This window comes from Ziziphus jujuba, chromosome 7 (genome assembly GCF_031755915.1).
Source record: "Ziziphus jujuba cultivar Dongzao chromosome 7, ASM3175591v1".
NCBI classification, from domain to species: Eukaryota; Viridiplantae; Streptophyta; class Magnoliopsida; order Rosales; family Rhamnaceae; genus Ziziphus; species Ziziphus jujuba.
Genome location: NC_083385.1, coordinates 6,194,399 through 6,255,346, shown reverse-complemented (window position 1 = coordinate 6,255,346; position 60,948 = coordinate 6,194,399). Strand labels below are relative to the sequence as shown.

At 33.8% G+C, this 60,948-nt stretch overlaps 2 protein-coding genes and 1 long non-coding RNA gene across 3 annotated transcripts; all 3 read left to right on the top strand.

Annotated features, from left to right (window-relative positions):
- Window positions 1–4,341: 4,341 nt before the first annotated feature.
- LOC125423956 (UPF0481 protein At3g47200-like) lies at window positions 4,342–5,040 on the top strand. The gene has a single exon (XM_048479969.2). The coding sequence runs from the start codon at window positions 4,342–4,344 to the stop codon at window positions 5,038–5,040; it is 699 nt and encodes a 232-aa protein (XP_048335926.2).
- Window positions 5,041–10,932: 5,892 nt separating this feature from the next.
- On the top strand, window positions 10,933–16,802 carry LOC132804420 (uncharacterized). Its single transcript, XR_009639555.1, has 2 exons — window positions 10,933–11,900; window positions 12,127–16,802. It is a non-coding gene; the product is annotated as an uncharacterized LOC132804420 (long non-coding RNA).
- A 17,880-nt stretch (window positions 16,803–34,682) lies between these two features.
- On the top strand, window positions 34,683–40,597 carry LOC107434276 (uncharacterized; the record flags this gene model as incomplete). The annotated part of the gene is made up of 3 exons (XM_016045730.4): window positions 34,683–34,776; window positions 38,197–38,308; window positions 39,043–40,597. Coding segments are annotated over 3 exons (1,287 nt in total), but the record flags the coding sequence as incomplete, so codon positions are not given.
- Window positions 40,598–60,948: the final 20,351 nt, after the last annotated feature.

Below are 60,948 nucleotides of genomic sequence, written 5' to 3'. Positions count from 1 at the left end.
CTTGATAATGTTTGAAAATCAGCTCCCATATTTTGTTTTCAAGGAACTATTTGACTTTATCTACCCAGAGGATGAAAACAAGACAGAGAGTAAAAATAATCATCATCTATCAGGGCTAACTGGGGAAAGTAAATGCAGCGATTTCTTTAAGAACATTTCCTATGAATTCTTCCTCGATTATTACAGGTTTGGAAAACCTCTCGCCAAGAGAACATACATGCAAATGACACAATCCATGAACGAATTCCGCTTTGCTGATCTCATCAAGGATTTAAAAGACAGTGAAATTAAGATCCCATTCAAGAGAATCAAACATTTCACTGATTTGGTTAGAAAGTTTATGCTTCTGAGTGATCACTTTCCAGAGAAGGATGATGCCATTTTCTGTCTCTGTACTGCAACACAACTGAGTAGGGCAAGGGTGAAGTTTGTGAGATGCAAAGAGAATAGAGTTATAGCTGACATTAATAAAAAAAACAGAGCCTTATCCCATGTTTGAGGGTGTATATCGGAATTATTTGAAATTGGAAATCCCTGAACTGAAGGTACAAGGCAACACCGAATGCATTATGAGAAATGTCATGGCTTTGGAGCAGTTTGTTTATCCGAATGGGCCTTTTATTTGCAATTAAGTTTTTCTACTGGATCAACTCATCAGCACAGCTGGTTAGGCAAGAAAATTGTTCGACAACTGGTTAGGCAGCAATGAGGCAATGGTTCGCATGGTTTGTTGAAGTGTGGCAATTTTGCCACTTGATGGTGCATGTCACCGGCTAGCATGCACACCTTGGTATCAAATCCTTTCCTTTTATGAGTTTATATTTTTTTGTATGTTTTTAATTTATGTAAGGTATATTTTGATAATGTTTTGTGCCTAAGTTATGTATGCAAAATTATAGGCAAAATTATGCACAAAAGAGTATGAATGTTATGCTTGAAATGCCTATGGTGCTGGATTCATAATTTCCAGCAACATAGTTCCACTATTTATCTTATATCTCAGGTTGCAAATGGAGTTTTGGGCTGAAATTTTGAGGTATGTCTACAGACATATATAGAAGACTCTGGTTCAAAGTTCAGGTCAAAATGACATGAAAAAGTCCATTTTCTATTCCAAACAGATTGCTGTATCTGATGGGCCCAGTATGCAGAGTATGGGCCAGTTTTGGAGCTGTTTGGCCCATGATCCGGTTCCAGAACTTTCCTAGCTCTTGGAACAATATTTATTGATGACCAAGGATGCTTCAAACCAAGTTTCATAAGCAGATACAAAGGGGAACTAAGTAGGTGAAGCTAGTTTGGTTGTTTACCCAAACTAGTTAAACAATAGGAACTTAGTTCAAACCATGTGCCACCTTTTACTATATTTGGAATAGACATGTTGCAGCTGGTTTTTGAATCTTTTGTGTATGAAAAGTTAGGTGTTGACCATTTTACTTTTTAAATTTCAAATATTTTACTCATTTTGTAAGCTCACATGCTTGGCATGTGTGAACTAGTTGTAATTTCAAGCTTATATTGCAAAATGAATGAAATGGCTATAGATCCAAGCCTCATTTTTCAAAAGCAACGTGGTCCCCTTCTTCTTATCTCTTCTTCAACACCTTAGAACACTCTAGGAACCCTAAAAACCAGAAAACACCATAACCAAAACCTAAAAACACAACTCACACACAACCATTCCCAAGAGCATTACCAAAAGCTTGCTTGTTGCTAACACTTCAAGCTAGCTTGCTCTTGGTCATAACCTTCTCACCCCAACATGGTTAACAAACTCTGTGACCAAATTGTGGTATCACGTTACTTCTACGCTGGTCTCTGCCAAAGACTTAACCAGTATTATGACAATCCTAGGACCTTTTTCAAGGCAACCCTCATGAGGGTTTGCTTCAAGGATCTTTTCACCATTAGTTCCACGATTATTGGGATTGTTTTCCTTGTATTCTCCCTTTTCTCTACCTATTCAACCATCAAAAGTCTCTTCTTCTAAGTTTCATATCAAGGACTGACGTATGTACGGACGTCAAATAATCCCCCCTGGATGAAAATGTAAATATAAATTAAATTAATTAGCTAGGTAAGAGATCGACTGTGGTTCCTTAATTTGTTTACTGTTCTAGTTATGACCGTTTCTGCTTCAACCCAAAATAAATAGATAACTAAAGCTGCAAAAATAATAATAATGATAATAATTAAAACACTACAGTGTTCTAAATTCTCAAGTTGATATTATAAGGTGTTCATAAAAAAAAAAAAAAGTTTAATATAAGGAGTGCAGTAGCGCTTTTTATTTATTTTTTTTTATTTTCAGATAAAGAGAAAACACTAGCATATGAAATTGAAAATAATTAAAAAGAAAAAAAATATATAATGACAATGATTTTTTTTTTTTTTTTTGGAGACACGGAAATAAAGATCTGAAACCATATGTTAAAATAAGTTCTTCCTAAAAAGAAAAAGGAAATAATTAAAAAGAAAAGAAAAACTTATAGAAAGAGGCCAAAAATAAAAATTAAGTTTCTTTCCAACGTGAAGTTCCCACTCTTGAGGTCATGAAGATTATTATCCGATGGTAATGAGATTGGAAAAATCCCATATTTGGATAAATGAAACGTCTTCTTTCATATCAAATTGGCATTATAAAGAACCTAATTTTTCGATGAAAGAAAAGAAATCTAATTTCAAGCAACATAGTTTGAGTAATAGCAGATACTGTCAATATTCCTCATGCGTGGTGTAGTTAACCTTGTTTACATGCCAATGAAGCAGATTAGATTCGTCTTCAAAAAAGCCAATACCGTACCCAAAGAGGCCCAATCTCAAAGTGCCCTAATCAAAACTGAGCTTGGACTTCTACAAAAACAAAAATGGACTTGTACCTTTAAAAACCTTGGCTTGGACTGTAATTCATATATATATATATATATATATAATAGTTTGACCAAATAGTCTAGCCTGATTGATAAGCGACAATGGGATACGCATTGCCTTAAATTTTTTATTTTTTATTTCTTTCCGGTGTTGATTTTATAAAGTGTTGACTTTTTTTTTTTTTTTGATAATACTAAAGTGTTAACACTTATTATAAGCCTTTTTTCTAAAACCATGAAATTGAAAACAATAGACTCAACTGTTCTCAGAAAGTGTTCATTTTTTATTTTATTTTATTTTTTTAGGGGCGGTGGGGTGGGGCTCGTTTCATCACCACCATTGGACCCAGAATTAATCCCCAAGTAATCATTACCAAATAAAAATAAGTGTTATTTTAAAATATCAGGCATTTTAAAATTCCATTTCTAGTCGGGTCATCTATTTATAAAATACTTGTTAATTCATCAGCCTTACTAGATAAAGCCCATATTGGAAAAGAACATATTTTAACATAAAATTAATTTTATGTATATGTGGCCAATATTAAGTTCTTAGATCATAATTTTACCTAAACCACTAGTTAATTGTGTCCTTACAATCAACCATATATTAAGAAAATGCAACCTTCTTAAATGACCTCTAATTCTCTGTAGCTCGGTTTGTTTCTCTGTTGAGTACCCCATCAAGTCGATTTGTAGCATCAAGGAGTAACCAATTTTTATCCATCGGTTTGCCTGTTAACTTTCTGCCATAATTAAATTTTCTTTTCTTTTCCAATTCAAGAATTTTGTTGCTTCCATCCATAGGTTGATATGCTAATTTGATTTTCTTCCCTTTGTTATTAGTTTTAATGTTTCAATATGGTTGAATGAAAAATGGTTTCAAAAGACCATTTATATTCGAAGCATTTAAGGTTCTTGGAGACTTTTTTTTGTTTCTTTCCTTTTTTCTTTTTTAACTTTTGTTTTTTTTTTTCTCACAAGAAACTTATATCTATATATATGGTTCATTATTTAAGCTTTTCAATAATTAAGCTGGTCATGTTTGGAATAGTAGTTTATAGGGAGTGGCTGGTTAATATATGACTGGATCCTTAGAATTGGTGATTAAGCTTCATAGGAAAAACCTTAAGCTATGAAGGAAGGCATAGTATATCAAAAAGTTTCTTACTAATTGATTACACTATATATGTTTCAATTTTTCTTACTAATTGATTTGTTGTTTGTTCTTCTGTAGTTCTAAAGAGGAAAAGGACATTGACAATTTGAAATATATGGGAATAAAGGAGGCCTGTGCTAATGAAAATCATCATATCATAATTGACATTCCAGAGGATTTGGAACCCAACCTCAATTCTTCATGTTGGATCCACAGAGTTCCAAGGAAGATCCGGCAGCTACAGGAAGAAGCCTATACTCCTCAGCTAATATCTGTAGGGCCTTTTCACTATGCAACCTGAAACTGAAATCCATGGAACACCACAAAACCAGGTGTCACGACCAATTCTGGAAACGGGATTTCTGTAAACACATTGAGGTGGATGATATCAAAGATTTCATGGAAGATGGGGATCGCCGGGAAGGCATTCGGCGTAGCTATGCAGGGACACTTGGGTTTGGGAATGATCCGGACCAGTTGTTACATGTGATTCTAAGAGATGCTTGCTTCATCTTTGAGCTCTTCTTGAGAAACTATGCAATCTCAAAGTATGATAAAGATTATATATTGAAAGCTCCATGGCTAAGGAAAGCTATAGAGCTGGACTTGATAATGCTGGAAAATCAGCTCCCTTTTTTTGTTTTCACTAAACTTTTCGACTTCATCCTCCTAAAAAAGCCACAAAATAGTAAAGAAGTGGACATGAATAATAGCCCTCCTTATCCATCCCAACTCCGCGAGGAAAGTGAAAGGCACAATTTCTTTCTAAAGATAACCTGTGCTTTCTTCATTGATTATTATAGTCATCGAAAGCTTCTGGATAAGGAAATGCAACACTTCAAGAGAATCAAACATTTCACCGATTTGGTCAGACAATTCCTGTGTCCAAATCAAACGTATCCCATTCATGCTGGCAATATGTGCTGTCTCTACACTGCAAAGCAACTAGATGGTTCAGGGGTGAACTTCGTGCCGCGTAAGGATCAACGCTTAGCCAACATAAAGATATAACAGGGTACACATAAGTGTATGCCTTGGAAATCTTTGAAACTGGAAGTCCCCGAATTCAAGGTAGAAGATGATACTGAATGCGTCATGAGAAACATTATGGCTTTAGAGCAGTGTGTTTATCCATTTGAGACTTATATCTGCAATTATGTTTCTTTTTTGGATCAACTAATCAACACAGCTGAAGATGTGGAATTGCTACTTAAGAAGAAAGTGGTTCATAACTTGCTTGGTAGCAACGATGCAGTAGCAGATTTGATTAACAAGCTTTGCGATCAGATTGTGGAAACAAGTTTCTGCTATGGTGGTATATGCCAAGGGCTTAATGAGCATTATGACAATTTTTGGAACGTTACCAAGGCAACTCTTAAGAGTGTTTACTTAAAGGATCTTTGGACAAGTAGTTCTAGTATTGTTGCACTCTTTGTACTTTTGTTCTCAGTTGTTTTAGTCATTGCAAGCATCAAGGATATATCTTCTAATTGACTAACAATCGCCAATTTAAAATCTTGAAATTTATTCACTGCATTTTCTTTTTATCGTGAACCAAACTGAGTAGGATAAATGAAGTAACATTTTTTTTTTTTGGTCCTATCAATAAAAAATAACATTGACACGCCTGACAAAAATTTCTACTACTCCTCAAGTATTAATAAGTGCCATATAGTGTCAAAATGGTATTAATAATTCTAGGTCACTATTCATATGCTATTAATTCATGGATGGTGGAATAGCTAGCAATAGTATGAATTATTGGTCTAACCCTTATCCTTTTGGAGTTCCGATATAAGGCTCTATCCACCACTTCCCTCATCTCATAGTGGTTGCAAGGACTTACCAGATTTATCCAACAATATCGATCAGTCGAATCACTTGTCTTTCCTGATTTGATTTCCTTTCTATTTTTGATCCTATTTCATTGGAATTGTGTGCATGACTTTCAAGTACTTTGATTTTGATTTCATGTTATATGCGGATGATACCCACTTAATAACAGATCAAGCGGAAGAAACAGGATACATGGCATCTTAATTAGATACTAACTAAAGAAAAGAAAATGAATACCTGAATCTTTAAACCAAATAGAATACAGAGTGCCTTATGAGAAATGTCATGGCTTTGGAGCAGTGTGTTTATCCATTTCAGTCTTATATCTCCGATTACATTTCGCTGTTGGATCATCTCATTAACACTGCTGAAGATGTGGAATTGCTGGTGGAGAAGAGAATTGCTGACAATTTGCTTGGCAGCAACGATGCAGTGGCAGATTTGGTTAACAAACTTTGCGACCAAATTGTGGAATCGGGTTTGTGCTATGGAACTATCTCCAAACAATTTAACGAGCACCATGACAATTTTGGAACGTCACCAAGGCAATCCTTAAGCGGGTTTACTTCAAGGATCTTTGGACTAGCAGTTCCAGTATTGTTGCATTTTTCGTGCTTTTATTCTCAGTTGTTTCTGTCATTGTAAGCACCAAGGATATGACCACATGGTAAAAATAAAAATTAAAAAATAAAAAATAAAAAAAGATTGGAAAAAAAAAATCTTGTTGCTGCATGAAAGAGATGTTCCTTTTAGTTATTTAAAAGGTTTACTTGGTGTTTTTGAAGATACCAATTCCAAAACAGCAACTTTGTTTTAGATTTCCATCTCCATTAAAATAAATAAATGAAGCTGTTTTTATCTAGAACCCATCACAAAGTGGAGCCTCGACGCCCACCCAATATTGTAGAACTGTCTGTTGAATTTAAATGGGAGTCCTCTATATACACACACAATAAAATCAACCACGTACACTCCGCCAAACATTAAAATTCCAAAAATGTCCAAATCTTTGAAACTTTGAAGTCTCTGAATTCAAGGTAGAAAACGGCACGGAATGCGTTATGAGAAACATTTTGGCGTTGGAACAATGTGTTTATCCATTTGAGACTTATACCTGCAATTACATTTCATTTTTTGATCAACTAATCTACACAGCTTAAGTTGCCGGTTGAGAAAATAGTTGTTCATAATGCTTCGAAGAGGCCGATTTAATCAACAAGCTTTGTGACCAGATTGTGGAAACAAGTTTCTGCTATGGTGGTATTTAAGAGCTTAATGACAGGGCCGTCTCAACAATTTTTGAGGCCCTGGGCCAAACAAAATATTTAGGATCATAATTAAATATTATTTTTTATAAAATTAATTTTTTTATGTAAAATCTATATATATATATATGTTTTTTTTTGCTTTTTAGTTGTAAAATTACTAATTAAATTTTTATATTTAAAATTTGATAATAAATATTTTTCAATTGATAAAATTATTAATTATTTAATTTTTTTTGAGATATAATCGAACATAAATAAGCTTTTGTTAATTTCAATCTTGAAAATTTTTTTTTATTGAAGCTGCACTAACAAAAAATAATAAATCTATACATAGGAAAAATAATTTAATTTTTTTTAAGTTTTAATTCTCAAAATAAATCTAATTAATTTATTTAAATTAAGATATAAAAAAAATATAAAAGCAAAAACTAAAGGGATATAAAGTCTACTTTTTTCCAAACAATTAGAACAATTAGTAAATAATTAAAGTTATGAATTCATAAAAAAAAAATTAAAATTAAAACTATTATGAGAATGAATAATACAAATCCATTAAAATAAATTGTTGCTTACAAGCTTATCTTTTATTTTAAAGTCATTTGCATTAAAATTGCAAATGATATAGGTTGAATACCAAAATTAAATAAATATAAAAAATGAGTGAATGATAAGGGATGAAAATAAATAAGTAAGATGAAAAAAAATGCATAAACAAATGAGAAAAAATGTATAAATGAAAAAACTATTTAACATATTTTTTTCTCTTTTTTTAATTATTAAAATATAATCAATTATAGAATATAAAATATTTAATTAAACTTAATTAATGTTATTTTTTAAAAATAAAAATAATTAAAAATGATTATTGTAATAAATAATCAATTAAAACTCACCTAAAAGCAAATAATCAATTAAAGATAATTTAATTTGTATTAAAATCAAAATTTTTATACTTTTAAAATAAAGTAATAATTATATTCTATTTAATATATGTATATATTATATATATGATTTTTTTTTTTTTTTTTCTGATGAGGGGCCCCAAGGAAATGGGGGCCTAGGCATGGCCTTAGTGGCCTATGCCCTAAGCCAGCCCTGCTTAATGAGCATTATGACAATTTTTTTGACATTACAAGGGCAACCTTAATAGTGTCTACTTTATGGATATTTGGACAGGTATTTATAGTATTGTTTTATATTTTTCTTCACAGTTAGTTTCAAGTAGATGTCTTCTAAATAACTAATAATTGCCAATTTAAAATCTTGAAATTTGTCCAACCGCATTTTCAATCATTAGTAACTATTCAAGCACAATAGTTTTATTCAGTTTCTTAATTAAAAAATCTTACAATAAAAATTTGTTTATCTGAAAAAAACAAAAAGTGTCTACTGATTAATTTAAAAAAGGAAGATATTTAGGAAACAACTAACTAGGATTATACAGTAAAATATTTTATACTTCATTTTTCGGTTCTTGCCTCTGATTTACACTGGGGGCTTCAGAAAATCCCATCCTCCGTATGCGTCAGAGTTTTGTCCGTTAATAATGATTTAATACGAATATTGCGAAATGTCACATCATAAATTATGTGCTCCTTTGCCCTTACATTCTGTACAAGAAGAGATGGTACCCATCTACTAGATCAGACATTATCAGTTTAACTTAGAAATTGAATATGCACTTTTTTTTTTTTTGGGATAAATATATTATATATAAAGAAAACTTAGAAATTGAATGAATGTGTCAACCCCGTATTAAGTAAACGTCTATTTTCTTAATCGGGGATTGAGAAACTGACCTTAGCAAGAGTCGGATGAACAACTATCATTCTTCTTCCTCCTAATCTCATGTGTTCAATGGCTCTGTCTAATCCTGCCCAAGTTTTTTACATTTTAAATTGCTTCTTTTTAACTGTTTATTTGTTTGTTTATTTATTTGGTGTCCAACATTTTTATTTTTTATTTTTTTGGGACAACAAATGTTGTTAATTTTAGAGGATAAGGGCCAAAAGATACTAAAAAGCTAACTTATAGTGAAAAAACATTAAATTAATTTGTAATGATGGTGGCGAAGCCCTCATCCACCGGTGGAGGCCCACCATCGAGGACTGGAGGGTCGACGGCGCAGGAGAACAAGATCCCAATGCAACAAGGGCGACCTGAATTAGCCCAGTCCTCACGGGTGGGAAGTGAGACCAGAGCTGCTGAGAAGAAGAAGAAGAATAAGAAGTTCTCGATTTAGCTTTCCAAACAAGAGATTGAAGACGATATCATCGAGATGACTGGGTCAAGGCCCACCACGAGGCCCAGGGAGAGAGCCAGGGCCGCGCAGAAACAGCTTGATGTACTTTTCTTTTCAATTCAATGGTTTTGATATATGTGAATTTTTTTTCTTTTTTTTAATAAAATATTGGGTTGATTTTTATTTATTTATTTATTTTTTATAGTTGGTTATAATTTGTTTTGTTTTGGGGTTCTGATAGTTTGGTTATTGATGTTGTCTTGATGGTTTGGAGAATGTTTTTCCAGCGCTTGTGGTTGTCTTCGATAACAACAGATGTGTAGAGTCCTTGATACTTCTATTAAGGTAGTTTAGTGATGATTTAGACGAGAGAAAATTTTTCTAATCAATTAGTTTTCATGGTTTGTTTTTATCTACAAACAATGAAAAATATGGGTTCTGCACATTTTTAATTGCGTTTTTTTTTTTTTTTTTTTTTTTGGATAACCGCTCGCAGGTTTTTTTTTGGCTTGTTTTCTAGTCTTTTCAAATGGCAAGTTGATGATTTTGATTATTCTTCATGCAAGGATAGATACGTTGTCTAAAATGTTGTTGGAACTTTGAAGGCCAATGACTGCTTTAAGCATTTTGGCATCAACAGGAGGTATAAAAAACCATAGAACTTCAAGATGAAAGGACAGTTAATTTATCACATATTACTGCCTTTGTCTATTGTGCAGAGCCTGGGGGAAATGTCGAACCTTTTATCTTTTTTAGCTGTTCCAAATAGTTATTAATGTTCTTACTAATAAGAAAAGAAGATAAAGAAGAAGTAGTGTAGCTGCAAATGCAAATAGTTTTATCAGTTATCTTTTGGACGAATAAAGATCTATAATAGCTTTAGTTTGTAATACTAGTGAATACATTGTCTTTCACATTGAATTGAATATGCTTTTGCTGCGCCTATTTTCCGATTTACAATAATTGCGGTTTCTTACCAAAAATTGATTCAGTTGTTAATTAAGCATAATTGAATTCATTTATAGTTTGCAAAAGGTTTAGAATAATTTAGTGCTCGGTATATGCAAAATATCTATGTTTTCATTTCTTTATATGCACATGGTCAAGCAGAAGTGGTAGGTCCGCTGATTGTTGATCTATTATATAAGCATGTAATACTTTAATCAGTTACGTACTTATTGTATTTTTCTTTCCCACCAGAAGAGTCCATGCGTAGCCTATCAATAGCATCATCCCCTTCACCAACACATCCTGTTCCCCTTCTTCTCTGTCTCCATCAAACTGTTAAAAAGGTAAAATAATAATTTGTAATTTCATGATGAAGTATTTGTAACAGGATGAGAGGATGACTTAAACAAGGAAGCATCATTGGCCTTATCCATTAAGCCATTTTGTTGACTAAGTGGAAAAGAGGACAAACTCAATTTGAACTCTACCATTTAGGAAAAGTCAAGTTCAATTTGAACTCTATCTTAGAAGAATTAAATTTCAATTTGAATTCCACCGCCTCTTCTCCTCTATATATATGCATATAGGCTTGTTGTAAAAATTGATCCCATTTTTATCCCATTTGGTAAAAAGAGAGAGCTTTAATTCTCATCCTCTCAATTGTATTGTCTCGGGTTCGCTATTTCTATTTTATTCAAGTCTCCAATTTTAAATATGTTTTTGCATATTATCCAACAAATTTAGTATCAGAGCCAGGTTTAACCCCTTTATAAAGAACCCATGGCAGCCAATAACCAATCAACCTTTAGTTATGCCCAAAATCTAACTCCCCTCTTTACCGGTGAGAGTTATGATTTTTGGTGCATCCAAATGAAAACTCTTTTTATCTCACAAGATTTGTGGAATATAATTGAAGAAGGTTATGATGAGCTTGCAGTCCCAAGCAATTGCAGTCGTGGACGGAAGCAACAAAGAAGGAGTACAAGCAAAACATCCAAAGAGATGCTCAAGCACTTCTTTCATTCAGCAAGGGGTAAGCAAAAGTATCTTCCCTTGAATATCAAATGTAACAAAATCTCAAGCTGCATGGGAAATTCTGAAACAACAATTTGGAGGAATCTCCATTAAAGTTCAAACTCTTTGGAGAGAATTTGATAATTTAGCAATGAAAGAAAATGAAAATATCCAAGAATTTTCTTCTAGAGTGTCTACGATTATTAACCAAATTAAAAGTTATGGCGATACTATTGCTGATAAAAAACTTGTAGAAAATATATTAAAATGTTTGCCAGCAAAATTTGAGCATATTGTTGTAGCTATAGAAGAGTCCAAAGATTTGAAAATATACTCTTTAGATTAATTATTTGGCTCTCTCAAAGCACATGAAAAAAGAATGAGCAGGTTTTCTAACCAACCTGTGGAGCAAGCATTCAAATCAAATTGCAACATCACAGAAAGGAATTCTGCAACCTCAACAAGCAACTCAACAAGAAGAGGAGGTTCCGTCAGTAGAGGACATGGTAATCAAGGCCGAGGTAGAGGAGGAAGAAAAAATTATGAGCAAAGAAATTTCCCGGGTAATTTTAAACCTTATTACATTATTTGCAAAAAACCTGGGCATGAGTCAAAAGATTGTTGTTTTAAATGCACAAAGTGCAAAATTTCTAATCATTCACAAAGAGATTGTTAGTATAAAGACATGCAAGAAAGAATTAACTATTTTGAAAAGGTTGAAGATAGTCAAGTATTTTATTCATGCATGTCTGTTAAACAAGAATCAAAACATACATGGTATTTGGATAGTGGATGCAGTAGTCATATGACAGGTGATCCACAACTCTTTGAGAAGATAGATAAAAAAAATTTATCTGAAGTAAAGCTTGGAGATGGAAAGTCACATGAAGTCAAAGGAAAATGAGTAATTGCAGTAAACTCAAAAGGAGGTAACGCTAAACTCATCCATGATGTGCTTTATGTTCCTGGCTTGACATCAAATCTCTTAAGTGTTGGCCAGTTACTTCGAAAGAATTATTCTGTAATTTTTGATGGAGATGAAAGCACAATAATCTATAAAAATAAAAATATCACAATGGCAAAAATAAAAATGAATCAAAATAATGTTTTTCCTCTTATTATGCCACATGATGAAAAACTAGCATTTCAAAGTCAAAAATTGGATGAGTCATATTTATGGCATCTATGAGATGGGCATTTAAATTATAATGGCCTAAAATTATTAAAAGACAAAAATATGGTTTTAAGCCTACCTCCTATTGCCCACATAGATAAAGTCTGTGAGGGATGCATATATGGAAAAATGCATAAATTGCCATTTCTCAAAAATACCTGGAGAGCAAAAGCATCATTAGAGTTGGTACATTCTGATATTTTGGACCAACTCAAACTCCATCTCTGAATGGAAGAAGGTATTTCCTTCTGTTTGTTGATGATTATACCTGAATGATGTGGATATTTTCTGAAAGAAAAGTCAGAAGCTTTTTCAGTATTCCAAGAATTCAAGGTGCTTATAGAAAAGCAATTCAGAAAGGCGCTGAAGACACTCCGAACAGATCGTAGTGGAGAATTCATGTCTAAACCATTTATGGAGTACTGCAAGAAAAATCGAGTTCAAAGACAGCTCATTTTTTGGCACACCCAGCAGCAAAATGGTGTAGTGGAGCGCAAAAATAGAACAATTGCATAAATGGCTAGAAGCATGCTAAAGGAGAAAGCCTTCCAAATGACTACTAGGCAGAAGCTGTCAACACTGCCGTCTACATCTTGAAAAGATCTCTAACAAAAGCTATCATGAACAAGACTCCATATGAAGCGTGGCACAAACAAAAGCCCCATGTACAACTTTTAAAAGTATTTGGGTGCATAGCTTATGCACATGTGTCCTTACAATACAGAGAAAAATTTGATGAAAAAGGAGAGAAATATATATTCCTTGGATACAGCAGTGAGTCAAAAGGTTACCGGCTATACAATCCAAAAACAACTAGGCTGATAATTTCTAGAGATGTTATCTTTGACAAATGAATAGCGTCGAATTGGGAAAGCACTCCCAAAAAAGGACCAAAAATATTTGAAAAAATTCCTACTCAAGATAAGTCAGATTCTCAACCAAGTCAAGACCCTGGTCCAAGCATAAGTCGGCAAGAATCTCCAAACCCAATCCAAAGAATGGATATATCTTCAAATGATGAATCACCGCCAAGAAAGGTATGCTCACCTATAGATATCTTTGAATCTACTAATATGGCATTTTTTGCATGTGAGCCTCAAAATTTTGAAGAAGCAATAAAAGAAGATATTTGGATTAAAGCACGGGATGAAGAAATTGCAACAATTGAAAAGAATGATACGTGGGAACTGGTCGATATACCTGATGGAAAAGATGTTATTGGACTCAAATGGATCTACAAAACCAAGTACAAAGAAGATGGAACAATTCAGAAGTACAGAGCACGGCTAGTTGCCAAAGGCTATTCGCAACAGCCAGGAATTGACTTCAATGAGACATTCACACCATTTGCTCGAATGGAAACTATTAGAATAGTTCTCTCATTAGCTGCTCAAATGGAGGTACCTATTTATCAACTGGATGTCAAATCCGCTTTCCTTAATGGAGAACTCAAAGAGGAAGTATACGTGGAACAACCTTTGTGTTACACCATTAAAAAAAAAGAAAACAAAGTTTTACGATTAAAAAAGGCACTATATGGACTAAAGTAGGCGCTATATGGACTAAAGCAAGCACCACGAGCTTGGAATAGCAAAATTGATTCATACTTCAGACAAAATAGATTTCAACGAAGTCCAAGTGAACCTTCTTTATATGTCAAAAAAGAAGGTACGCAAGATATTCTCATTGTCTGCTTGCATATCGATGATTTAATTTATACTGATACTAATCCAAAAATGGAGAAGAATTTAAAAGTGCAACGATGAAAGAATATGAGATGACAGATCTTGGCTCGATGAAATATTTTCTTGGCATCCAAGTTCAACAAGCAAAAGGAGAAATATTTATTTCTTAAGAAAAATATTTAAATGATCTTCTCAAACGGTTTCATATGGACAATTGTAAACCGGTATCTACACCAATGGCATTAAATGAAAAGTTGCATAAGGATGATGATGTAGAGAAAGTTGATGCAAAAAACTACAGAAGTTTAGTTGGATGCCTCATTTATCTAACAAATACCAGACCAGATATTGTCTTTGTTGTTAGTTATGTTTCTAGGTTCATGCATGAGCCAAGTAAAAATCACCATGCTGCAGCAAAGAGAATCCTTCGCTATCTACAGGGTACCAAAAAGCTTGGAATTAAGTATGCCAAAAAAGTAGATAACAATCTCATTGGATATACGGATAGTGCATGGGTACAAAACCAATTTCTTGGTCATCAAAGAAGCAAAAGACCATGGCATTATCTTCAGCAGAAGTAGAATATGTATATGCCACAGACGTAGTAAGTGAAGCAGTATGGCTCAAAAGAATTTTATCAGATATGCAACATGAAGAAACTGCTCCAACAATTATCAGATGCGATAATATGTCAGCAATAGCTATGACAAAAAGTCTAGTGTTCCACAGCAGGACAAAGCACATAGAAATTCGACATCACTTCATCAGATATTTGGTCAAAGAAGAAGAAGTTAAACTTGAGTTTGTCAACACATTTGAGCAATTGGCAGACATTTTTACAAAGCCAACAACAACAGAGAAGCTAAAAGACTTCAAGAGCTTTGCCAAAATTACAAATTAAGAGTGGGTGTTTGTAACAGCCCAGCCCAGACCACCCGCATGCAGATATTGTCCTCTTTGGGCCTGGGGAATCCTCTTACAACCCAGCCCTCAAAGGTTTAAAATGCGTCTACAAGGGAAAGGTATCCACACGCTTATAAGCCATACTTCGTTCCCCTTTCCAACTGATGTGGGACTTCATAATCCTCCCCCCTTGGGGCCCAGTGTCCTCGCTGGCACACCGACCCAGGTACTGGCTCTGATACCATTTGTAACAGCCCAGCCCAGACCACCCGCATGCAGATATTGTCCTCTTTAGGCCTGGAGAATCCTTTTACAACCCAGCCCTCAAGGGTTTAAAACACGTCTACAAGGGAAAGGTATCCACACGCTTATAAGCCATGCTTCGTTCTCCTTTCCAATCGATGTGGGACTTTACAGTGTGAAAAAAGTAAAATAATAATTTGTAATTTCATGGCAAAGTATTTGTAAAAGGATGAGAGGATAATTTAAGTAAGGAAGCATCATTGGCCTTATCCATTAAGCCACTTTTGTTAACTAAGTGGAAGAGAGGACAAATTTAATTTGAACTCTACCATTTAGAAGAAGTCAAGTTCAGTTTGAACTCTATCTTAGAAGAATTCAATTTCAATTTGAATTCCACCGCCTCTTCTCCTCTATATATATGCATATAGGCTTGTTGTAAAACTTGATCCTATTTTGTAGAAAGAGAGAGCTTTAATTCTCTTCCTCTCAATTGTATTGTCTCGAGTCCACTATTTATATTTCACCCAAGTCTCCAATTTTAAGTACGTTTTTGTATATTATCCAACATAAACTTCTTTCCTTTTCGCTCTCTCTCTCTCTCTATATATATATATATATACATCCCCATACAAATACACTAACAACCCCACCTTTTTTCCTTCTTTTTTTTTCTTGTTTAAACATGGCTAACTTTTCTTGATCTTTGTTCGCTCTCTATTTTCAGCTATTTAGCTATGTGGGTTTGTCTTTTGCCGAAGATATGTCCATTATAGACTACGATTGGAAACATGGAATGTCGGTTCCTTCTTCTTCCTCTAAAAGGACCTAGAAGGAGATGAGAGTTATGTATAAGTCATGGCTTGTTAAGCACGCCAAGGCTTACAATGCCTTGGGAGAGAAAGAGAAGCGTTTCGAGATCTTTAAGGATAATCTTAGGTTTATTGATGAGCATAATAAGGAGAATTAGAGTTATAAGGTCGGTTTGAATAGGTTCGTTGATCAGCTAGGATTAGGTGTAAAATGGTAATTCAAATGGTGAAAAACAAACAAATGCATGATAAATGCAGGATAAGTTTGTTTTCTGAAGAGATCCTGTCGTATAGCATACTTTTAAATAATGTTATAAATGATTTGGGAATAGTGTAGGAATAGATGAGGAATCCATTTCTTCTGGCGTTGGATATTTGGATATTTCATATTAGTCTTGAAGATTGCCAACATATTTCCAAATATTCAGTGATTGAAAATCTTTAGGATCTGTTAAAAAGTAAAATAATAATAATAATACTAATATAATTTGTAATTTGGCAAAGTCGGTTGAGGTGGTGTCTCCTTAATATTGAAGAAATGATGCCGACACCTATATTGCAATTAATGAAATGAAGTTAAGTTGTTTACTTAAAAGCATAGAAAATTGACATGTGTAAAAGATTGTGTAAAACATGGGCTTAGGCTTATTATATCTTTTGGGTAAATATGACGGTTGTAATCTCATTTCACTGCCTCTTGAAGCTTTATATATACACTAGTATCCAATCTGTTTCAATAGAATGAGAGAACTTTAATTAACATGCATGTACCTTTACTTTTAGCCTTTTCTCTTCCTCTCAATTAAATTTAAGCCTCGGCCCACTCTGTTAATGTAACACCCCGTTCCAAACTACATCGGAATTCTTGCACGTTGACCGACTTTGACCGTTGACCGAGTGGGTCAAAAATTTGACTTTTTGTTCCGGGTGAAATTTCTAGTTGACCGTGATACCGTAGCGAAGTACATGATGCCCTGAGTTCATAGACTAGTAGCACATCCGAATCGGAGTTACCGTTTAAAAGTTATGGGCAAAATAAGTCGAAATCCAAACTGTCCAAAGGTGTCAGGAGTTGACTTTTTATGGTTGTAGAATTTTTTTTTTGACTTTTGTATGATTGTAAAGTACTTGTTGATACAAGTTCATAGACTAGCGACACGCTTAAATTGGATATCTGGTTAAAAAGTTATGGACATGCAAAGTTTTCCAAATACCGTAATATTTTAATATATTTTGACTTGAGTGAATAGTGTGTGCCACGTGTTGCATTTTAAGCCAATCCCATGAGTGAACAATGTCACCCACGGGTGGCTTTTATTTTTGCCAAAACACGTGAGCCGGGGAAGGGGAGAGAAAGAGGGGAGGAGAGAGAGAGAGAGAGAGAGAGCTAGAGAGAGAAACCCAACTGGCCAACCGCCGTTCACCCATTTTCGGCCACCAGAACAGTACACAGGCCACCCCACCTTGACGCCCACCTGAAAAACAGCTAGCTAGCCAAAAATCACGGCCAACTGACTGCCGACATGCCAGGATCGAGACTTTTTCAGGCGACGATGACGATTTCTTCAAACCCAGATTTCTCCCTATTCCGGCCTCCGTTTGCCTCACCACCGGTCCTGTTGAGTCACCCATTCCCAGATCTACCTTCCTACCAAAAATCATGGTCAGTGGCCATCGAACGCACCGCTAGCGGTGATGGGTTCCGGTGACCGCGGCAGCTTACCGAGAAATCAACTTTCCGGCGAGTTTCCAGCTGCACCGCCCATCCTTTCCCACTAATTCCGACCCTCTGAACCCAAATCCAGTGTCCATTTTCCTCAATTCTTAATGGATTGTGAGAATCGGAGGTCTAAAATCCGAGAGCTTTCCAGCGAGATTCCAGCCACCTCGAGTCCGATCTCCGGGAAGTAAGGCCAGATTCGTAATCCTCATTTCACAAGCTTCGATTCAGTGCACGTGTGCGTAGTGGAGTTGATCCTGCGGAGGATATCGATTGATACACGTGCTTGAGGTGAGTGACCCACCTTCAAAACTATTTTAGGTTGATAAATTTTATATATTTTATGTTGAATATGTGTTTGGAAATTATATTCATGTATAAATTAATTATGAATTATATTTGGGATTTTGATGCCATAATTGAATAAAATTATAGTATATTTGTGCATTAAAGTATAATTTGATTTTGGTAAATTATGGGAATTTTATTTTATGAAATTGTGGATTTAATTTTATTTAAATTGTGGTTGAAATAAATTGTGAAATTATTTATGTTTAATAAGAATGTATTATCCATTGATGAATTGTGAGATCCAATTATATTTGAATTTTGAAGAATTTAAGTAATATTTATTTTTAATTATTATTACATTCGTGGATGAATTTGAAATTGATGGAAAGTATGCGATGAATTTACGACAATGGTTTATAAAAGAATTGTGGGAAAAATTACAGGTTTAATTGAATGGAATAAACCCGGAGGAAGTTTTTTTTTTTGGGATTTGAAACTATATGGATTTTAAAATTTTTAGATGCACCACACACGTACTGGTATTCTGTATATGTGGATATGATTAGTGCGCACATGGATTGATTAGCGCGCAAGTGGATGTGAGTAGCACGCAGGTGATTTATGGGTTGTTCTGTGGTTGCCATCGAACCGAGGGTCGGCAAGTTGATATCGGCCGTAGCCACCCCCCTCCATGGCCAGGATGCCTGTTAACAGCGGCGCGGTGGGACGCCACGCGACCGTATGCCGGTTTCTCTCTTTAACCTCCTGTCTGGCGGTACCTCGTCACGCTGAGTAGCTTTGGCGCCACTGGTATATAGTGTGTGCATCAAATGGTTTTCATGACCTGATTTTTAATAAAATGTGTTTAATAGTGTTTCATTAATTATTTAAATTTAAAGGTTACGCAATTTTTATAAAAATGTTTTTACGAAATTATTATTCAAATTGTTTTGGTGTTTTGAAATCCATTCTAATATATTATATTTTCCTTCATTTTATTATATTCTTAACATTTAATTTAAGTAGGTGTTTTAATTGATTAAATTATTCCTTTATTTAATTGTGCAATTAGTTGAGTTGTTCTAATTAATTGATTATTTTCTGAATTATTTTAATATGATTATCATTGATATCTTTATATTATCTGTTGATGATATGTTATTATTCTTTTAGGATTGTTACACACGACATTTTCATTTCTATTATTACTCTCATTCTAATTTTGAATTCTTAATTTATTGTGTTTTATTTTTAAATTATTTGGTTAATTATTCTTCTGAATCTTGGGCATAAAACATCGGATTTTGTGAAAACGTTTTAAAAAGAGAACATTTCCAACTCAGTGACCTTGAGGGTTTTGAGAGAAAAATTATTTTCAACTATTATTACTAAACCATTCATGTATTTATTTATTTAATAATTATTTATTCATTTTCTTATTATTAAATTACTTGATTATTAGTAGTTAGTAGACTGAGATGAGTAGCATCTCATGTTTTCAAATTTCATTCCCTTAGACTCAGGTGGTAGACATTGTTCGATCAGGACGAGCTCGACAGTTTGATCGTTTTCGGAACTCCGAGAAGTCTTCTTTCCTTCATTTTTTATTATGTAATTTTGTTTCTACTTTGTTGTAAAACTTTCGTACTTAATTGTATCTTATGATGCTCTGTATACCATGGGATATATTTCCTTAATTATTGCATTGGTTCCCTGTCATTTATTTGAAGTGCTGAAATTTGTAGAATCAAATTGTAGTAAAATTTAATATCGATAGAAATATTGAAGGTTATAAATATTCATGAAAATATTGAAAAATATCAAATATTGATAAAAATTTTAAAAACGATAAAAATTAATGAAAATTTATTTAAAAAATAAAAATTTTTGTTGAAACTTTAGGATTAATGTATTTAATCAATTAATTATCAAATTAATTATAAAAATTACCAGCTATTAAATAGATACTATATTTCTTTTAATCAATTGATTTATAATAAACGGTAATGATAATAAATAAATTATTATTAATAAAAATATGGAAATATATATATATAGATATTTGATAAAATTATTTATTAATTAAGATAAACTAATTGTTAAAGTTACATTATATTTCATAAACGTCATCTCAATACTATATAGAATTCTTAAGTGGTTAAAAACTAATAATCTCTTCCTCGTTCTCATTTAAAAATGTAAAATATAAAAAGTAATTATTAAAATATATATTTTCTTAATAATTTTTATGTAATTGTTAATATGCTAATCATGAAGATCTTGTATTAAATGTGGTTGTCCTTAATATTTAGTATAATATATTTATTATCTTTTTATTTTTATTTACTTAATTTATTATGTTAAATACTATCAACACCAATTCTACATAATATTATATATTCATCTTATTATTTTTCATTCTTATATAGCTAACTATAACTTGTAATCATAGGATTCTAATGAATCTATTTCATATAAAATGTATAGCAAATATATATATATATATATATATATATATTTCATCAATAAATAGAATTTATCAAGGTTATTCAATTCAATTTATTCTATTTTATTTATATCATTAAATTTTAAAAGTCAATTAAAAGGTGTAAAAAAAAAAAGCACTAAAATTAATTTGATAAAAAAAAAATCTAAACATCTATAATATTTATAAATGCTTTCGATAAAAATGTTTTTAAAAAATTTCATATATATTTTCGAAATTTCCATAGAAATTTTGGAAACTTACATGAAAATTTTCAAAATTTTCATAAAAATTATACGTTTTTTAATCAAATTGTTAATGATTTGATATGGATATAGTGATAGAAATTTTTACGACAATATCAGTGAAATTTTAAAAATTTCAATGGATGTTATAAAAAAAAATTTCAGTTACATTTGAGACTTAAATTTTCTTTCAACCATCGAAATTTCATTGAAATTTCAACAAAAATTTCAATTTTCAAAACCTTGTCTACATCTAACCTTATCACTTCCTTTAATACAATTACCTTCAAATCTACATCTAACAATATCACTTCCTCTATCACATTTACTTTCAAACCTACATCTAACCTTATCTCTTCGTCTCTTGAAGTTAATGTATGGGTCCTAGCCATTTTATCGGAATTGAAAATCATCTAAACCTAGAAAATGCAATCTTTTCACTTTTCAAAAAAGATTGACATTTTTCAAACGTGGTCTTTTTTCTTTACTACTGTCCAAACTACCAAGATTTAAAATTTTGATATCGATAGAAATATTGAGAGTTTAAAATTTTTTTATGAAAATATTGAAAAATATCAAATATCGATAAAAACTCTAAAAAATGATAAAAATTAAATAAAATTTATTTAAAAACAAAAATTTTTATTGAAACTTTAGGATTAACTTGTTTAATCAATTAATTATAAAAATTCTCGAGCTAGTAAATAGATATTATATTTCTTTTAATCAATTAATTTATAATAAACGGTAATGATCATAAATAAATTATTATTAATAAAAATATGCAAATATATATATATATATGATAAAATTATTTATTAATTAAGATAAAATAATTATTAAAGTTACATTATATTTCATAAATGTCATCTCACTACTATATAGAATTCTTAAGTACTTGAAAATTAATGGTCTCTTCCTTGTTGTCATTTAAAAATGTAAAATATAAAAAATAATTATTTAAATATATATTTTTTTAATAATTTTTATGTAATTATTAATATGCTAATCATGGGGATCTTGTATTAAATGTGATTATTTTTTATGTTTAATATAATATATTTATTATCTTTTTATTTTTATTTACTTAATGTTATTATTTTAAATACTATCAATACTAATTCTACATAACATTATATACTCATATTATTATTTTCCATTTTTATATAGCCAAATATTAACTTGTAATCATAGTATTCTAATGAATCCATTTCATACAAAATGTATAGCAAGTATATATATACTTCATCAATGAAATAGAATTTATCAAGGTTATTCAATTCAATTCACTCTATTTTATTTATATCATTAAATTTTAAAAGTCAATTAAAAGGTGTAAAAAAAAATCACTAAAATTAATTTCATATAAAAAATTCTAAACATCTATAATATTTATAAATCTTTTTTATCAAAATATTTTTAAAAAATTTCATAGATATTTTCAAATTTTCCATGGAATTTTCAAAAACTTTCATAAAAATTTTCAAAATTTTGAAAAAAATTATACGTTATTTAACCAAGTTATTAATGATTTGATATGGATATTATGATAGAAATTTCTACAACAATATCAGCAAAATTTTAAAAATTTCAATGGATATTGTAAAATTCCTTTCAATACTATTTGAGACTTAAATTTTCTTTCAACCAAATTTCAACAAAAATTTCAATTTTCAAAACCTTGCCTACATCTAACCTTATCGCTTCCTCTATTACAATTACTTTCAAACCTACATCTAACGACATCACTTCCTCTATCACATTTACTTTCAAACCTACATCTACCCTAATCTCTTCATCTCTTGAATTTAATGTATGGGTCCTAGCCATTTTATGGGAATTGTAAATCATCTAAACTTAGAAAACGCAATCTTTTCATTTTTCAAAACAGATTGACATTTTTCAAATGTGGTCTTTTTCCTTTGCTAAGGTCCAAACTATTAAGATTTAAAATTTTGATATCTATAAAAATATTGAGGGTTTAAAATATTCATGAAAATATTGACAAATATATATCAACAAAAATTCAAAAAAAGATAAAAATTAATGAAAATTTATTTAAAAAATAAATTTTTTTGTTAAAACTTTAGGATTAACTTATTTAATCAATTAATTATCAAATTAATTATAAAAATTGCCAAGCTATTAAATAGATTTTATATTTCTTTTAATCAATTGATTTATAATAAACGGTAATGATCATGAATAAACTATTATTAATAAAAATATGCAAATATATATATATATATATATGATAAAATTGTTTATTAATTAAGATAAAATAATTGTTAAAGTTACATTATATTTCATAAATGTCATCTCAATATTATATAGAATTCTTAAGTGGTTAAATACTAATGGTCTCTTCCTCGTTCTCATTTAAAAATGTGAAATATAAAAAGTAATTAATAAAAGATATATCTCCTTGATAATTTATAGGTAATTGTTAATATGCCTACTATGAGGATCTTGTATCAAATATGATTGCCCTTGATGTTTAGTATGATATATTGCATTATCTTTTTATTTTTATTTGCTTGATGTTTTAAATTTAAAGACTATTAATGTCAATTCTACATAGTATTGTATTTTCATATTATTATTTTCCATTTTTATAGTCAACTATTTACTTATAATCATGGAATTCTAATCTATTTCACATAAAATGTATGGCAAGTGTATATATACTTTATCAATGAATAAAATTTATCAAGGTTATTCAATTCAATTCACTCTATTTTATTTATATCAATAAATATTTAAAAAAACAATTAAAAGGTGTAAAAAAAATATCACTAAAGTTAATTTGATAAAAAAAAATTTTCTAAACATCTATAATATTTATAAATATTTTTGATAAAAAATTTTCATAGATATTTTCAAAATTTCCATGGAAATTTCAAAAACTTATATGAAAATTTTTGAAATTTCGATAAAATTATTAATTTTTTAACCAAATTGTTAATGATTTGATGTTGATATTTTAACGGAAATTTCTACGAAAATATCAACGAAATTTTAAAAATTTCATTGGATATTATGAAAATTATTTCCATTTCTAAATGAAACTTAAATTTTCTTTCAACCGTCAAAATTTTAGTGAAATTTTGATTTTAAAACCTTGTCTACATCTAGCCCCTTTCACTTCCTCTATCACAATTACTTTCAAACCTACATCTAACCTTATCACTTCCTCTATCACAATTAATTTCAAACCTATCTTTTCGTCTCTCGAATTTAATATATGGGTCCTAGCCGTTTGATGGGAATCGAAAATCATCTAAACGTAGAAAATGCAATCTTTTCACTTTTCAAAAAAGATTGGCATTTTTTAAATGTGGTCATTTTTTAAATGTGGTCTTTTTTCTTTGCTACTGTGCAAAATTTTGATATCAATATAAATATTGAGGGTTTAAAATATCCATGAAAATATTGAAAAATATCAAATATCGATAAAAACTTATAAAAATGATAAAAATTAATTAAAATTTAGTTAAAAAATGAACATTTTTGTTGAAACTTTAGGATTAACTTATTTAATCAATTAATTCTCAAATTAATTATAAATATTGCTAAAATATTAAATAGATATTATTTTTTTAATCAATTGATTTATAATAAATGGTAATGATCTTAAATAAATTATTATTAATAAAAATATGCAAAAATATATATATTTGATGAAAAAAATTATTAATTAAGATAAAATAATTATTACAGTAACATTATATTTTATAAATGTAATCTCAATATTATATAGAATTTTTAAATGGTTGAAAATTACTGATTTTTTTCTCATTCTCATTTAAAAATATAAAATATAAAAGTGATTTTTAAACGTTATATTTCCTTAATAATTTTTATGTAATTATTAATATGCCAATCATGAGGATTTTGTATTAAGTATGGTTGTCCTTGATGTTTAGTATAATGTATTCATTATTTTGTTTTATTTATTTATTTAATGTTATCATTTTAAATACTATCAACAACAATTCTACATAACATTATATATTCAAATTATCATTTTTCATTCTTATATTATTCAACTATTAGCTTGTAATCATACAATTCTAATAAATCCATTTCATACAAAACGTATAGCTAGTATATCTATACTTTATCAATTAATAGAATTTATCAAGTTTATTCAATTTAATATACTTTATTTTATTTATATCGTTAAATACTTAAAAGTCAATTAAAAGGTATAAAAAAAACACTAAAATTAATTTGATAAAATTTTTTTCTAAACATCTATAATATTTATAAATCTTTTTGATAAAAATGTTTTTAAAAAATTTCATATATATTTTCAAAATTTCCATGGAAATTTGAGAAACTTACATGAAAATTTTTGAAATTTCGATAAACATTATAAGTTTTTTAATCAAATTATTAATGATTTAAAATGGATATTGTGATGGAATTTCTATGACAATATCAGTGAAATTTTAGGAAATTCAATGGATATTGTAAAAATTCTTTCTAGTTCTATTTTAGACTTAAATTTTCGTTCAACGAAAATTTTGATTTTTAAAATCTTGTCTACATCTAACCTTATCACTTTCTCTATTATAATTACTTTCAAACCTACATCTAACCATATCACTTCCTCTATCACAATTACTTTCAAACCTACATCTAACCTTATCTCTTCATCTCTCGAATTTAATGTATGGGTCCTAGCCGTTTGATGGGAATTGAAAATCATCTGAACCTAGGAAATGCAATCTTTTCACTTTTCAAAAAAGATTGACATTTTTCAAATGTGGTCTTTTTTCTTTGCTATCATCCAAACTGTTAAGATTTAAAAATTTAATATCGATAGAAATATTGAGAGTTTAAAATATTCATGAAAATATTGAAAAAGATCGAATATCGAAAAGAACTCATAAAAATGATAAAAATTAATGAAATTTTATTTTAAAAAATAAATTTTTTTGTTGAAACTTTAGGGTCAAAATTTATTTTAAAAAATAAAATTTTTTGTTAAAACTTTAAGGTTAACTTATTTAATCAATTAATTATCAAATTAATTATAAAAATTGCTAAGCGATTAAATGGATATTATATTTTTTTTAATCAATTGATTTATAATAAATGGTAATGATCATAAATAAACTATTATTAATAAAAATAAGCAAATATATATATATATATTTGATAAAATTGTTTATTAATTAAGATAAAATAATTATTAAAGTTTCATTTTATTTCATAAATGTCATTTCAATACTATATAGAATTGTTAAGTGGTTGAAAATTATTGGTATCTTTCTCATTCTCATTTCGATATGTGAAACATGAAAAATAATTATTAAAAGATATATCTCTTTGATAATTTTTTAGGTAATTTTTAATATGCCAACTATGAGGATTTTGTATCAAACATGATCGCCCTTGATGTTTAGTAAAATATATTGTATTATCTTTTTATTTTTATTTGCTTGATGCTATAAGCTTAAATACTATTAATGTCAATTCTACATAATATTATATTTTAATGTTATTATTTTCCATTTTTATAGTCAACTATTAATTTATAATCTTAGAATTCTAATGAATATTCATTACAAATATCTACAAATTTTTAAATTTTTTTTATAAAAATTCAAATATATTATTGATATTTAGTAAATTATTTTACCAAATTAACTTTACTGATTTTTTTAACCTTTTAATTTTTTTTAAATATTTAATGATATAAATAAAATGAAGTTAATCAAATTCAATAACGTTAATAAGTTCTATTCATTGATAAAATATATATATATATATATATATATACTTGCTATACATTTTGTATATGATAGATTCATTATAATTTTATAATTACAAATTAATAATTGATTATATAAGAATGAAATAATAAAATAAAATAATAATATAGAAATACATATTATGTAAAATTGATATTGATTGCATTTAAATTAATAACATTAAGCAAATAAAAATAAAAAGATGATATAATATATTATACTAAACACCAAAGACAACTATATTTAATAGAAGATCCTTATGGTTGACATATTAATAATTACATCAAAATTATTAAGGAGATATATCTTTTAATAATTATTTTTTATATTTCACATATCAAAATGAGAACGAGAAAATTACTAAGAATTTTCAATTATCTAAAAGTTCTGTGAGTATTGAGATAATATTTATAAAATATAATGTAATTGTAATAATTGTTTTATCTTAATTAATAAATAATTTACCAAATATATTTTTTCTCTTGCATATTTTTATCGATAATAGTTTGTTTATAATTGCTACCGCTTATAATAAATTAAATTGATTAAGAGAAATGTAGTATCTATTTAATATTTTTGTAATTTTTATAATCAATTTAATAATTGATTGTTCAAATAAACTAATACTAAAATTTCAACAAAATTTTTAGTTTTTAAAATAAATTTTAATCACTTTTTTTTTGTAAATCTTTATCGATATTTGATACCTTTTGATATTTAGATGGAAATTTTTATATTTTGAATTTTTGATATTTTCATCAATATTGAAATTTTTTTATAAACACTTTTACTAAATTGTTTTCCTCTAATTGGACCCCCCCCCCCCCTAGTTTATGGTTTTCTATTTAGCATTCATATATTTTCTTGTTTTAATTAATTTTTTCTTGTTTGTGTAATAAATTTGTCTAATCCAACCCTAAAAATTTTATTAAACAATGTAAAAATACTTTTAGAATTTACATGTAAGCCTACAAATTTTTTTCTTTGAGAAAAAAAAATCTAAAAATATCTTTCACTATTTCTTTTATGAATATCTTCAATCATTCAAACTAGTTTTGTACATAACAAAAAAAAAAAAAATTTCTAAATAGTTTTTGAGTTTATTACATGTAAAATATTTAATTTTTTAAGTATTATTTATATTATAACTATTTTATTATTTTATATTACTATACTTTAATAGTTGAATAGAAAATATAAATTATTAATTATTTACTTGATCAAGAATAAGTAATTTTTAATTTTATTATCAATAATTATAATTTAATTTATTAAAAAATTTAATTGTGTCCCCTCTCGTTAAATTTTCTGAATCCGCCACGGTCGAAGAGTTTGTTTTTGTTTGTTTATTATTTTTTTTAAATGATTTTTTATATTCTTAATATGGTTAAAAAAATTTAACAATACATACCACCATTGAAAAATGTTGGACGATTTTCATCAAAAAGATAAATAAATAAAAATGAAAAAGGCAGCGATATAATATGAAAGATATGTGACGACCTTGTGTTGGACGTAGTGCCAATTGCCAAACGACAAACTTTTTGGGGGGAATTAACTTTCGAACTGAGATCCTATACACGTGGAGTTAACAAATGATGAGACAGCTAATGACATCCAGTACGCGATCCATGTGCCTTGATTTTTAAAGAGCCCTGTTTGGTATCTTTCGAAAAACTAAAAACGAAGCTTCTTTTGTAACAAAATTATTTTTGGTTTGTTGTAGGATTTATATTATTTTTTCCATGATAGTTCAAAAATAAGAATAATAAAAATAAAAATTTGAAAATATATTGAAGTTATGTTCAATTTTGTTTAAGTTTACATATTTTTTATTCTTCAATTTTTAATTAAACAATAATGCATAATTTATCATTTTAATAGCATGTTAATTCTTCTCACTTTTTTTTTTCTTTTTTTAAATTTAAGAAAAATCCTTCTCAGTTAAAGTAAGAGTTTTTTTTTTTAAATAAAAAGAAACTCAAAATGAAAAACAAACAAAACAAGCGCTTAACATCTCTTGATATAAACAGGAAAAATGAACACCCAAGATCACTAATAGAAGGTTTCTCTCGTAACTTTTTTTTTTTCCCTGTTCTTTTAAGAAAATATTTATTAACATGAAAAGGAAATTTTATCAAATCTTTTAAAATGATAGTCTCTAAAAGTCTATAATAATCTTTTATAACTTTTTAATACTTCATAAAATCCACAGCATACAATAGAATATATATATATATATATTTTAAAGAAATTATTTAAATTCAAAAGTTTAAATTGTTAAAAAATGGACTAACATGAATAATTTTTCATAATCATATGATTACCCTATGCTATAAATGAATTGTCCTTTATTTAACTATTGGATTAAATTGTTTTGGAATAAAGGATTTGGATGAGAATGCAAGCATAAATAAGAATCCAATTTTGACATACAATAATATGGGAGACATGAGATGCTCGGTCATATATATGATGCCAAAATGATGTTTCATTTCATATTCGACTGAGACTTCTAAAAGGAGCCTTCTAAACTATGAAGTCTTTTGAATAAAAAAAGAACTATGTAGTTCACGCATATCGGAACATAATATTACAAAACTTCGGAATTTTAGTGAAATATATATATATAACACTATCATTGCGAATCACTGATGGGTGATAGCCATTGTAGGCCTTCTGATCTGCATTATTACGCAAATTGAAAACAGTCAATTTCTATCCCCATCAGATAGTGGATGAGTTTCCTTATAATAGCGTTCCCTGTGTATGCGTATATTCTGTTCTTTAGGAATCTCAATGCAATATTAAATATGGTTTTGGCATTATATGACACTGCGTCAATGCGAGGTCGTCGCATGCATGTGTCTCACATGCTGTATGTCATTTATTTGCCTAAAATTAATGCCATTTTGGCATCATACACTCCGAATGGCTAGGACGCATACATTAAATTCAGGAAACCGTGAGAGGGGAAGCGATAAGGTTAGATGTAGATTTATTTTAGGTGAATAGGTTAGATGCAGATTTGGATGGTGGGAAATGAAAAAGATCCCATTTAGATAAAGTCCGGAAAGATTGTTCAGATGATTTCCAATTCTCATCACTGAGTTTGACGCAAACCAATTGACCCACAAGAAAAGAGTATATTAGTATAATATATCCAAAAAAAAAAAACCTGCGTAATAAATGAAGGATATTGACTAACGACAGTCCGACAACAATCGCTCGTTGACGCACTGTGTATGAAAGGTTTAAATTTTCTGGTTGATAGGATAATTTCAATTAAAAATTTTTTGATCCTTTATGAAAGTTCTATACATATATTTTTTTATGCCAATCCGTTCGCAATTTATTCAAAATTTCTATAAAATTTTATTAATATCCATTAAATTTTAAAAATATTATTGAACATCGTTAATGGCTTATCCATTATTCTGTTTATTTCTTTAAAAAATTTATCACATCGAATAAAATATACAGTGTTTACAAAAAAACTCTTTTTGATAGTTGCATGATTCCCACTTCCCATCAGAGTCTGACACAAACCAATCGAGCCAAAAGAAAACTACGTAATAAATGATAGATATTGACCAATGACAGTTCGACAGACAATCAGTCGTTGATGCAGTGTTGTACGAAAGGCTTTAAAAATTTAAAATTTTCTGGTTGATAGGATAATTTCAAGTAAAATATTTTATATTTATGAAAGATTTTATACAAATATTTTTATGCCAATCCATTCACAATTTGTTTAAAATTTCTATAAAATTTTAAAAATATTTATCAAATTTTAAAAATAGTATTATTAATGATCGATTCTTTATTTAGTTTATTTTTTTAAAAAAATTATTACATCAGATAAAATGGATAATGTTTAACAAATATTTTTTTAATAATTTTATAAAAAAATTCTGTTAAGATGATATAACAAAAGAAAATAGAGGATGTTAGTTACCCCTCTATTTATGAAGGTTCTGCTAGATTTTGAGAAATTATCAACTTCATGCTTCTCAAAGTTATTATTAGGATATAGAAGAATTGAAGAATTACACATGATTATATAAAAAGAACTTAATTATGTGGCTCGAGAACTCAATGTTGCTATCAAAAGATTTGAAAATCCTTATGAAAACCCTAAGCTAAATCAATAATTTCTTTATTTTAATAAATTTCTTTTTTCTTTTCTATTTTTTCGCCTTTCAATCTTTTCTTCATCTTCCTTACTTTCAAATGTCTTTTTTCATCTACTCAAATTTCATTTTTTCTTCCTCTTTATTTCTCTTTATTTTTATGTTATTTCCCTTCTGTTAAAAAACATTCATTGCTCTAGGGGTACAGTTTTCACAGCTAAACATCATCATCACCTTTAAATTCATCATAGATGAACCATACCCATCACAAATGAGGAAAAAAAAAAAAAAAAGGTGTGGTGGAGATCTATTTGGGGAAGAGGCACGGGAAGCCTGTTTTTTTTGTTTTTTTTGGGGTGGAATGACAATGATTTGTTTTCGGGGTAGGCAAGTGGGCTAGGTAACTTTCTTTAAAGTTTCTCTCTCCTCTTAAAATCCCAGAAACTAAGCAATAAAAATAATAATAATAATAAAATAAAGTAAAAAAAAAAAACATTTAAAATCTTAATCAGTGAAATTTTTTTTTTAAAAATAGGATTCATTAAAGAATATTTTTCAAAGATATTATCTATTAATTAGATATTATATCACAACAATTGCAATACCTTCCTATCTTCACGTCACACATAAACTTAAAGGTCCGTTTGAAAAGTATTAAAGTTAAGAGAAAAAATAATTATTAGAATTTAATTTTTTGAAAATTCAGTTTTCTGAAAATTAATTTTTCTTTTGGTTTGTTTGGAAAGTAATAGAAAAGTTGGATCAGGATTTTTGCTCATTACGTATTCATTCATTCAGTATATGGATCAGGATTTTTGCTCATCTGAGGTTTACTTAAGCTTCTGAGTATTTGGTTACATTTGTCAATTCAATAATTGTGTGGTTAAGATTTAATTCTTCCTCTTTTGGTTTTCATTAACTTTCAAATAAGGTTTTGGGTGATTTTATAGACACTATAAAACATATTAGTTGTATTTTAATCTATATACACCCATTTTAAAATTTATTTTTTCTAACTACACTAATACTCTGTACTTATTTTATCGCTAATGACTTAAAAATTAAACCTACATACATTACAATCCATAATTTTCCTTTATACCCTTAATGAAATAAGATAATAAAATAAAGAATTTTTTTTTTTTTTTTTTTTTGTTACTCTTATGAAACTACAAATGGAAACCATTTACTTTTCTTCTTCTTCTTTCTTTTCTGAAGCGATGAATGATCTATGGTTTCCCAAAAACTTTAAAGTGGACAAAAAGAGATCGAACAAATAAAAGGATTTTTTTTTTTTTGTTCTTTTCGTCCAATCCCAAATTGTAAAGCTCGATAATACTAGTTGCCCTTTCAACTCCACCACTTTTAGAGGCCCTCCATTTCATAAATCTTTGTAAAAATTCAGAACCCATCTTCTCTCTGTCCTTTTCTCCACCCATATCTTTTCTTTAATTTAATTTTTCCTTATTATTAGAACCTTACCCACACCAGCTCTTTCCGTAGTTTGCAAAATGGAAATAGAAGAAGTAGAAAAAGCAAATCCATTTAAAAAAAAAAAAAAGAATTAGCCAAAAAGTTACACATCACCATTAGTTAATTCCATTGTGAACAAAATCCATAGCGAGAAATTTTTAATAGACATTGTCTATTACATTAATAGCTTCCATATCCTATACCACATAGGCTTCAATTAACAAAATCATTAGAGATGATTTTATGATAATCACTTGTTTTATATGTTTTTTTTTTTCTAAATCATCAATATGATTAGGATTTATATTTTTCTTCAATTACAGAAGAGATAGTACAGGATCTAATTGTAAAAGTGAATCGGCACGTAGTTATAGTGTATTTAATAATTAATTTCTTTTTTTTAATACTTCAGACTATTTAAAACATTTTATTTATGCGTATTGTTGGAAACAAAAAAATTATTAAAATTGTAGTGTGGATAGAATTGTCCTAAACTTTTTAGTAACAAATGATTGTAATTAATATATGTATATATATATCTATTTATGATTTTTTTTTCAATAAAACAAAATAATTAACATACAAAACTAGTGTTTTCCCCCCTCAACGGTAAGGTTTTCTTTTTTTTCTTTTTTTTTTTTTTTTGGGGGTTCCACATACCCACTAAAAAATAAATAAATAAATAAATTGGCAAGATGGGTAATTGTGATTTTCAGCATTTCATCTTAGTCATTTTATATAATAATAGCCATGCTTTTTTGCCAAAAAAAAAAATTAAGAATAAAAAAACTCAGTTGGAGTTTTTTCTCGTTAGACTTATGAACCTTGATACATAAAATACTTGTTGGAGTTCAAGTTTAACCATGATATGGGTATCCATTGATATGAAATTTTAAGAAGTTAAAACAGGGAAAAAAAAAAAAAAAGGATAAAACAAATCTCCAGCAAACCAACATTTTTTATTGCACTCAAGAGTAAATTTTCTTCTCCGGTTGGAGTGGAAGAAAACTCACAAGAAAAAAATTAATCTAAATTTTCGCCATTAATTTGCTAGTTGGCACGTGCTATTAGACTAAGTAAATAGAAAAAAAAGAAGAAGAGAAAAATAGAATAATAAATAAAAAGATTAATCTTGACCATTTATATACTAGTTGGTTTATAAACACAATTTCAAATTCAATCCTAAACTATTATCGGATTAGATTGAATTGGGTTTAATGTTAAAATTAGAATTGAAAATTACCAAACCAATTAGTAATTAGATCAATCTTATTTCCAAAATAGGTCTGTTTCGAACTGATGAACACTTCTACTAGTTAGTACATGGCACCAGATTCGTAAAAGCTTAAAGCTGAACTGATGAGAGGATCCTGATCCTCATTAATTCACTTTAAGTTAAATATTTTTTTTTACTAGACTTTATTTGTAGTATATTTTTAGTAGTTTTAAGGCGTGTAATGCACTTAATAATGCACCATGCAGTGGTTTTGTAGGGTTGTGTGATTTTATAATTTGATTGTCCCTTGTTGCAATAAATGTATAACACGCCTTGAAACTATTAAAAATTTAAAATTAGATTAAAAATAATTTTAAGGACCAAGTACACTAAAAATTAAAATTTAGAAATTAAAATGTAAAAAAAAATTTTAAAAAAATGAAGGACGAAGATGCTATTATATATATATATATATATATGTAATTTAAGGACTAACATAGCTAATTAATAACAATTAATAACCCGACAAAAAATGACAACTACATTTGTAGTGCAAGACCCATCACCTTATCAGTGGCCTGGCCACACCACCATACACTTTCACAGCACTAGTAATTATTATGTATAGCAATAAATAACAGTATTTGTTTAAAAAGTGTTATTATTTAGGGTATTCACATAGTTAGTTTTAAAACTATGCTCAAAATTTTTGTTGCACGATAATCCTTTAAACTATATTTACTATTATTTTTAGTTGTTTTAAGGTATGCACTACATCTACTGTAATATGAAAATAACAACATTATAAAATTAGATAACCCTATAAAATTTTATACGTTTGTATCAAATGTATTGAACAGGTTAAAATTGATAAAAGTGGACTAAAAATAGTTTTGAAGATGAAAATGCAACAAAAAATTAAAATTTAAAAACCAAAATTCTTAAAAAATAGTTAAAATACCAAAATATAAATATAAATATTGTTCAGGGCTAACCGTGCTAATAACCATATTATTTATTACCACCGGTAAGAGTCACATTCTGGCATGTCAAATTGTCAATTAGTTGGCATGGTTCTATTGGTTGGGCCTATTAGTGTGTTGGTAGGCCTGGCGGAGTAAAAAATTTCTCCGGGCATTCATTCATGTTCTCTGGAGCTGCAGGACAGTGCAACCAAATACTTCGCCCCTGTGACTTTGTCTTTACCTTTTTGTTGTCTATATATACCTTTCCGCCATCACCGCCGTTTCACTCATCACATCGATTTGCGGTATCAAGGACTCGCCAGTATTCGCACAAGGTCAGTAGTTCTATCACTGCCATGTATTTATTTCTCAGTTGCAGTTATTATTATTATTATTATGTACTGTCCAATTTCAAATCATGTATTCTTTGATTTTGCCCTTCGTTAGTTGTTTTACAATCTAAATTTGTTGCCAATAAGTAAAAAGTACGGTGTTGCTTATGACTTGGATGCGAACTCGTCAGGCCACAGCTTTAGAACGGAGCTTTACTTGAAAGAAAAACTTCGATAGCATCGTGGTAAAAAAATCTGAAAATGGCCAATGACTTGCCGCCATGTGGTTTTTGAATTGGCCTGGTCACCAACTCAAATCAATTTTTTTCTTAAACAAAACTCGTTTCTTTTACTCTTCTGAAAATACAATATTAATGTCTCTAAACCGAGATTCAGATTTATAACAATGGAGCTTTCTTGAAGAAGAGTAAGCATTTGGTTGGTGAAGCTTCTAAGCTAACCTTTGCAGAAAAATCAAAACTCTCCCCTTACAAGAAAAAAGTATTATGAGTAATGCTAGAGTTTTTACTTAGTCTATCAATATATCTACCAAATGTATATGAATAATTATTTTATTAATTAATCTAAATTAATATAATTTAGAAATGGATAAATAAAATTTTGAAATAATAAATATAACTAAATATAATTAATTAAATAATAATAACTATATTTTTAATAGGCTAAATAGTATCTTCCGCATTATTAAAAAATTATAACAACAAGAATTTCTGTTCATTTTGAAATATAGAAAATAAAAACGAGAGAAGAAATATTGCAACCCAGCGATAAAAGATAGTTCTAAAATTTTTTGATAGAAGGTAGACTTACATTTCTTTTATATTATTTTTCTAACAAAGCATGTGACAGCAGCAGGTTATTGGGTTGTGGTAATAAATTGGAAATCTGATTTGGTAACAATGGGGTACTGAAAATTTTCACGTTGTTAAACTTGAGCTTTGCTCTCTGCCAGTATAAAAGCATTCAATTTGCCACCGGATATACTGCATACTTAATTTTTATTTATTTATTTATTTTATATATACTTCACTATTTTGTCCCAATATTTTTTAGTTAAATTTAATTAGTCCCAATATTTTACCTGATCTTTTTTGGTATAATCGTAGAGTCAAACCAAAATGGTTTAAGAATTGGTGAGAAATCTTATAGAAAAACTTTTAGCCTACGTTTCATAGGAATGATGAAAATTAGAAATGGTGGAATATGCATTAGCTATTCTAGGATAAAGTGGACGTACAAAGCTTTGGATCATTCAGCTATTAATCACCGTAAAAAGGAAAAATAACCTCCATGTTCAAAATTTATAATTTGACCACTGTTATCCAAAATGACCTTTGGAACAAAGATTACACCCTCAAAAACTCAATTTTTTTTAAGCGTTCAAAAAAAAAAAAAAAAAAAAAAAAAAGGGGATAGAGAGTACGCTTTCGTATTTTTCTAAGATTTTTAAAACATGAGGCAGTGAGTACGCTCTCATATTTTTAGAAGTATTTTCTAACCCCTTCGAAAAATGACACAGACTTCGATCATCTTTCAAAAAAATGAGGAACACATTCTAATCACTTGGAAAAATGAGACAGAGAGCACACTCTCATATTTTTCAAAGGGGCTCGAAAATTTTGAATCTTTCGTAAAATCCAATAACTAAAGGTATGTATTTTTGTTAAAAATATGATTAGAATTATCAATTTTTAACATGTAGGTTATTTTTTAATTTTGAGCTTGGAGGAGGGTATTAGATAAAGATGAGAGCATCCAACAAATTTGGTGTCTCCGAAGCAAAATCCCAGACTCTTGAAAGCCGTGCGCCAGCTGAGCTAAGACAGCTCACTGTTAAAGAAAGAAAATAGTTAGAAAGAAACTAATTAAATTATTTTAATTTTAAAAAATTATTTTAGTAATGAGAACCCAACCTAACAACTAGGAAAGCAAGAACATAAGCTGTTATTCTTTAGGTATTTATAATATTATAGTCCTAAGCATAAATTTTTGATATTTTTATTGTTGAATTTTCTTTAAACAAAATAAATAAATCAGTCAAAAACTACAACACTATATTGGATTGGTTACTAAAATATCAATTTTAAATCCCAAAATCCTAGCTTAAAACTTATCCTTCAGGACACAGAAAATGAATACATATATATATATATATATATGACATAATAAGAAACTTATAGAAAATGACTATGAATGACAGTATTCATAGTCACTAAATCTACATGATCTAATAATTTGATAGCTATAGATAATTGTCCCTCGTATTTCCTTTTTTCCTTAAAAAATGAGACTTTTTCTTCTCGGCCATCTTTTGTTTTTCTCATTAATCTGGTAAAAGAAAATTTTGATTCTTTAGGCAACTAACTTTATGGGAAAATTTTCCACAGTAAAAATAAAAGTCAAGTGTGAATCTCGAAAAGCTTTTGCACAAGCACAATTATGACTTATATCTAAATAAAACATACTTCCACATATAGTGATTATTGGTCTAATTACTGATATGACAATTCCATACAAGTTTTTAGTTTCTAAAAAGTCAAAAGATGTTTAAATAAAATCAAGTAATAATCGTTGGGTTAATTATTATTTTTGAGCCGATAGTTTGCCTTTGATTTTAATTTAGGTCCCCAATTTTAATTTTTGTAAATTGAGAGTCTCAATTTTAATTTTAGTTAATTTTATTTAGCTCTCCATTCTCAACTTTAGTTTTATTTCAATGCGAACATTACATAATTAACTCTGAAATTTATTTTTGCTTTTCATTTTGTAAGTTTATAATATTTTTGGGTTTATAATAAGATATTTATTTTTGAAATTTTTCTTTAGCCATATAAAAGCAAAAACTAAATTTAGGATCCCAATTGAATTTGTAAAACCTAAATAAACCAAAATTAAAACTGAGCACTCAATTGAAAATACTGAAAATGAAGATCTAAATTGAAATTTTAGGCAAACTAAATTACCCACAATTGTTGACCAAGAAGAAAAAAAAATTATCCAAAAATATAGATTATCCTATGGTTATATTAGTTGGACAAAAATTCTCTCTTTATCTAAACTTTACCTAAATTTTTGAGCATCTAACCAGCGTGAAAAGGTGACATAAATCCTTCCAATCTGGGAGGCAAAACTTTACATCCATTTTTTGCATCCTCCCTAGGTCCTACCAAACAGGTCGGATATGTTTCATCCCTCCCTTTCCTTTCTTAAATATAGTTTAATTAGGAACCAAAGGCAGATGAAACTATGATTATTTTAGCTTTTTAGTGTAAAATATGAATCATAACCACCTTTATTATTGAAAATGTATTGCTTCATATTGTTAATTACTCCATTTCTACCTATGTACCGTTAACTGAATTGTTTAACTTTGTTTGTTTTGTCATTTATGGATGTCTTCAGGGAAAGGAGAATGGAATATATCTTTAAACCCACGTAACACGGAGAAAGAGGAGGATTTGAAGGAGCCTCTACTTGATAAGCAGAGCACTATCGAAATTCTAGAGCGTTCAAGGTTTTAGTTTTAATTTCCTATGAGTATGATATTTATGGGTTCAATTTTTCATATTCCATTTTTTCCGATTCTTAATTATTATCAGTCAATACTCTAGTTCCGCTGCAGTAGCAATCAAAGATTAGAAAATAACCATAACTCAACTAGGCAACTCAGACAGTGTACCTGAGAACTAGAGTTTGGTCAATTCTCATAACTACGCTGCAAACACAGCTTTATAAATTCACCAATGGCGGAAAAATGGCTAACCTCCCACGACCTGGCTTTTATATAATAGTCATTACAATATATAACACGATGTGGTAAGGAGCAAGGGCCATTGACACATCAGCCTATTACAAATAACCAACCAAACTTGAAACTTGCATTTATTATTGGGTAATCTAAAAAAAACTTCCATTTATTATTCTTATTTGTCATCTTACGAGTTTATGTAATACATTTTAATTGAAATATTTAAATTTATTATTTTTTACATTAAAATTTCAAAAATAAATATTTTAATAGTAACAATTTAAATTACCATTTCATATATAGATGCTACTTAGTAGTTATTTGCTGGCAAATAACAAGAGAGAGAGCTTGGTTTCCCTTTCAACGGTAACATTGGCTCACAAACTAAAACGGTGCCTTGTCAATGAATTCCCTAACACCTCTACCCACGTATACCCTCTAATTGATTTGTGTTTGTTTGTTTTTCTCATTTAAAATTTGTGGTTATGCCATGTCTTTAGGGAAAGGGGAACTGCATCTGAGCAGATCATTATCTACATTCCAGATGACTTGGAACCTGACCCAGATTATACGTGTTGCATCCAGAAGGTTCCGGAGAAGCTCCGAAGGATATGCCCAGAAGCTTACACTCCCCAGCTAGTATCCATTGGCCCTATTCACTATGGCAAGCCAATCTTGAAGGCAATGGAACTTTGCAAAGCCAAATATGAGGAAGCATTCTGGAATCGCGATTTCTGTAAACATATTCAAGACGGAACGGAATTTATGAAAACAAATGGTTGGCTAGCAAAGTTCCAGCGTAGTTATGCGGTGACGATTCATTCTGTAGATAGTCTCCACTTCCAGCGCATGATTTTGCGAGATGCCTGCTTCATCCTTGAGCTCTTCTTGAGAAACTGTGAAATTCGGCTACATAATATAAATATACCAAGTGATGCTCGGTTCAAGCTGCATCAGGATATCAAAGACCATCAAAAGGACTCCATATTGAGAAGACCATGGCTGAAGGCAGCTATAAAACAGGATTTGATACTGCTGGAAAATCAGCTCCCATATTTTGTTTTCACTGATCTATTAAACTCCATCTTAAAGAACAAACCAGCTAATACGTTTCTACCAAGTCTAATTGCTGATCAGGAAAGTGAAGGGCGTGAAGATCTGGATGCTTCCATTAAAAAAATTGCCTGTGAATTCTTCATTGATTATTACAAATTTGGAAAACCTCCCGCCGCGGGTGCCGTTGCTGCCACCATTGCTGATGCCGACGTGGCAGCCAAGGGAACATTCCTGGATATACATCCTCGAAATGTAGATATGAAAGATAAGTCCAAGGAAATAATTAGCTGTGATAATTTCCGGAGTATCAAACATTTCACTGATTTGGTTAGACGCTTTATGCGTCCGGTGGCCTTGAATAATGAAAATTTCAAAGGCAATGGTGTCCACTGTCTCTACTCTGTAAAGCGGCTGGATAGCGCGGGCGTGAACTTTGTGCGTTCTGAAAATGAAAATGCTACACTAACTGACATAAAGCCAAAGGATGAAGGCTGTTGTTGGTGGAATGGCCGCTGTTGCTGTTAGATACAAGGGTGCTGTAAAGTTAAGTGTTTGGATGTGGAAGTCCCTGAATTGAAAGTACAAGACGACACCGAATGCATTTTCAGAAACGTCATGGCATTGGAGCAGTTTGTTCATCCGCGTGACCCTTATATCTGCAATGATGTTTTTCTGCTGGATCAACTCATCAGCACTGAAGAAGATGTACAATTTCTGGTTGACAAGAAAATTGTTAGCAACAGGCTAGGGAGCAACAAGGAAGTGGTTGACATGATTAACAAACTCTGCGACCAAATTATAGTAGTAGATTTCTTCTACAATAAGCTCTGCGAAGAACTTAACACGCATCATGACACTGACTTGAACGTTTTCAGGGCAACCCTCAGCAGGGTTTTCTTCAAGGATCTTTGGACAAAGTGTTCAACTGCTGTTGCGATTGTTTTCCTTATATTCTCCATCTTCTCTATCATTTCAACCATCAAGGATCTCTTCTTTTAAGTTTCAAATTGCTCTCTTCTTTTAAGTCTCAAATCAAAAATTGATGCAAGAACAGACGTATGGACGTTAAATAATCCCCCATGGATGAAAATCACGTAAATGTAATTAAATTAATTAGCTACATATAAGATCAAGTGTAGTTCCTTTCTAGCTTGGATTGTTTTTTATTATATATATATTATCCACATATTGTACGTGTGTAGTTTCCCTGTTTTTGTTACCACCATTTCTGCTTCGACCAAATAAATTGATAAATATATAAGTACAATTTAATTGATAATGAATTTGTTTTTGAGTTTTCATCAAATAAAAGCTGAAAAAAAAAAATGATTGATCAAAACACTGCTTTTTTCTAAAATCTCATGTTTATGCGAGGCGTGCTAACCACGTATTAAATATATATACGGATGAACATGAGATACCACCTTTTCAGACAGTAATTTTTATTTTATTTTTTTATCACAGATAAAGAAAAGAGACTAAGTTCCTCTGGGGATAGCCCAGTTGCAATGATCATTGGTGAACCTAGTTTAAAATCTGGTGATGATGAAGAAAAGAGACCCACATGTGAAATTGAAAAAATATATATGTACATATATATATATATATATATAAACTTATAGAAATAGCGATATAAAACCATGTTAAATTACCGTCAGGACCCGTCCAGAATTCCTCCTCCGGAACCCTAGACAGCCCTGATCCCAGGGAAATACCACCGAACTCTCCAACGGAAAATCCGGCAGAGCCTCCCCTAAGGGATTTACTTACCACAAACTACCTGCACTGAAAACACACTTCTAAAAATATCCCCTTATTCCTCCCATAATACTACAAATTGATTCCACAAATTGCAGCACTTCAAAATAAATACAGTAATCCAGTGCATAATAAATACAACAAGAAGGAAAGAAATATTACAACTGCAATAAAAGAATAACAGGGTACTGCCGAACTAAAACAGCGAGGAAGATCAAGTCCGCTCCGAGTGAACACCGACAACCTGGTACCTAGAGGAACGGAATTTAAGAGTGTGAGATGCTAATCATCTCAGTGAGCGACCCTACTACTATACCATATATTATCACAGTAATAAGTATAAATAATAATTATTTGGAAATAATATTTTCTCTCAAAACCCTTACAATTCTCTCAGTTGGAAAGGTTCCCCTTTTAAAACAATTTCACAAAACCCTTTATCCATATTCCCCGAAAACCAAGACATCAATTAAATACCAGAAGCGGTAACAATTATATCTTTAATTCCAATGCAGTTTCCAAACATTTTATTTTTAAAACACAGTTCTGAAAATCATTTGATGCACCCACTATATACCAGTGGCGCCAACAGTACCCAGCGTCCCAAGGTACCGCCAGACAGGAGGTTATAGAGAGAAACCGGCATACGGTCGCGTGGCGTCCCACAGCGCCGCTGCTAACCTGGTGTCCCGGCCAAAGGGGGGTGGCCGCCCTCTCCGATGGCATCCACAGGACACCCTCATAATATCAACCGCGCGCTACTCACACCCACCTGCGCGCTAATCACATCACCTGCGCGCTAATCACACCCACCTGCGCGCTAATCACAACCGTGTGCACACTAACCATATCACATATACCATATCACATAATCAGAACACCAGTACGTGCACGGTGCATCTAAAAATCATAAAATCCATAAATTTAAATCATAAAACAAATTTCACATTTTTCATAAGCATAGCGGGCATAATCCATCCGCTTGAACCGGGAAATTCTCCACAATTTCCTTATAATCCATACCATAAATTCCATGATTTTCAAATCCACCAACTTCCAAATCCATCAATTCAAATATCCACATTTTCCCAATAGCATAAATAATTTCTCGAAATATCATAATCAAATCTCATAATATTCCATGGGCATATTTTATAAAAATTGAAATCACCAATATAACCAAATATTTTCTTTGAAATATTTGAAAATCAAATCATGCCCAATTTACCATTAAAACCACACCAATTTCAAAATCCTCAAAACCATAAAATAATTCCACACGGCATAAATTTGTAGAATTCGCATTTTCTTAAATCCAATAAATTCATAAATAATTCTACAATAAATCCAATAAATATTTGGCACATAGAAATGAAATTCCAAATATTTAATTCACACATAATATATTCATCAATTAAATTCCCCAAAATTAATTTGAAGGTGGGTCACTCACCTGGAGCACGCAATTAACCCATGATCCACTACGGGATCAATTCTACGACTCACCGGTGCTCCTAGAACAAAATTCACAGACAGTCAAATAAATTAATATTTTATTCGGGTAAATAATACCCGGTACCCGGGGGGGTCAAAACACAAACGATAACTAAAATTTACGAATCATATACCGAATCGAAGCTCGAGTGATGCTAATCACAGATCCGGTCTTAATTTCCGATGATCGTACCCGACGGGGTTTGAATTTCGTCGGGAAGCTTTTCGGGTTTCGGCTCCGCAATTCTCCCAAACCGTCGCGAATTGGTGGAAACGGAAGTCGGATTTGGGTTCAGGAGGTCGAACACTGCGGACTAGAGCTGGCCGAAATTTTCGGGGTACTCGCCGGAACAGTAATTTCCGGCGGGCCGCCACGTCACCGGCAACCGTCGCCGGAACAGTAAATTCCGACAGTGGCCGTTTGCTTTGAAATTTTGCAGATTTGTAGATCGTGAGGAGAGCAATCCAACGGGACCGACGGTGAGCAAAACGGAGGTCGGACGGCGGAGAAATCACCGTTTGAAGATTTTCGACCCCTCGCCGGAAAACGCTCCGATCCCGGCGCGTCGGTGGTCCGATGGCCGTGATTTTTGGTGGGTAGGCCGGACTTGAGGAGAGGATGCTGGGTGTATGGCGCGTGTACTGTACATCGGCCGGAATAGTGCCGATTCGCGGTGGCCGGCGGTGGAGGGGAAAAATCGCCGCCAAACTTCGGACGTCCGATCCGGGCGCGTCCGGCGGCCGTTCGCCGTGAAATTTGGAGGTTTTGCCGGAAATGAGGTGGGCAATCTGGCTGGCCGGCGCGTGCACAGTAACTATGCCGGAAAAACGTGAAAATGACCGGCGGCCGGCGGGTCCTCTCTCTCTCTTTCTCTCTCCTCTCTCTCTTTCTCTCTCTTCTCTCTCTTTCTCTCTCTTCCCCGAGAGTTTTTTTCAAAATTAAAACCCTGCATGACACTGTTCATGCCACGTGGACCACTCAGAAGCTGACACGTGGCATTTCACTGTTCACGACCCAAAAACATTAAAATAATACGGTATCCGGTAAACTTCAAACGTCCATAACTTTTTAACCGGATGTCCGTTTTAAGCGTGCCGCTAGTCTATGAACTCGTATCGACGAGTACTTTACAACCATACAAGAGTCAACTCACAATTACATCACAAGAAAAAGTCAACTCCCGGCACCTTTTAGACAGTTTACACTTCAACTTGTTTTGCCCATAACTTTCAAACCGTAGCTCCGTTTTCGACGTGCTACTAGTCTACGAACTCGTGGCATCGTGCACTTCGCCACGGTACCCTGGTCAACTCGAAATTCCCACCGAGTCAAAAGTCAACTTTTGACCCCTTCGGTCAACGGTCAACAGTCAACCTCGGTCAACGTGCACGGATTCCGGTGCGATTCGGGACGGGGTGTTACAGCCTTCCCCCCTTACAAAAATTTCGTCCTCGAAATTTCCGCACGTCACTGGAACAAACAAGGGTTCTGATCACGCACCTGCGCTTCGGGCTCCCATGTCGCTTCCTCGACTAAGTAGTTCCTTGCCAACCAATCCATGCCCAACACTACTCCAAGTCCGGATAGATCCAACAGGATCAGGTCTGCTTCCATCACTTGATCTGTGAAATTGTCGGGCGTAGTCCTGGCTCCCTGCTGCGTCATAGCAAACACCCGGCCTTGACTTGTCTGCTGGGGTCTCCTTCCTCTACCTCGACTCGATCCTGCAGACGGCTGGACTGATCCCGAAGAAACTCCTACTGGCTGACTCCCCTGGGAACTCTGTCCTGGAAATATCCCCGTATGCTGTGTCCGTCGACCTGCTTCTAGCACACTGCTGCTACCATAAGGGCAATCCCTCCTTATGTGACCTGGCTGCCCACACCGAAAGCAGAACCCATCCATCTGACATTGCCCAGAATGATTCCCCCTACAAAGTGGACAAATCCGCGGAGAACTAATGCGTGACTGCTGATACAAGCTTGCATCCACACTGATCGAATGGCGAGCTGGCTGGGGCATGCGATAACTATCTCTCCTCTGGAATCTGCCTCGTGGGCTTAACCCATCACTGTCTGAGCCTGAGCTATGGCCTTTCTTAGCTGCCCCCTGTCGAGGTACTCCGCTATACGAACCTTCGAAAGATCTGCGCCTTGAGGGTCTGTGTATCTCCTCCTGTCTCTCTAGCTCGAGCGCTGCATCCCTGGCGGACTGATAGGTGGGATGTACTGATCCGGAAAGGGTGTAGCCGATGCTCTCTTTCAATCCGTCTATGAACCTCACCTTCTTCATGTGATCGTCGGGAATCAGGTGCATGTAGAATTCTGATAGTTCTCGGAATCTCCTCTCGTACTCTGTCACCGTCATGTTCCCCTGTCGTAGTTCATCGAACTCTCTCCTTCTTGCTTCACGGTAGGCAGGAGGACAAAACTCAGTAGAGAAGGCCATCTTGAACTGATCCCACGTATGCCTTGCACGAACAACTGGGCTAACTTCTCGGGCGAAAAATGTTCTCGTACCGGTAGGAAGTGTCCCGACTTGGTGAGACGATCAATGATTACCCAAATGCCGTCGTACCTTCTAGGTGTGGAAGGAAGCTTGAATACGAAGTCCATGTTGAGTTCTTCCCACTTCCACACGGGAATCGGTAAAGGTTGGAGTAGTCCCGAAGGCTTCTGTCTTTCTGCTTTCACTTGTTGACAAATCAAACACTTTGATACGAAGTCTGCCACTTCTCTCTTCATACCAATCCACCAATAATACTTAACAAGCGTCCGGTACATCTTGGTACTTCCCGGATGCATCGCATACATCGAGCTGTGCGCCTCCTCCAACATCTCCTGCTTGAGTCCTGGGATATCCGGAACGCAAAGTCGTCCTTTATACACGAGGGCTCCATCCCTCCTTATGGAAAATTCCGGATCAAGACCTTCTTGTACCTTGCCCTTAATTGTCCTCAACTTAGGATCTTCCATTTGGGTCTCTACTATACGATCCACCAACACCGGTCGTACCTGGAAGCTAGCCATAAGAACTCCTGAAGGATGCATATGCATTAACACCCCCATCTTCTTCAACTCCACCATGAGAGGTAGTTGGATGACTTGGATGTGAGCAAGGGATCCAGTAGCCTTCCTACTCAAAGCATCTGCCACTACATTCGCCTAATAGTGACTTTAACTTCCCTCTTGTGCAACTTTCCTTCTCATGCCCACTAATTAAGGATAGTCAAATTGGTCCACGAGAACACGATCTGCAAGTCTTGGTCATAGTCGAACGCTAACCATAAGGTGCTTCTAAAGCATGCATCCTTAAACCAACAACCAACTCTCGTGACTCGATCAGCACTTTAAAAGGTTAGATTAGAACTTAAGTCTAATTTCCTCAAATACTGGTATCACCAAGTTAAGGTTGAGATTAATTCACTTGTCTTCGATTACCCTCCTAGTACTTACAATTATAAAACCCTTGCTCCTCATTGATTAACCAATAGTCTTAACCTCGACAAACATCAATCTTTCTTTTAACTAAATTCATCAAGGTCATGAATAAAATTCTCAACATCCAAATATCATTCTTGAAAACCCTAAGTTTCCCCCATTTCAAATAAATTCCATGAATCCACACCTCAAGCAATAAGAAATTTAAATCTTAATTCTAGCATCACCACCAATACTATGAACAAATCACTAGATCCTTAACCCAATAAAGTATTCCACACTCCTTAAATTCTAACTCCGTCCCAAAAATCATACTCCTTATCATTGTAAATTATCACCAACAATATCAACCACCTTGAATTGATGAAGCACCATCAATACGAACCTTAAATCTCCAAGGAAATAAGATATCAAGATCTTAGCTTCTAGAATGAAAAATAACCATGCTTAAACATCCAACCATGCCTAAGGAATCATCCTCATCTCATTAACCTCATCAACCACCAAGTAGAACTTTAGTCGCTATCCGGAGCTTGCTTGATTCTCTAAACGCTGTCGTACCTTCTCTTTGTGAATGATAGTTTAAGCACGAAATCCATATTTACATCTCCCTACTTTACTTGTCGGTGACCTAAGTACCTTTATTCGGATCTTGCAACTTCCTTTATCGTGCCAAACCACCATGTCATCCAGTGAGCATTCCATACGTCTTGGTACCCTTGGGGTGTATCGCATACTTTGAATCGCGTGCTTCCTTTAAGATCTGCTTTTTGAACTCAACGATACCCTGCTTTGGATTCTCGACTGGCAATACTTAACCCTTAAGTCGCTCTTGGAAAAACCATAACATAAAACAAATAATAAAATATATTTTTCAAATATACCTAACTTGCATAGGCAATTGTTAAAACTCCACATTGAAATTCATATCTTAAAATTCATAGCATAAAATAAAATATGCACGCTTGTAATGGAGGTACGTACGACACCTTCTACATGTTACGTAATCCATGATTCCAACTGTCGCCGACACTCTGCTACCAATACAAACCAGGGTGGTTGCCTATATTGGCCGTCCAATCCCCTGGACTCGTAGGCAACATGATCATGAGGCTAGCTCTACATGGACCACATTGGTTCGCCGCCTCCATATGGTGCAGTATAATATTCAAACAACATACATAAAAATACATGTATGAACACAAACCAAAAATACTTGAATAAAACACCTTTAATTTCAAATACCACTTTGAAAAGTATTTAATTTTGATAATCGATCGGAAAAATATTTTGACCCCTTGAAATCGATCGATCGACACACATCCTTAGACAATCATCTTTCTCCTCCATGAACGAAACGGATACCATTCACGATGATAAGCTTGACCTTCAAAAAGAAAAGGCATCCTCGACCATCGACTAGGCCATAGGAATTTCCTGTTAGGCTAGATGATCCTAATTGACACCCTCGAAGATTAGAGTTATTCAAACTCGGGCAACGAATTTACGTCGAGACAAACAGAAAGAACGCTTTCACACGGGTAAAACGAGAGATTAAACACGGATAGGATGCACAACAATGCACAGTCCCTTAGGAATACTAGAACCTAGAGCTCTGATACCAACTGTCAGGACCCGTCCAGAATTCCTCCTCCGGAACCCTAGACAGCCCTGATCCCAGGGAAATACCACCGAACTCTCCAACGGAAAATCCGGCAGAGCCTCCCCTAAGGGATTTACTTACCACAAACTACCTGCACTGAAAACACACTTCTAAAAATATCCCCTTATTCCTCCCATAATACTACAAATTGATTCCACAAATTGCAGCACTTCAAAATAAATACAGTAATCCAGTGCATAATAAATACAACAAGAAGGAAAGAAATATTACAACTGCAATAAAAGAATAACAGGGTACTGCCGAACTAAAACAGCGAGGAAGATCAAGTCCGCTCCGAGTGAACACCGACAACCTGGTACCTAGAGGAACGGAATTTAAGAGTGTGAGATGCTAATCATCTCAGTGAGCGACCCTACTACTATACCATATATTATCACAGTAATAAGTATAAATAATAATTATTTGGAAATAATATTTTCTCTCAAAACCCTTACAATTCTCTCAGTTGGAAAGGTTCCCCTTTTAAAACAATTTCACAAAACCCTTTATCCATATTCCCCGAAAACCAAGACATCAATTAAATACCAGAAGCGGTAACAATTATATCTTTAATTCCAATGCAGTTTCCAAACATTTTATTTTTAAAACACAGTTCTGAAAATCATTTGATGCACCCACTATATACCAGTGGCGCCAACAGTACCCAGCGTCCCAAGGTACCGCCAGACAGGAGGTTATAGAGAGAAACCGGCATACGGTCGCGTGGCGTCCCACAGCGCCGCTGCTAACCTGGTGTCCCGGCCAAAGGGGGGTGGCCGCCCTCTCCGATGGCATCCACAGGACACCCTCATAATATCAACCGCGCGCTACTCACACCCACCTGCGCGCTAATCACATCACCTGCGCGCTAATCACACCCACCTGCGCGCTAATCACAACCGTGTGCACACTAACCATATCACATATACCATATCACATAATCAGAACACCAGTACGTGCACGGTGCATCTAAAAATCATAAAATCCATAAATTTAAATCATAAAACAAATTTCACATTTTTCATAAGCATAGCGGGCATAATCCATCCGCTTGAACCGGGAAATTCTCCACAATTTCCTTATAATCCATACCATAAATTCCATGATTTTCAAATCCACCAACTTCCAAATCCATCAATTCAAATATCCACATTTTCCCAATAGCATAAATAATTTCTCGAAATATCATAATCAAATCTCATAATATTCCATGGGCATATTTTATAAAAATTGAAATCACCAATATAACCAAATATTTTCTTTGAAATATTTGAAAATCAAATCATGCCCAATTTACCATTAAAACCACACCAATTTCAAAATCCTCAAAACCATAAAATAATTCCACACGGCATAAATTTGTAGAATTCGCATTTTCTTAAATCCAATAAATTCATAAATAATTCTACAATAAATCCAATAAATATTTGGCACATAGAAATGAAATTCCAAATATTTAATTCACACATAATATATTCATCAATTAAATTCCCCAAAATTAATTTGAAGGTGGGTCACTCACCTGGAGCACGCAATTAACCCATGATCCACTACGGGATCAATTCTACGACTCACCGGTGCTCCTAGAACAAAATTCACAGACAGTCAAATAAATTAATATTTTATTCGGGTAAATAATACCCGGTACCCGGGGGGGTCAAAACACAAACGATAACTAAAATTTACGAATCATATACCGAATCGAAGCTCGAGTGATGCTAATCACAGATCCGGTCTTAATTTCCGATGATCGTACCCGACGGGGTTTGAATTTCGTCGGGAAGCTTTTCGGGTTTCGGCTCCGCAATTCTCCCAAACCGTCGCGAATTGGTGGAAACGGAAGTCGGATTTGGGTTCAGGAGGTCGAACACTGCGGACTGGAGCTGGCCGGAATTTTCGGGGTACTCGCCGGAACAGTAATTTCCGGCAGGCCGCCACGTCACCGGCAACCGTCGCCGGAACAGTAAATTCCGACGGTGGCCGTTTGCTTTGAAATTTTGCAGATTTGTAGATCGTGAGGAGAGCAATCCAACGGGACCGACGGTGAGCAAAACGGAGGTCGGACGGCGGAGAAATCACCGTTTGAAGATTTTCGACCCCTCGCCGGAAAACGCTCCGATCCCGGCGCGTCGGTGGTCCGATGGCCGTGATTTTTGGTGGGTAGGCCGGACTTGAGGAGAGGATGCTGGGTGTATGGCGCGTGTACTGTACATCGGCCGGAATAGTGCCGATTCGCGGTGGCCGGCGGTGGAGGGGAAAAATCGCCGCCAAACTTCGGACGTCCGATCCGGGCGCGTCCGGCGGCCGTTCGCCGTGAAATTTGGAGGTTTTGCCGGAAATGAGGTGGGCAATCTGGCTGGCCGGCGCATGTACAGTAACTATGCCGGAAAAACGTGAAAATGACCGGCGGCCGGCGGGTCCTCTCTCTCTCTTTCTCTCTCCTCTCTCTCTTTCTCTCTCTTCTCTCTCTTTCTCTCTCTTCCCCGAGAGTTTTTTTCAAAATTAAAACCCTGCATGACACTGTTCATGCCACGTGGACCACTCAGAAGCTGACACGTGGCATTTCACTGTTCACGACCCAAAAACATTAAAATAATACGGTATCCGGTAAACTTCAAACGTCCATAACTTTTTAACCGGATGTCCGTTTTAAGCGTGCCGCTAGTCTATGAACTCGTATCGACGAGTACTTTACAACCATACAAGAGTCAACTCACAATTACATCACAAGAAAAAGTCAACTCCCGGCACCTTTTAGACAGTTTACACTTCAACGTGTTTTGCCCATAACTTTCAAACCGTAGCTCCGTTTTCGACGTGCTACTAGTCTACGAACTCGTGGCATCGTGCACTTCGCCACGGTACCCTGGTCAACTCGAAATTCCCACCGAGTCAAAAGTCAACTTTTGACCCCTTCGGTCAACGGTCAACAGTCAACCTCGGTCAACGTGCACGGATTCCGGTGCGATTCGGGACGGGGTGTTACAGCCTTCCCCCCTTACAAAAATTTCGTCCTCGAAATTTCCGCACGTCACTGGAACAAACAAGGGTTCTGATCACGCACCTGCGCTTCGGGCTCCCATGTCGCTTCCTCGACTAAGTAGTTCCTTGCCAACCAATCCATGCCCAACACTACTCCAAGTCCGGATAGATCCAACAGGATCAGGTCTGCTTCCATCACTTGATCTGTGAAATTGTCGGGCGTAGTCCTGGCTCCCTGCTGCGTCATAGCAAACACCCGGCCTTGACTTGTCTGCTGGGGTCTCCTTCCTCTACCTCGACTCGATCCTGCAGACGGCTGGACTGATCCCGAAGAAACTCCTACTGGCTGACTCCCCTGGGAACTCTGTCCTGGAAATATCCCCGTATGCTGTGTCCGTCGACCTGCTTCTAGCACACTGCTGCTACCATAAGGGCAATCCCTCCTTATGTGACCTGGCTGCCCACACCGAAAGCAGAACCCATCCATCTGACATTGCCCAGAATGATTCCCCCTACAAAGTGGACAAATCCGCGGAGAACTAATGCGTGACTGCTGATACAAGCTTGCATCCACACTGATCGAATGGCGAGCTGGCTGGGGCATGCGATAACTATCTCTCCTCTGGAATCTGCCTCGTGGGCTTAACCCATCACTGTCTGAGCCTGAGCTATGGCCTTTCTTAGCTGCCCCCTGTCGAGGTACTCCGCTATACGAACCTTCGAAAGATCTGCGCCTTGAGGGTCTGTGTATCTCCTCCTGTCTCTCTAGCTCGAGCGCTGCATCCCTGGCGGACTGATAGGTGGGATGTACTGATCCGGAAAGGGTGTAGCCGATGCTCTCTTTCAATCCGTCTATGAACCTCACCTTCTTCGTGTGATCGTCGGGAATCAGGTGCATGTAGAATTCTGATAGTTCTCGGAATCTCCTCTCGTACTCTGTCACCGTCATGTTCCCCTGTCGTAGTTCATCGAACTCTCTCCTTCTTGCTTCACGGTAGGCAGGAGGACAAAACTCAGTAGAGAAGGCCATCTTGAACTGATCCCACGTATGCCTTGCACGAACAACTGGGCTAACTTCTCGGGCTAAAAACGTTCTCGTACCGGTAGGAAGTGTCCCGACTTGGTGAGACGATCAATGATTACCCAAATGCCGTCGTACCTTCTAGGTGTGGAAGGAAGCTTGAATACGAAGTCCATGTTGAGTTCTTCCCACTTCCACACGGGAATCGGTAAAGGTTGGAGTAGTCCCGAAGGCTTCTGTCTTTCTGCTTTCACTTGTTGACAAATCAAACACTTTGATACGAAGTCTGCCACTTCTCTCTTCATACCAATCCACCAATAATACTTAACAAGCGTCCGGTACATCTTGGTACTTCCCGGATGCATCGCATACATCGAGCTGTGCGCCTCCTCCAAAATCTCCTGCTTGAGTCCTGGGATATCCGGAACGCAAAGTCGTCCTTTATACACGAGGGCTCCATCCCTCCTTATGGAAAATTCCGGATCAAGACCTTCTTGTACCTTGCCCTTAATTGTCCTCAACTTAGGATCTTCCATTTGGGTCTCTACTATACGATCCACCAACACCGGTCGTACCTGGAAGCTAGCCATAAGAACTCCTGAAGGATGCATATGCATTAACACCCCCATCTTCTTCAACTCCACCATGAGAGGTAGTTGGATGACTTGGATGTGAGCAAGGGATCCAGTAGCCTTCCTACTCAAAGCATCTGCCACTACATTCGCCTAATAGTGACTTTAACTTCCCTCTTGTGCAACTTTCCTTCTCATGCCCACTAATTAAGGATAGTCAAATTGGTCCACGAGAACACGATCTGCAAGTCTTGGTCATAGTCGAACGCTAACCATAAGGTGCTTCTAAAGCATGCATCCTTAAACCAACAACCAACTCTCGTGACTCGATCAGCACTTTAAAAGGTTAGATTAGAACTTAAGTCTAATTTCCTCAAATACTGGTATCACCAAGTTAAGGTTGAGATTAATTCACTTGTCTTCGATTACCCTCCTAGTACTTACAATTATAAAACCCTTGCTCCTCATTGATTAACCAATAGTCTTAACCTCGACAAACATCAATCTTTCTTTTAACTAAATTCATCAAGGTCATGAATAAAATTCTCAACATCCAAATATCATTCTTGAAAACCCTAAGTTTCCCCCATTTCAAATAAATTCCATGAATCCACACCTCAAGCAATAAGAAATTTAAATCTTAATTCTAGCATCACCACCAATACTATGAACAAATCACTAGATCCTTAACCCAATAAAGTATTCCACACTCCTTAAATTCTAACTCCGTCCCAAAAATCATACTCCTTATCATTGTAAATTATCACCAACAATATCAACCACCTTGAATTGATGAAGCACCATCAATACGAACCTTAAATCTCCAAGGAAATAAGATATCAAGATCTTAGCTTCTAGAATGAAAAATAACCATGCTTAAACATCCAACCATGCCTAAGGAATCATCCTCATCTCATTAACCTCATCAACCACCAAGTAGAACTTTAGTCGCTATCCGGAGCTTGCTTGATTCTCTAAACGCTGTCGTACCTTCTCTTTGTGAATGATAGTTTAAGCACGAAATCCATATTTACATCTCCCTACTTTACTTGTCGGTGACCTAAGTACCTTTATTCGGATCTTGCAACTTCCTTTATCGTGCCAAACCACCATGTCATCCAGTGAGCATTCCATACGTCTTGGTACCCTTGGGGTGTATCGCATACTTTGAATCGCGTGCTTCCTTTAAGATCTGCTTTTTGAACTCAACGATACCCTGCTTTGGATTCTCGACTGGCAATACTTAACCCTTAAGTCGCTCTTGGAAAAACCATAACATAAAACAAATAATAAAATATATTTTTCAAATATACCTAACTTGCATAGGCAATTGTTAAAACTCCACATTGAAATTCATATCTTAAAATTCATAGCATAAAATAAAATATGCACGCTTGTAATGGAGGTACGTACGACACCTTCTACATGTTACGTAATCCATGATTCCAACTGTCGCCGACACTCTGCTACCAATACAAACCAGGGTGGTTGCCTATATTGGCCGTCCAATCCCCTGGACTCGTAGGCAACATGATCATGAGGCTAGCTCTACATGGACCACATTGGTTCGCCGCCTCCATATGGTGCAGTATAATATTCAAACAACATACATAAAAATACATGTATGAACACAAACCAAAAATACTTGAATAAAACACCTTTAATTTCAAATACCACTTTGAAAAGTATTTAATTTTGATAATCGATCGGAAAAATATTTTGACCCCTTGAAATCGATCGATCGACACACATCCTTAGACAATCATCTTTCTCCTCCATGAACGAAACGGATACCATTCACGATGATAAGCTTGACCTTCAAAAAGAAAAGGCATCCTCGACCATCGACTAGGCCATAGGAATTTCCTGTTAGGCTAGATGATCCTAATTGACACCCTCGAAGATTAGAGTTATTCAAACTCGGGCAACGAATTTACGTCGAGACAAACAGAAAGAACGCTTTCACACGGGTAAAACGAGAGATTAAACACGGATAGGATGCACAACAATGCACAGTCCCTTAGGAATACTAGAACCTAGAGCTCTGATACCAACTGTCAGGACCCGTCCAGAATTCCTCCTCCGGAACCCTAGACAGCCCTGATCCCAGGGAAATACCACCGAACTCTCCAACGGAAAATCCGGCAGAGCCTCCCCTAAGGGATTTACTTACCACAAACTACCTGCACTGAAAACACACTTCTAAAAATATCCCCTTATTCCTCCCATAATACTACAAATTGATTCCACAAATTGCAGCACTTCAAAATAAATACAGTAATCCAGTGCATAATAAATACAACAAGAAGGAAAGAAATATTACAACTGCAATAAAAGAATAACAGGGTACTGCCGAACTAAAACAGCGAGGAAGATCAAGTCCGCTCCGAGTGAACACCGACAACCTGGTACCTAGAGGAACGGAATTTAAGAGTGTGAGATGCTAATCATCTCAGTGAGCGACCCTACTACTATACCATATATTATCACAGTAATAAGTATAAATAATAATTATTTGGAAATAATATTTTCTCTCAAAACCCTTACAATTCTCTCAGTTGGAAAGGTTCCCCTTTTAAAACAATTTCACAAAACCCTTTATCCATATTCCCCGAAAACCAAGACATCAATTAAATACCAGAAGCGGTAACAATTATATCTTTAATTCCAATGCAGTTTCCAAACATTTTATTTTTAAAACACAGTTCTGAAAATCATTTGATGCACCCACTATATACCAGTGGCGCCAACAGTACCCAGCGTCCCAAGGTACCGCCAGACAGGAGGTTATAGAGAGAAACCGGCATACGGTCGCGTGGCGTCCCACAGCGCCGCTGCTAACCTGGTGTCCCGGCCAAAGGGGGGTGGCCGCCCTCTCCGATGGCATCCACAGGACACCCTCATAATATCAACCGCGCGCTACTCACACCCACCTGCGCGCTAATCACATCACCTGCGCGCTAATCACACCCACCTGCGCGCTAATCACAACCGTGTGCACACTAACCATATCACATATACCATATCACATAATCAGAACACCAGTACGTGCACGGTGCATCTAAAAATCATAAAATCCATAAATTTAAATCATAAAACAAATTTCACATTTTTCATAAGCATAGCGGGCATAATCCATCCGCTTGAACCGGGAAATTCTCCACAATTTCCTTATAATCCATACCATAAATTCCATGATTTTCAAATCCACCAACTTCCAAATCCATCAATTCAAATATCCACATTTTCCCAATAGCATAAATAATTTCTCGAAATATCATAATCAAATCTCATAATATTCCATGGGCATATTTTATAAAAATTGAAATCACCAATATAACCAAATATTTTCTTTGAAATATTTGAAAATCAAATCATGCCCAATTTACCATTAAAACCACACCAATTTCAAAATCCTCAAAACCATAAAATAATTCCACACGGCATAAATTTGTAGAATTCGCATTTTCTTAAATCCAATAAATTCATAAATAATTCTACAATAAATCCAATAAATATTTGGCACATAGAAATGAAATTCCAAATATTTAATTCACACATAATATATTCATCAATTAAATTCCCCAAAATTAATTTGAAGGTGGGTCACTCACCTGGAGCACGCAATTAACCCATGATCCACTACGGGATCAATTCTACGACTCACCGGTGCTCCTAGAACAAAATTCACAGACAGTCAAATAAATTAATATTTTATTCGGGTAAATAATACCCGGTACCCGGGGGGGTCAAAACACAAACGATAACTAAAATTTACGAATCATATACCGAATCGAAGCTCGAGTGATGCTAATCACAGATCCGGTCTTAATTTCCGATGATCGTACCCGACGGGGTTTGAATTTCGTCGGGAAGCTTTTCGGGTTTCGGCTCCGCAATTCTCCCAAACCGTCGCGAATTGGTGGAAACGGAAGTCGGATTTGGGTTCAGGAGGTCGAACACTGCGGACTGGAGCTGGCCGGAATTTTCGGGGTACTCGCCGGAACAGTAATTTCCGGCGGGCCGCCACGTCACCGGCAACCGTCGCCGGAACAGTAAATTCCGACGGTGGCCGTTTGCTTTGAAATTTTGCAGATTTGTAGATCGTGAGGAGAGCAATCCAACGGGACCGACGGTGAGCAAAACGGAGGTCGGACGGCGGAGAAATCACCGTTTGAAGATTTTCGACCCCTCGCCGGAAAACGCTCCGATCCCGGCGCGTCGGTGGTCCGATGGCCGTGATTTTTGGTGGGTAGGCCGGACTTGAGGAGAGGATGCTGGGTGTATGGCGCGTGTACTGTACATCGGCCGGAATAGTGCCGATTCGCGGTGGCCGGCGGTGGAGGGGAAAAATCGCCGCCAAACTTCGGACGTCCGATCCGGGCGCGTCCGGCGGCCGTTCGCCGTGAAATTTGGAGGTTTTGCCGGAAATGAGGTGGGCAATCTGGCTGGCCGGTGCGTGTACAGTAACTATGCCGGAAAAACGTGAAAATGACCGGCGGCCGGCGGGTCCTCTCTCTCTCTTTCTCTCTCCTCTCTCTCTTTCTCTCTCTTCTCTCTCTTTCTCTCTCTTCCCCGAGAGTTTTTTTCAAAATTAAAACCCTGCATGACACTGTTCATGCCACGTGGACCACTCAGAAGCTGACACGTGGCATTTCACTGTTCACGACCCAAAAACATTAAAATAATACGGTATCCGGTAAACTTCAAACGTCCATAACTTTTTAACCGGATGTCCGTTTTAAGCGTGCCGCTAGTCTATGAACTCGTATCGACGAGTACTTTACAACCATACAAGAGTCAACTCACAATTACATCACAAGAAAAAGTCAACTCCCGGCACCTTTTAGACAGTTTACACTTCAACGTGTTTTGCCCATAACTTTCAAACCGTAGCTCCGTTTTCGACGTGCTACTAGTCTACGAACTCGTGGCATCGTGCACTTCGCCACGGTACCCTGGTCAACTCGAAATTCCCACCGAGTCAAAAGTCAACTTTTGACCCCTTCGGTCAACGGTCAACAGTCAACCTCGGTCAACGTGCACGGATTCCGGTGCGATTCGGGACGGGGTGTTACATATATATATATATATAAACTTATAGAAATAGCGATATAAAACCATGTTAAATTACCGTCTTTCCTATAAAAACTTGAAGGAAGCAGCAAAAGATAATGTAATTTGACAAAAAAAGAAGTTTCTGTTCAACATGAAGTTCCCACTCTAGAGGTAATCAAAAGTGATTACTAGATGGTAATGAGATTGGAAAAATCCCATCTTTTGTATAAATCCGTTTCTTCGGCGAATAATGCACAGCCCCTATATGGGGAAATGCAACACTTCAAGAGGATCAAACATTTCATCCATTTGGTCAGACAGTTTCTGTGTCCAAACAGAAAGTATCCCATTGATACTGGCAATATCAGCTGTCTCAACACTGCAAAAAAAAAAAAAAAAAAAAAAAAAAAAAAACCTAGATAGAGCTGGGGTGGACTTCGTGCCATGTAAGGATTAATGCCTAGCCGACATACAGATAGAACAGAGTACAAATATGTGTATAGCTCGGAAATCTTTTGATGTGATTCTGCCCATGCCCGTTCAACCGACTACCCATTGGGGTATGGGTCCTATACAAATGAAGATAAGGCCAATCACTAGGGCATAAGTTAAGAGATTTAAGGACAAATTGGCTGGCTTTATTCATGGAGTGATTCAATCTCAAGAGGGCATGACAATACCTAAAGATACAAGATCCGTTTTAAGCCTCCAAGTGGTGAATATCAATTCGGACTCGGATAGCTATCTTTGTACAAGTTTGGACTCCGAGCAGCAAGGAATGGTTCTAACACTTTATGAACTCATTGAATATCATTAAGAGGACATGGAATCTAGCCAAGATAGAATCAAAAGCATCTAAAAAGGACTTGTATGGACAGCTTCTCAATTTGGCTGAAAATATGCTGTTTTACCGTTGGTTTTGATTTTTCTTCTTGTTTGACTTATTCCAATCAAGGGGCAACATGTGGGAATTATTATCAATCATATTTGGCATCTATATGGCATATGGAAGCTAATTTGGAGCCCAAAAAAGCTGAAGATTGGTCAAATATACCTTAGTAGTTAAACTAGTCAACTAGTTTCCTAATTTAATTTTGACTTTTTGTTTTAGAAAATTAGTCTTTTATTTGGTTTCTATTTATTTATTTGCTAGATAAATTAGTTCAGGAAAGTTATTATTTTATTATTTTCATTGTAAATTAATTAATTTCTAATTCAAAATAAAGGAATTAATTAATCCAAATTAGATTAGGAAATGAATGAGAATTTCGGCCACCATAGGAAACCACTTTGTATGGCCGGTTTTCCCTTTTGTTTTAGGGTTTTATTTTGTGACTTTGTAGCCTATTTAAAGGCTTATTTTTTCAATAAGAATTAAGCTTGAATTTTATACAGAAATTAATTTGTGAGATTGAATCTTCTTTGTTCTCTTTGAACACCTAAAACACCATTAGAGAGTGAGTGTTTTAGTTTGACTTATCAATAGGATTTCCATCACCTATTGTGGAGTCTTCACTATATACCAAGATTTCTAATCACAAGTTGGTTAGGGATCAAGGTGACCATTAGAATTTGAACATAATTGAGATTAAAGCTAATATAATATGGGTTTAGGAGCAGATCGTCCTAGGTTCGTATCATCTTTGAAACTGGAAGTCCCTAAATTCAAGGAAGAGGATGACACAGAATGCATTATGAGAAATGTTATGGCGTTGGAACACTGTGTTTCTCCGTTTGAAACCAAAAGTCCCTAAATTCAATGCATTTTGTTCTCACACGAACCAAACAGAGTAGGATAAATGAAGAAGAACATTTTAATTTTTTGGGGGTTCCTATAAATAAAGAATAACATTGACAAACTTAACAAAATTTTCTATTGTTTTATGAGTTTGGATTGAGTGTCATATAGTACCAAAATGATAATTATTAATTCTGGATCATTATTCATGTGCTTTTTAATACATCGGTGGTGGAATAGTTGGCAATAGTACGAGTGATTGGTTTGGCCCTTAGTCCTTATCCTTTTGGAGTTAGATATAGATGAGGTAAGTTGTGGCACCTGAAAGGCTCTATCCATAACCTTCTTCATCTCATGATTTGTGGTTAGTAAGGACTCGCCCAGCTTTTATCCAACAATATTATTGGTCACTTGAATCACTTTTTTTGTCGTCATTATGTTTTCTTTGTATTTTTGGTCAAATTTCATGAAATTGTGTGCATATATGGCTTGCAATGTAGTTTGATTTTTGATATCATATCTAACGTTCTCTATGCTTGTAAGTGCATCTTTTTGAGTTTTGATAATCTTTTATATGCTGCTGGGCTATCATTCATTCTAATTTCAATTAAAAAAATGATATTGTCCTGACTTATATAATTTAGGTTATAATGGATCAGCTTTTTAGAGTCTATACAAGAAGAGCACGCAAGATGTTTAGTATTAGTATAAATGTAGAAATTATAGAAAAATATTCTGGGAATAATATATATGTGTATATACATGTGGATCTACAAAAGTAAATAACAATTTACAAAAATAAAAATAAAATTGAGAACCTGTATGTCCTTAGCTTTGATTTGATTGTTGAAAAATGGTCTGAGGCTTGTGTGATACCACAGTGTCCTTAAGACAATTTCTGTCTCACCGGTGTAGATGGTTTCCCAACGGTTGTCTCCCAGGATACAATGGATTCGAAAACTCTCGGACACAGCCCCTCCGAAGCTTTCCCTTCGAACTTCCGGTGCACCAGAACTTGACCACACTCACAATGCAAAATATGCAAAAAAAACTATATTTTTTCTTTTTCCTTTTTCCAATTGATGCTCATGGTAGGGAATTCTATTTTCAAAACTTGTTTTTTTCTAAAAAATCCATCTGAATTTCAAAACCCACATTAGAAAAGTTAAAAGGCCACACATAATGCTCATAAAGGCCCATTAAAGGGCATTATGGAAAATGATTCAAAATTAAAAGACGTTGCAAACGTTACAATCCCCCACATGAATGATTTGACTACTTGGACTATGCAATACTCTGGTGGTAAAGCTCTGTAGTTGGAACCTGCATAGGATAGGTAGATGTTACTCTTTGAACCTTCCCTTGTGAGATTATATCTTCTTTACTAACTAATGGTATATGCGATGTCTTTTAACCATTTTTTCATTTGTGTAAATGACAACATAGTTCACACAGATTCCTTCTTGGTACACTTCAGTTCTCACTGTTGCGTTCATTTTGGCCTTGAACACCTGTCTGGTTCTGCGAGAGTTTTTAAAGAATTACACCCTCAACAATTCTCCTTTGAAGCGGCCACTCTTCTTTCTCACATAAGTGATTCATTTTTTCAAAGTAATCGGCATC

Excerpts from the sequence above, each read along its gene's own strand:
- LOC125423956 (XM_048479969.2), top strand. The coding sequence starts at position 4,342 with ATGGAACACCACAAAACCAGGTGTCACGACCAATTCTGGAAACGGGAT.